Consider the following 61,136-nt stretch of genomic DNA (forward strand, 5'->3'; position numbering starts at 1 on the left):
CAGCAGTGACTGGGATTCGAAACCAGGCGTTTTCTGGTGACAGCTCAAACACTGTATATGAGATGTTAAGCTGTATATGATCTGTAGGTGCCATTGCTCCAGGTGAGGTGTGAACACACAACATCGCCATGACTCTGCTGTGCACACTGACTGATTGTGCCACTGGGGCTTCGCAAGTCGCAATTCAGTCCAAAGACTTTGAACAAACAAATGGTGAAACAGGGTTTCGTCTGTGGATCAATCTCCACATGGGGAAAGGGGACAGTGAAACAGTAAGGAAAATACAAGAGAAGAAACTGAAAGAATTATAATCACTGCAAAATAGGAAGAGATGGCTGGACATGTTAAACAGTTTGGCGGTTAATTTGTGACATTTTTGGTGACAATCAGCACACGGATTTCTCTTCATGTTCTTTAAGATGTGCAGTATATATTTTCAGTATAGATTGGTTACTTCAAAAGTCCAGTAAAGTGACAGTGGAGAGCTATCCGATACACATCTTAAAGAAGACTCCCTGTAAGTCGATTAAACATTTAATTTTCAAGTCAAATCCTTTACATGAAATAGACACCAACAATAGAAGGGGATGAGAAATGTCTTTTATCAAAATAAACCTGCTATTCACAGACCTCGGCCACAACATCTCCCAGGTACTTCTGCAGGATAAGGTCAAGCTCAGCTTTAGCCTGGCGGAAGCACTTGTCCACCTCAGATAAGTCACACCTGGCCATTGTATTTTCGAAGTAGGATTTCAGCGCCTCTTTCACCTCCTCATAGTTGTCCTGCTTCATGATTCCTGTGCCCTGGGAGAACAAGAAAGGTGAATATTCATCATCATCCCTCAACAATTCTCCAAATTGCCTGACTGCAGACACCACCATGAGGAGGAGCTGGAGTGACATAACATCATCAGTAGGCAGTGAGTCAAGAGAGGGGGAGTCATCCCACTGTTATCCTTATCCATGATCAAGAGTCTCACCCCCTGCTTTATGCTGTCCCTAGTGGTGATCTGTAGACAGTGTGTCTTCCACTTCACCCACCTCCTGAGGCAATAATCTTGAATAAACAGAGGGCTGGAGGCCCAGCCCGGCTCCTGTCTCTCTCCCCTTGGGGAAAGGAGATTTTCTCAGAACCATGTTGAGGTGAAATGGGAGTGGGATGACGCAGGTGTCTTGTAGAGGTGAGTCGCCCCTGTGTACCTCAGTGTGATTCAAGCAAGGGGGAGGGGTTTAAGGGACTTACCAATCCCGCGTATGCACCCTCTGATTCAAAGTCAGGCAGGACTTCATTGTACAGCGCCAGGCAGTCCAGCTGGATAGATGATATCATGTTCTGAGCCCAGGTCCGCACCCGTATCTCCTCCTCCTGGAGCAGCCCCTCCAGCTCGACCTGCAGGCCCTCCCTGAGCCGCCACAGGGCCACTGGGGTCAGGCCCGGGTGAGCGGGTGTACCAGGGGGTGTGTGAGGGGGCGAGCAATGGGGTATGTGGGCTGCCAAGGAGGAGGTCCATGCCCTGTCCTTCTGCACATCCCTCTCCGGGCCCTTAGGGTAGTTCCACAGCTGGGTCTCGGTCTCCTGCCTGGTGATTGGCTGGCTGGCCTGAGGGGACAGGGGCACAGAGAGGGCATGAGGAGGACAGAGAGGAAACTGAGAGGGTCTTCTTTAGGAGGACCAAGCCCTGCCCCTGGTCTCCCAGCAATCACAGTCACCATCATTGCAGCTGAAACCAAACTTTCGACAGATGTCACAGACATATCAGGCTCACAGACTTGCAGCTCTCGGCTGCCCAGGGTGAGACGCAGGGGGAGTCTGTTCCCTCTTCCTCTGACAGTCCTATCAGATGACAGCGGCAGACCCGATCCAACCCCACCTTTCCTTTCACACACAGCCACACACAGGCATGACTGTGTCACCATCATCAACACCTCCACCATTATAATCTCCACTATCTTCGTCACCATCATCTTCATCACATTTCTAATAAATGATCTCCACCATCTTCATCACCATATCCTTCTTCATCATGACAATCATCATGTCCACCATCGTCATCATCAACACCTTTCTTTACATAGAGGAGGGTGGGGGTGTGGAACAAGCTGTCTAGCCATGTTGCTAAAGCCAATACTCACGTTCCTGTGGGATCTGCCCCAGGTCTCGGTGTGACACCCTTCTCTCTGCTCGGCCATTCCTCTCTCGACTTGAGCGAGTTTCTCCAGGCGGTGCTGGGGAGGAGAAAACAGAGTTACCAGCCAGTCACACAAACACACATCATCATCATGGGCCAAGATGACCCTACATGACAGTGGCCTGTCGTCCTCGATCCAGAAGCAGTGTCCAGCCCTCAGCTATCCAGCTTCATGATCCCCAACATCCCTGTCGAGACCTGTTGAGGGGCCAGTTCTGCTAGACCAGGGGTCTCAAGCCCAATCACAATCCCTGGAGAGCCAGGTGCATCTCCAGGTTTTCTTTCCAAACAGGGCTAGCCAATTAAACAATTAATCTAATTATTTTCATAAGAAGATGTGGAAATAATGTGTTTAATAATATATTTTGATGTCTCTCACTGTTGAAGACTCAAAATATTCAAGGCATAGTTGGATATTTAAGGTCTGGATAAAGGTACAGTATTAGAATATTTTTTGTTTAATTAAAAAATTAGATCAACTTTGTAACCAAGACCTCTGGGCAGGAAACCAGATGATGCACCAGACCCTCTAGGAATGGAGTTTGAGACATGCTCACCCTCTCTCACACACAACCTCACACACACTCACCCTCTCACTACAAATACTACTACCACTACTACTACTACTACTAATAATAATAATAATAATAATAATAATAATAATAATAATAATAATAATAATGCAGACTTGCTTTTCTTGGGGTCTTGGGTCTGGCTCCTGTTTTGGCTGAGTCTCCTGTTACCTCCTTCCTGATCTGGGGATGTCAGACACAGTTCTGTTACAGACACGGGCTGGACTAGACTCACAAGCACAAACACCCACAGACACACACTCCCACACACTAACACACACGCAGATGCACACACTGTCAGGTAGAGTCTTTCTCCTCCTCAAGAGAAGACGACAGAGCCCTGCTGCTGCGATGAGCTTTAATTTCAGGAGGAGGAAGAAGAGGAAGAATCACAATATGAAGAAGACCATCAGTGGACTCACAGCTCTCTGGGTCTGGGGCCTGACTCTCAAACTTGTCTCCAGTCTCTGGTGGGTTTGGACATCTCTGTTCACCTCTGTAGACATCTGTGGACAGGACAGTTCATTTAGACAAACAAGTTCGACCAGACTTCACTCTCATAGTCAATCAATCAATCAATCTATTTTTTTCTTATATTTTGCCTTTTAATCCAGAACATCAAAGCACTTTACAAAACATACCTGGAAAATAGAGTATAAATGTGTAATACTGTAGTTCCTGGAGTAAGTGCTTGGATAATTCAACTACCACTGTTGTTACTTCTGCTGCTACTACTATGACCATGACTACAAATTCTAATACTAATTCTGATATTAATACTACTACTGCTGTCATTACTAGTAATAGTGATAAAAACAGAGCACTCACAGCTCTCTGGACGTTGGTCTGGAATCTAGAAAGTGGTTCCATTCTCAGGCGACTCTGGACCTCAACACCTGTTGATGGGTCACTTCTGTCAGACACACGAGTGGAGCCCAAGCCCACCTACACACACACTCACACACACTGACAGATATACACCCACACAATCACACACATTATCACACACTGACAGACACCCACCCACACATATTCACACACAGACATTACACACACACACAGACACTCACACACACTCACAGACACATTCTTACACTGACAGACACACACACATACACTACACCCACTCACAGACACACATTCACAGACACACACACAGACACAACACACACTCACAGACACAACATACATTTATACACACAATCAGACACTCACACACCTACTCGCACACATTCACAGACACACACATAGACTACAAATACTTATAGACACACACCAACACACACACACAGACAAAAACACACACACTCATAACTACAAATACAGTATAACTAACACTAACACAAATGCCACTAACATTAAAACAGTAACACTATCACTAAGAGTTACACTATCATTATCACTGACACAAACTACTAATACACTACTAATACTAATAATAACAGTAATACTATCACTAAAACTAACATGACTACTGGTGTAAATACTCTAACAGTAACTCTATAATTATAACTAATATTAACATGAATGACTAGCATCAAAACTATCAGAAGCGCAATCACTATTAATACTGACATGAACACTAGCATTAATATTAAAGCTACCGATTGTACTCTCACTAATATTAAATATGAATACACTCGCATTAGTATTAGTCCGTGACGTCAAACCACTCTTTGTGACGAAGGCAAGACACCTAGCCGGACACAGTGATGTGGCACGTGTCGCCGTGGTAACCATACTTATAATTTGTAAACAGTGGAAAAATGCATTTAAACTGTTACCTACACAAATTTATCAACTTGGAATATAATTTTCAAGCTCTAGAATACAATTTCTAAACAATCATTTGAATAATCATTCTTTAATTTGGGATTAAACAATATGAACACTAAACGCACTATGGTATTTGATCGATACAGGCTGTATTGACTGTTTTATAGATATTTAAATAATTTAAAGAAAGAAAAAAATCAGTACTCACCAATCGGTGAAGTTAATCGATGATTCTAAGGTTTTTTAGTTGAATTAATAGGTTGTCGATAGATAAGTGATCAATATCTCTCCTTAGTGCGCTCCGCGCTCCTCCCGCGGTCTCGCTCTCTGATCCCGGCGCTCTGGCTGGTGTCTGTGACGTCACAGCGTTCTTTCTGACTGAGCATAGCGAGTCTCCGCTGTCCGGAGCCCGGGGGGTTTTTCTTACAGATATACTGTAACATCTCCAAAAGAAAAAACACCAGGCTGTGAAGAGAGGCGATTCATAACAGCTTGAGAAGGAGACCGACAAACCGAGGAATACAATTTATTAAACAAAAAAATAGTTTACTTCACAGATTAATGCGTTGTATAGCATACTCCCGTAGAGCAGAACAGAAAGGGCACAAATCCCTGTAAAAAGCGCTTTTAAGCGTTTTACACGAATCTCCACTGAACAGAAGCCAGGAGGATCAGACTCCTGATCCTGGAGGTTGAAGAGTATCTCCTGGTTTTATTTCCACTCGAGCTCTCAGTTCCTCAGCCAGTTTGGTGATTTAATTAACTGTATAAGACTCCGTGAGAGACGTGTGGGAGACGCTGTATCCCAGGGCTGGTGTGGAATCACACACAGACAGGTCTTCTGTGTGATTTGAGTCCCACTGCTCAGAGGTACAGACTGGTCAACTGGTCACTATTGTAGACAAGACCATCGGTCTGCTGCTGCTGATAATCATATTACGCTTATAAGAGTAGCAATACTGCTGTTCATTAAATTAGTAAAAATAATAATAAGAGATAAACACATATTGCTCAATTTTCAGTCAAACACTTCTGACAGAGGGTTGGAGGCTGACTTACAGTAAAGACAATGAATCAGGGCAGTAATACTGAGGGGCTGGAGGTTCTGGAAAGGGTTAATAGAAGCTTCTTGATTCTGATCTGGAACAGAGCCCACAGCGGCCAGATTAGTGACCCCTGAGCCCAGTTCACAGAGAGGAGAACCAGGAGCTCTTCTCTGTCTCTAAGAGGCTGTGAGGAAGGAGAAAAGGGGGAGATGTGACCTGAGTCCAGGCTGTTCTGTCTGATATTATTCATGTAGCAGCACTGATTGTCTGAATGTCCTCTGGTTCTGGATTGTCAGGATAAAGAGAAGGATGGAGATGAGCTTCTGTTTGTTCAGGAGGTAGGAATTTGGGTAAAGTACTGAGTGACCCAGAGCTCTGTGTGTGTCTGAGCTGTGAATCTGACTGAGAGGAGAAAAATATTTTTGTTTTATTCTGCCTCTGAGAAGTCTTTTCCTTTGCCAAGCAATGTTCCATCCCCTTCAGATACTCTGCACAGACTGTCAGAGTAAGCAGAGAGGAGAGAGAGAGATGGACAGATAAGAGCACACACTGCGAGAGAGACAGGAAGGGGGAGAGAGAGGAGAAGGAGCAGGAAGACAGTGCAGGTGTTCAACCACACTGTGACCACAGGAGACAGGAGGCTTTTCTCAGCTGCTGAGGAGCTCAGTGCTCATGGCCACTCAGGCTCAGAGGCTCTGGCAGCAGTCAGGTCTGAGGGCTTCTGCTCATACTGACACTGGAGCTCTGAGAGTCACCTTCCTTTTTGACAGGAACAGCCCCTCCTGTTCAGCCCTGAGAGACACCATGAGAGAGCTGTGTGGGGAGAGGACCAGTCACCCTGTAGAGCTCTGAACACTGGACTCTCCTGTGTCTCCCTGTGCAGCACTAGAGCTCTGAACACTGGGCTCTCCTGTGTCTCCCTGTGCAGCACTGGAGCTCTGAATATTGGGCTCCCCGTGTGTCTCCCTGTACAGCTCAGCTCTCAGCTGCCTCATCACACTGACACCCACAGCCTCACAGTACAGCCTGGTTTCCTGTGCTGGAAGAGCTCGGAGGAGCAAAAACCACAGACTCACTGCAGAGTCTGACCTGAGGCTCCAGTGAAGCTCTGCCTTAAATCACCGTTGTATTAACAAGGACTGAACTTTTTTTTATTATTTTGTTGCTTTTTCTAATTTGAAACTGACTCCTGCTCTGTGGCTCCTGCTGCTGCAGCTATTATGGTGAAGCTGTAACACAAGAACTCTGCTATATTGAACAGGTGAGTTTAAATACAGCATAACTGCTAATACTACTACTGCTACCACAACTGCTGCTGCCACTGATACTACTGCTACTACTAATACTTTACTGCTGCTCCTAGTGCTGCTCCTACTACCTATAATAATAAGGAAGAGGATGTGAGCAGTGCCCTCACACTGTTCAGACTGGGGGTGTATCAGTGTATCAGTATCAGTTCAGCTCCACTGTGCTGTTAGAGAGTCTCAGTCATGCAGTCGGCTCCACACAGAGAGACACTGGGGCCACAGCTGGAGGGGTTGGAACATCTGTGTGGACTGGAGCTGCGCAGGGACAGACTCAGGGTCTGAGGGAGAGCTGCTGTCCAACAGGCTCAGTACATAAGGGACAATCACTGCTGAGCTTTTCTTTCTTTTTCATTTAAATTATTGATCACAGTCACAGGACAGCCAGTTCTTATTCAGTCCACCTTGTCTCCGTATTCCTGTGCTGACCTGAATGACCTCACTGCCACCTTGATCCCAGGCTCTCCTCACACTGCCCTTGACCAGGACCAGAAGACATTACTGTCTGGAGACACAACAACTCTGTGACTCACTGCAGGACACCAGTCACTGGACACTGCCTTACACAGACAAAAAGACAGGACCTCGTTCTAGACACTTCCTGATACAGACTGCAAGAATTACAGGACCATATATACATAATTGATTATCTTGATACTGATTTAAAAATATAATACTTGTCTACAATTTTTTTTAGTTTAATATCTGATCTCTTCCTGCCCCTGCAGCACCTACAGCCCTGCTGTCTGTATCTGTATCTGTGTTTCCTCCAGTGAGACACAGAGCCGCTCCTGTCTCTCCTCTCCTCCGCACTGCTGGGAGTGTCTTCAGGGAGAGGAAACAGTGATGTGTTTCTGATATATATGGAGAAGACTGAAAGGGCCCTGTGAGATTGGCCGTCCCGCCTGTGTGAGAGGTTCCTGCTGTCAGTCTGAAAAGGCAGTGCTGTGTGTGATTGGCGGGGCGGGGGGCTGTGTTGTTACTGGGGGTCTGGGGTGCGGAGCAGCAGCTCAGTTGCCCTGTGGGCTCAGGGGTGAAGACAGGGGTCTCAGCTGCGCTCTGTCCTGATGACAATGGAAGGCTGCCTGTCCATCTTCTCTCTCGCTGTCCTGGTGCTGCACAGCTCAGCCAGTAAGTGTTGAGTCTTCTTCTGTTCAGACACACAACAACTGAAATTAAAGTTTGGATGAAAAAAGGATAAAAAGTATTTTGAAATGAGATTGCCTTGAAAAATATTAATGTTCTATTATAACTTCTATAGAAAAATATGGGCTTAGATATGTTAATGTTTTATTTTAAATTCAGGTTTCTGGGTATTTGTCCAAATTTATTATAACTGCATTTTAGGGGTTCTATGAGTCAGGAAGAATTAATTGCTAGTGTTGAAAAGCTAATTCATGAATAATAATTTTACCTCATCTGATTTGCTGACATAAAACTAAAGTTTTAAGTGGAAAAACACAAATCTAAATTGAAAATGAGCTTGGGTTGAAAAATGTTAACATTCTTTTTAAAATTAAGCTTTCTGTGTAACAAAATTGTCATAATTGTTTATTTCTGAGTATGTGAATAATAAAAAAGCAGTACTAATAAAATAATTCCTTATAGCTCACACTTCAGTTGATATCTACTGTATAATTGTCTGTAAACATTATTTTAAGATGTTGCCATCAGTGTTATAAACATTCATGAGCTATTACACACCCTGAGGACAGGGCTGGGGATACAGGACGGGGTTCTGTTACTTACAAGTTATCAATCTACAGCAGAGGCTGGTTATCATCGGACTTTATTGATACTTTCTAAAATATTTGATATATAAAATATATATACTATCTATATAAAGTATTTACAACTCCTAATCTGTCACCGTAAAAATAAAAATATGTAAGCTATTTCTTAGACATAGAAAAAAATGAAGACAAAAAAGTATCTATAATAGTATAATATTGTGATTTGGAAATAACGAACACTGTGATTTTTAGTATTTTTATTGTTATTTTATTAATTAAAATCAATATTTATTATTTTATTATTACAGACTAATGTATGAATAGAAATCAGTGTGTTATTAATGACTGAAGTATCATTAAGACTGACATTTTATTATTAGGGAATGGTGTTTTCATAGAAATAATTAAAAGCCTGATGCATTAATAGAGGTAAGTGTATTGTTAAATACTAGTACATTTCTGAGACATATATTATTATTACAGTCTGATGTATTAATAGCATTGTGTAATTAAAGACTGGAATTTTATTGAGATTTTAATATTAAAATAATATTTTAATATTACAGAGTGATGTATTCATAGAAATATGTGTAATTATAGACCAAAGTATTATTGAGTCTGATAGACTGATAATTATTATTACATACTGATATATTCATAGTGATAAGCGTGTTATTAACTAACAGGAGGATTATTGAGACACTGGTATTTTATTATTAAATACTAATGTATTAATAGGTATACAGTAAGTTTACACTGGATTTTTAATGGTGCCAATGTATCGCTTGTGTGTTCAGACAGTCCAGGTTTCTGTCATTAAGCCCTGCGAGATTCAGTTACCGTAAAACCATGTATTTAATTTTGGTGTTATAAGAAATGTTGTTCCATTATGATAGGTAATTATGGGTTACCCATCTGCAGTTTAAAGATATACAATTGGGTTCTGAAAATGTAAAACACTGAAGCCATAGGACAATTGGCTCTTGTAGTTTTTAAAGTGTTAAAATAAAATTGATGTTATCATTATCTGGTTCCTATAGACCAAGTTTGCTGTGTTTGACATTGAGCATGACAGGCTGATAATGGTTACATTCTGTATTGCTTTATCAAACAGAAAATGCAGAATTTAAGATCAATTGTGAGAATTATTATTATTATTATTATTGGGAAATATTGACTGAGGTGTAACAGCAATAATTTAACAGCTAAAGGACATTGTGACATTACAACAAGAATTTAAAAACTATAGGAAGTTGTGTTATGTTTATACAGGATTTGAGTGCTACTTCACAACTAAATTATTTGTTTTATGTTCTTAGTTGTTGTCTTAGTTACAAAATGATGGAATATTTGTTTGTATATTGTGAAGGTTTAATAAGATGTTTATTTGTTTATTGGAGGTATATAATCAAATACACATATTTAAGTATGGATAATACAAATTAAATTAATCATTACTTTATCACACAATAACACATAAACTAAGCCTTGAAATATTAAATAGGCAAGCACTTAGAGATTCATAACCCAGCAGTTGAGTTTTGAGCAGTTTCTCAGGAAACCACAATAATACAATAAGTGTCAGTATCTGTGTCTGTGTTAAACCTATCCTGTATTTGTGAAAAATAATGTGCTTCAATATAATTTAATTAGTCAAGCATGTGTTAAATATGTATATTGACAGGTAAAGGCTAGAAAGAGACAATGAGAATATACCCTTAACATACTGTACATTTTAGAACAACATGTGAAGCACCTGTAAACCACTGACCACTGTAGTGATCCCAGACGTCTGACGTGTCAGTCATTCCAGGCACGATGCACTATAGTGGCCACAGCTCCCAGAAACACATGTTCGAACCCTCTGAAGTCATGCAGTCATTGCAGTTACTTTCCTCTACAGTGAAAGCAGCTCACAGAGTCCCAGTCATTAAAAACACTGTCCACTGTAGTGACCACAGCTTTCGGAAACACACAGACACAAATTGCTTATCTGAAGTCATACACCCTCCACTGCAGTGACCATATGTCCCAGAATCCCAGGGACAAAGTCATTGCAGACACTGACCACTGTCTTGATCACTATACTGAATAGTTTAATTTTAATTATTTTTCCTAAAAAGAATCCATTTGCCTTGCACTTAAATATTTTTATTACAAGATCTTATTAAAGGTGATAAAAGGTCTGACATGATTTGTCTTGATTTCAGCCTTTACATTAACAAAAGCTGAAATTTCAATAAGGGTGTATAGACTTTTGATATTCACTGTGTGCATACAAGTCCAAGCCCTCTGAAGTCATGCAGTCTTTACAGCCACTGTCCACTGTCATGACCACATATCCCAGAAAAATACAGAAACACAAGTACCAGTCTATTGAAGTCATAAAGTCATTTAAGTCACAGATCACTTAAGTGACTGCAGTTCTCAAGGTAGTATCCAGGATAGGCCTGACACATACAGGTGTGAACATCAGGGTGTCGATGTTTGTGTGACCGCTTTGTGAAATAGAGTGGGTTATCTCTAGTGGAGACTGAGTGATCTCCAGTGGACAGTGGTTGATCTCCAGTGAAAAGTGAGTGATCTATTCCAGTGGAAAGTGAATGAATCTTTCCTATGGCTCTTTCAGTCTGGTTTGACAGACTCATGTCTATTGTGTCAGAGTAGAGAGACTGTATTGCACTGATTCACAATTCAAGACTGCAGCTTCTCTTCTCTGTTCTAAATGACCTTTTCTCTGAGTTGGACACTTTGTTTAATGATATTGTGTGCATGTTTGTTGTAAAGTGCAAAAAAAGAAAGAGTGAAAATTGCAAATTTCCTTTTGGACACCTTGAAGAGCTGTAAAAATAGAGAAAACAAGCTCTTTCTAGTCACATTGTAGCAATATTCTAGGTACTGATTTCTTCAAGACCCGGTGTTATTTAGTTTTTATTGATTGATTCATTAGTCGAACATTTTTCAAAAGGTGGGTATTTTTTTTTGTGAGATGAGATGGGAATTTGAGAATTAATCTGTAATTTATGTTTTGGTAATGTATCTGATTGTGTTATAGTATTGAATATATAAAGAAAAGCATAGAAAATTATTTTCCTCTTATTTTGGTTGAGTATGTTTGTTGACTGAGGAACTAATGTTTTACTGAATGTATTATTGTGAATTGTTAAACAAACATGGAGACTAGAGTTAAACCCCTCCCCTCTCTCTGCAGGCAGTGCTGATGTGAGGCTGGTGAATGGTGCCAGTGCCTGTGAGGGGAGAGTGGAGGTGTATCACGAGGGACAGTGGGGGACAGTGTGTGATGATGAATGGGATCTTGATGATGCTGCAGTGGTGTGCAGACAGCTGGGCTGTGGATCAGCTGTTTCAGCACCAGGAAAAGCTCACTTTGGAGCAGGGTCTGGAAACATCTGGCATTTGAGCTGTAGAGGCTCAGAGGCTGCAGTGAAGTTCTGTGGCTCTCCAACATCAGCAAATTCAGCCTGTGGTCATAATGAAGATTCGGGCATCATTTGTTCAGGTATGGCAAGCTAATTTAACTTGACTTAAACTGTTTAAAATATGTATTTTCTCAAATATAATAAGATCAGTAAATAGAGGGTGCTATCATTCTGAAGATTCAGTGGGTATTTGTTCAGGTAGGATGAGCCATTTCATGTTTACCCAAAATGCGTAAATAAATATGATAACAGATATGATTAAGAATTTTACAATTTCCTTTAATTAGTATCATAATTATCAATAGATCACAATTGTGTTTACATGCAATATAACTGAGACTTTACGTTTGCTGGGTTCTTAAACTTTTAATGTCATTTTTACTGATAGATTGTGTTCAGTACACTAAAAAGAGGAAGAATGTGATATATAACTCTCAACGGTTTGGTTGCTGAATATCTTTTATACAGAATAATTTAACTAGAATAATAAAAAATGTCAGTGCCCAGGTCAGACAGTCCTGCTCCAGCAGTGCCAGGCTGTGACAGTCCTGGTCTTGTCCAGAGTGTCTGTCAGTGCCCAGGTCAGACAGTCCTGCTCCAGCAGTGCCAGGCTGTGACAGTCCTGGTCTTGTCCTAAGTGTCTGTCAGTGCCCAGGTCAGACAGTCCTGCTCTAGTAATGCCAGGCTGTGACAGTCCTGGTCTTGCCCAGTGTGTGTGTCAGTGCCCAGGTCAGACAGTCCTGCTCCAGCAGTGCCAGGCTATGACAGTCCTGGTCTTGTCCAGAGTATCTGTCAGTGCCCAGGTCAGACAGTCCTGCTCCAGCAGTGTCAGGCTGTGACAGTCCTGGTCTTGTCCAGAGTGTCTGTCAGTGCCCAGGTCAGACAGTCCTGCTCCTGCAGTGCCAGGCTGTGACAGTCCTGGTCTTGTCCAGACTGTCTGTCAGTGCCCAGGTCAGACAGTCCTGCTCCAGCAGTGCCAGGCTGTGACAGTCCTGGTCTTGCCCAGAGTGTGTGTCAGTGCCCAGGTCAGACAGTCCTGCTCCAGCAGTGCCAGACTGTGACAGTCCTGGTCTTGTCCAGAGTGTGTGTCAGTGCCCAGGTCAGACAGTCCTGCTCCAGCAGTGCTAGGCTGTGACAGTCCTGGTCTTGTCCAGAGTGTGTGTCAGTGCCCAGGTCAGACAGTCCTGCTCCAGCAGTGCCAGGCTGTGACTGTCCTGGTCTTGTCCAGAGTGTCTGTCAGTGCCCAGGTCAGACAGTCCTGCTCCAGCAGTGCCAGACTGTGACAGTCCTGGTCTTGCCCAGAGTGTGTGTCAGTGCCCAGGTCTGACTGTCCTGTTCCTGCAGTGCCAGGCTGTGACAGTCCTGGTCTTGTCCTGAGTGTCTGTCAGTGCCCAGGTCAGACAGTCCTGCTCCAGCAGTGCCAGGCTGTGACAGTCCTGGTCTTGTCCAGAGTGTCTGTCAGTGCCCAAGTCAGACAGTCCTGCTCTAGCAGTGCCAGGCTATGACAGTACTGGTCTTGTCCAGAGTATCTGTCAGTGCCCAGGTCAGACAGTCCTGCTCCAGTAATGCCAGGCTGTGAAAGTCCTAGTCTTGTCCTGAGTGTCTGTCAGTGCCCAGGTCAGACAGTCCTGCTCCAGCAGTGCCAGGCTGTGACAGTCCTGGTCATCTCCAGAGTATCTGTCAGTGCCCAGGTCAGACTGTCCTGCTCCAGCAGTGCCAGGATGTGAGATCTCTGTTCCTTGGGTTTATAACGTCTGGAGTAACGCTGCTCTTCTTTTGTGAATTAGATGATAATGATCAGCCATTTCTTCTGTAGTTATTAATTTCATACCTCTGGCTCCACTGAATTGGAAGAAGCAGAATTCATGGATGGATTTGTTATCAGTTTCTGTTTTGATTGATTTCACAGCAGTCTGTGTGCAACATGTAGCACTACTGTCAGCGCTGTAGTAATAGTTATGGGCATGTTGAGCAGCTGGAATGATAGTGATAATTTGGGTACTTTGTAATGTTCCACAGACTGATCAATTTGGTGTCTGTGAGTTTTATTTGCCCCAGTGTACAGCTAATAATGCACTGAGTTTCTTCAGAGACACATTTTAGAGAACAGGTGGAGGTGGAGGTGGAGATTGGTGATTTAGCCTCTTTGATCTTAATATACATCTAAAATTATTTGATTAACATATATCTACATTATTTCTGGAAGAAATTAATCAATTTTACATTCAGTTAAAACATTCAGCCACAAAATATTTTTTGGTTTAACTATTTGACGTTGACCTTTCAGATTTTCTTCCAACACTCCTCTCTTTCATTTAATTTTTATATCCTATTATCTATATTCTTATTGAAAGCACTTTGCATTATTGTACAATTGATTGTTATAGTATATGCATTTATAAAATGTAATTTTCTACGCCAAATTGTAGGTGTAAATCTGTTTATGAATGGAACAATAAGAAGTCAAGATTTAAATTGAGAATCTATTATATTTATTTTTTCACATGAAGTTGGTTTATTTTCATAGGGTAGTAAGTTTAATTCTCACAGGCACCAGGTTCAGTGACAGTGAGCAATGAGCTGCACTGTGAGAGATTACCTGCTCAGACTGACAGCCTGTAGTTCTCTATTGCAGGTTTTGTGAGGCTGGTGAATGGACACAGTCTCTGCTCTGGGAGAGTGGAGGTGAATCTCAAGAACACCTGGACCTCAGTGTGCGACTCTGACTTTGACTGGCAGGATGCAGAGGTTGTCTGTCGGGAGCTGGACTGTGGGGCTCCTGCAGTGATACACAGAGGCGCTCATTTCCGACAGGGCCAGGGTGCAGTCAAGTGAAAGCAGTTCCAGTGTAGAGGACAAGAGTCCAAGCTACAGCACTGCCCCACTGCAGCCAGGCCAGAGCAGAGCTGCTCCCAGAGTAGAGCTGTGAGTCTGACTTGTACAGGTAAAAGAGTCACATCACTGTCCTTCATGGAAACAATTGTTATAGAGTCGTAAATGATACGTATTTTGATTGGGTGATCTCTGAAGTAGACTGAGTGATCTCCAGGGGAGAGTGGGTGATCTCCTGAGGAGTGTCGAGTGGGGCAGCACGCAATCGGCATGTTCTAGGCAGGGTCCCAAGCACACACCCCACACACCAGACTTAATTTAAAACATGATTTGTTAGCTGGAACTTACAGTATATGACCTGGACCTGGCACAGTAGACATAGGAGCTTGTTGTTTTTGAGGATGTCGGTTGGCTGTGTTGGTGTTCCGATTGGCACCCGGTGTGGAACTGCTAGGGGAAGAAAATAACATAGGTGGTTCAGCGTAAGAACTGAGGGGATGGTGCTTTCTGCCTGGGCTGTCTTGTGAAACGTGTATCTACAGCCTGTGCAATGGCGAAAACTGCCCTTCAGCCTTGAGGCTGGGAAAACGAATCAGCCTAGGCTGTGCCAAAGCCTGTTTTAATAGCAGCAGCCTACCCTTCAGCCCACTCAGACTGTGTGGGAAAAAAGTACAGTTAGCAGGTAGTAGGTAGATTTTTCAATTGTAACAAAGCTCCTCACCAATGAAGCTAGGAAAAGTAAGATAAACAGCCAGTGTGATGGCAAGGACTGTTACAGAAATATCAACGCTATTCTTCAGGCCTAAGACTGGAATTGTAGAGATAAAAATATAAGTGAAAACCTTCATCTTGGGGACGGTTTATTAATACTTTATTTCAATATGTGCCAGGCTGAGGCAATTATTGGGGAATTTTTCTGTCTTCTCCAAGTCCATCCTGGTTTTATGTGGCCTAGAGCAGGGTGCTAATTTTCTCCTATGAGCTGCACATCGTTATCTTACGTATGGGGAAAACTTGGAAAAATGAGTCCCCAGGGAAAGTAGCACCCTTTGAGGAAACAATCCCTTATGGCATCACAATATCTGTCCTTATTCTATGCCTGCTATTGGTTTCTCACTCACTATGTGCTGGATCTTATAGTTTTTTTCACTGTATTGGTACTTTAATTTGTTGTATTTCTTGTGGCCTGCTGTGGTGTCATGCTGGTGAAGTTCTCTCCTATCTGCTGGATACACAGGGTTCAGGCTGGCGAACGGCTCTGACTCCTGCTCTGGCCGAGTGGAGTTACAGTGGCTCTTCAAGGACTGGGGGACAGTGTGTGACCTGTACTGGGACCTGAGAGATGCCAGGGCTCTCTGCCAGCAGCTGGGCTGTGGAGAGGCTGTAGCAGCACCAGGACAGGCCTGGTTTGGACAGGGCAGTGGACCAGTAAGGGCTGATGTGTTTGAGTGCAAGGGCAATGAGAGCCGTCTCTCACACTGCGCTGTCTCTTCATGGGGGAGAGCAGTGTGCTCTCATGGACAGGACGCAGGAGTCATCTGCTCTGGTGAGAATCGTGTATTTAAAACACAGTGACACTCCCTCTGCTTGCACACAGAAGCACACTGTTTTCATGATTGAATATCTGCTCTGTTACACACTCCCAGTTATGTAAGAGATGCAAAGATGAAAACACATATTCCTTAAAACGTGAGGGTGTTTTAAACATGTCATATCTATCTCAAATATTCCCTCAAGGTGTTATTAGGTTGTTATTTTCTTTCTGATGGATAGATGCACAAATACACTGAGGACTAAAGCTCAGTTTTATATTTATGTTGATATCAATGCTCTAAAAGATTAAAGAAAGTTCTGTACCTCAGTATCCTGTAATTAACATCTGACCTGCTTAATTAGTTTAATTAATAGAGCCCAATTAAACAGGAGCCTGAAAAGAAAGTGAGTCTCAGAAAGTCAAAGTTTACAGATGTTATGTGCAGTTGAGCCCCACACACAGCTGACATTCCACTGGTGAAACATCACTCCTGTGGACAGAAATGAGCTCCTTTCTTCTCTTTTACAGACTCAAATATGACCAGAGATTCACCTGGAGCAGGTAAAGAGAGAATGAGGACTGTCTTAATCACATCAGTGCTGTTTTATTTGTAGTTTCATTTCTGGTGTTAAATTGCTCCTCTCACACAAGGTTAACAGTCTGATTTCTCTCTCTCTGTTTGTTTCACAGACTTCCTTTCTTCAGCTCTTCCCTCTTCCAAAACACCAGGTATGAATAAGCCCCTGTTCTGTATCTCCAGGGCTCTCAGTGTGTGCTGATGTCTCTGTTGCTCAGTGGAATCCCAGATCAGTCAGTGAGGCAACAGCTGTGTGTGTGCAGTTTTTTCTGTGTGTCACAAACACACTCGGGTCTTTGGGATCTACAGGAAACACATCTATCTGAATAATGCAATTTGACACTGGTGGAGCTATTGTCTCTATGCCCAACAGTGGGTCAGAAAAAATAACTTATCTGGTATATTGTTTATGAACAATGTGGAATATGTTAAACTTACTGTATATATTAAATATATATATATAATATTATATATATACTGCTTATGAACAATTTGTTACAGTAAGTGTATATATTAAATTAATCAAAAGTCAAGAAACACTGTACTTGAACTGTATCTGCTGTGTCTAGTGGGCCAACTTGTAACAGGAGGTCATGGTGATCTCTTAGAACTCCTGATCTCTGACCCCTGACCTCTAATTTTCTGGTCCTAGATCAGCTATCCCTTAGGCTGGTTGGGAGAGGAGATGATTGTGCTGGGAGGCTGGAGGTATATCACAATGGTTCCTGGGGGACAGTCTGCGATGACTCCTGGGACCTGGCAGACTCTCAGGTGGTATGCAGACAGCTCCAGTGTGGGATGGCCCTCAGTGCCCCAGTGCCGGCCTCCTTCAGCCAGGGAACTGGACCCATCTGGCTGGACGAGGTGGGCTGTCTGGGGAACGAGTCGTCTCTGTGGGAGTGTCCCTCAGCAGGGTGGGGACAGCACGACTGTGGACACAAGGAGGATGTGAGAATCCTGTGTTCAGGTAGGGGAGATAATTAAAATTACAATGATTCAGATAATTTAATCCCACATTGTGGATATGGCTTGCATCTAGAGTGCCTAGATATGTTTGACTTGTGAGGATGTGAGAATCTTGTGTTCAGTAAGTTAGTTAAGTAAAATAATCCATATTCTTAAATTCCACGTTGTGGATATGGTTTGCATCTGGAGTGCTTAAATACATCTTGTTGAGGAAAAGACTGAGCTGGATGCAGAATTAATTTTAAAATAAATATTTATATTTATGATACAGTTGTGAATGCACATATTCACATCCCAGCAAAAATAAATAAAGAGAGAAAGAAGATAAATTCACCTCCACTTTAATGGGTATATATTAATCTCAGTCCTCCAGTAAAATCTAGGGTCCAAACTTTAAACTTCTCACATCAATAAGACCTGTTGTCTGTTTGGGTGTATTTGTCTTGGCCATGATCTTTCATGATTTTCTGCTTCAAATGTTTCATTTTGATTTGTTCCAAGAATGGCTTCTGGTCGGATCCTGATGAACCACTTGGTGTTAAATGTCACCCTGAGCCTCGTTTTCTCCACTCACAGCGCTGCACTGCTCACCCTGAGCCACGCATTCTACTTTCATGCCTCAGTCTCTTAGTTGTGCTGCTGCTGAATAGCCAAGCTGATCAGAATTACATTTTGGGTCAGAACCTGATCATGTAATGGGATTTTAAAGCTCTGTGTGATGCACTCTCCAGGTTCTGAATGAACAGAACCACACACTCCTGTCACCTTCATGTCAGCTGTGTTATTGTACAGCTGTCCTTGTTTCATTACGTGAGTCAGTTATAACTGGATTAGTACAGGAAATGAGACTGGTTGCTGTTCAGATTGTTTGCTGGTTGTTTCTTACCAGTTCAGATTGAAACGTTGGGCTGTCTTGTCAGGGTTTGTTGCCTTTGACTTTCCCTGCTGTCTTGACAGATCACACTCTCCTGAGACTGTCTGCAGGCTGTTCAGGACAGGCAGAGGTTTACTACAATGGCACCTGGGGCAGCATCTGTGCCAACAGCATGTCAGACATCACAGTTGCAGTGATCTGTAAACAGCTTGGCTGTGGAGACAAGGGCACTGTCAGAGAGACAAACTCCAGGCTGAGCCCTGATCCCAAATGGCTGGACTTTGTCTCCTGCCGCAAACACGACTCCACCCTGTGGCAGTGTCCCTCCTCCCCCTGGGGTCAGAATGACTGCACAGACCGAGAAGTGGCTAACATCACCTGCTCAGGTACAGAGGGAAGAGTAATGCTCTGTAAATTAGTGTTTTGCCATATTTAGAACAGACAAAAGCTTTAAACTGAATTCTTAGTAATTTATATCCAAACATGTATAAAATTAAATAATTATTATTAATCTTTGAAGGTCCTAGAAAAGAAGCTGACAGAAGCACTCCAGCCCCTCAGGAAGAGCAGCCTCAGCAGCACTGCCCAGGTGAGTTCAGTGTGTAAAACAGTCAGAGACACTGCAGCCCTGAGCTGAGGAACAGTAACCATACAGCTCTCTTCTAGAGCCACTCAATACCTCGCTAACCTCTACTACAGTCACTGAGCTGAAGACACTCAGTAACCTCTCTGCTCTCATCTGCAGTCACAGATCTAATGACACTCAGTAACCTCACTGTTGTCTTTCAGTCCCATTGGCTCTGCGCCTGGCAGGAGACACTAACTGCTCTGGCCGGGTGGAGCTGCTGTACGAGGGCTCCTGGGGGACAGTCTGTGACGACTCCTGGGACCTGCAGGATGCCCAGGTGGTCTGCAGACAACTGGGCTGTGGAGATGCAGTGAGAGCAGTTGGAAATGCTGAATGCGGAAAAGGCAGTGGCACCATCTGGCCATATAAGGTGAACTGCAGGGGCAGTGAGCACCACCTATGTGACTGCTGGCACTTTCCTCTGAATGAGGCCAACTGTGGACACAAGGAAAATGCTGGGGTTGTCTGTGTAGGTGAGGGAGTCTTGGTTTCAAAGGGCTTGACATCTCTGGGTAATAGCATTATCTAAATGATAGTTCATCTTTGCTTTTGTTTTCATTTTATCAGTATTACCTCTATATTTAATCTGACTGAGCAGGTTAATGAAAGTGAACGCTAATTTGACCTAAAATACGCTGCCCTCTTTATTATACTTTAGCTGAATGACACCGGCCAGAATCCATCAATGCTCTTGAGAGGCTTACCCTGTCAGACCCTGTCAGGTTTATTTGCCTTTAAAATGTATCTGAAAGCCTTAACAAAGGAAATAAATTAATCCTCAATTTTTTCTTCTTCGCATTTGCCAAAGGCAACAGTCAATCCAGGAGTGAGATCAAGTACATAAAATAGTTAATTTTATTTTTCCTTATTTCGTAATTGATTTATCCTCATTGTTAAATTATTGTGCTGCTTCAGGTTCTCACTGTAGATGCTGGGCTTGTTTCTCCTTCCTGCTGTGTGAAGCTCAGTGTGTCACTGGCAGAGGATGTCACCACCTCATTGTTTCTTTTGAGGCACAAACTACCACCTGTGAGACAGTGCCAGGCCAAGGTTATTTCATCCACGCTGAGAACCTGGCTCTGAACCTACCATGCTCATCCTGGATCATCACTTTCTTTGGCAGGTGTACAGACACAGCTCCCAGCAGGCCTGTCTATCAGTGCAGTGGTCCTCCTGCTGTTGGGGCCTCTGTTCTTCGTGCTGCTGTTACTGTTAGTGGGGCAGCTGATCCAGAACAGGAAGCTGAGGAAAGGTAGAGAAATAACAAACCTGAACCATGTTTATCCTGGAAATAGAACTAATCAAAACTGTGGATAGAAAATACAGCACTGTATTATTAAAGCAAATTTTGAGATTAAATGGATAAATTAGGTACTGAACACTCTAGAACAGTTAGAAGCAATTCCTGCACTAGAAAAACTCGTTAAACCTAAAATCACCACAGAAGAAAAAAATATTTATATTGACAAAATCGTAAAAAAGAAACATAAATAAAATTTTACTTAGAGTTCTAAGCACAGCTCTTAGATGGTGGTTCAGTGTCTTTCCACTTAATCAGCCACATTACAGAAGATAAAATTAAAAGGAGGAAGGTAAATATCTGTTGTTGAACACAAATACAGCTGCAATTTTCTGTTTTCTTTCCCCAAAGCCTCAGCAAAGACACAGTTTTTCAGGGGGCATGAAGCTCTTTATGAGGAAATAGAGTACAAACTGGCCAGAGAGGGAACCTACAGCGCTCCCAGGATAGGTGAGTGGACAGAGTCTTCAGACATGATTGGTCCCAGCAGAGGGTCTGTATAGCCCTTCATAGCAAAGACTGTCAAATACAGACACATACTGCATATGCAGAGGGCAATCACCTCAATATCACAAACTACTCAATTCTAGATGTAAATTAATTAAACAATTCAGTTTTGAAGTGCTAAGTCTCTTGCTGCTCCTTCCTTTCAGTCACACATCTCTCACACTAGTAATTCCATAGCCACGCTCTCGAAACGAGCAGAGGAAAGAGTCAGGACAAACCCAGTACAGCATGTAAAGTACAGCCATGACCTCATGTCATGCTGATATGAGGTTTTAGTTTGCTTACAGTGAGCAAAAATAGCTCCTGACCTGCATTATCAGTCCCAAACTCCCAGTGGGTAAAGTAAACAGAAGACAGTGCGGCTGCTGTCTGACTGCAGGTAATATTGATCTGTCCTCCTGTTCACAGAGACATTCCTCTCTGCCAAGTTGCCCTCTGGATACAATGACATGGAGGACAGTGAGGGAGACCCAGTACCAGGTAAGAGGGGGTGGAGTCACAGGTGTCAGTATGGGAATGGGGGATCTTCAGTCCAGTACTCACTCTCATCTCAAACCAGGGTGTCATTTAGAGAACTCCTGTAGAAAATCCTGAATCTTTCAAATATAACCACATGCGTTTGATAGCTTATAACTTCTGCTCTTTGGTGTTGCCTCAGCAGATCACAGAGGCTGAGCAAAACTAGACCTGGTCAATACTGGGATGGAGACATTTAAGGGAAAGTCAAGATGCTTCTCTAATAGTGTTGATTGAGCAGGAGATGGAGCCTCGAGTCCAAAGTTCAGTAGAAGTGTCCCAGTATGATGACTGGGGAGTAGTATGCTATGCAGTAGAAATTGTCTTTCAAATTAAATGTTAAATCAACAACCCTGGAGTCTTTCCTTAATTATACACAACAAATAATTTAAAATTGCACTTTACAATAACCAAATAAAAAACACGTTTTAGTTACAGTACTTTTTAGTTCACATAAACATCAAAGTGTTATGAAAGACTAAAGTTATTGCAGCACTGTGGTCAAGTAAGTCAGAGTCCTAAAGTGTAAATTCTTTGTCTATCTGTGTGATGCAGGAGAGTTGATGTCCTCTGTGAAAGAAGAGGCCCCACAGTACTATGATGATGCTATAACTATACTTCAGAGTCCAGATGCTTTGTCAGGTGGGTTATTTTAGTCCAGTGCAATGGGGAAACTCTGCACCCATCCCAGTGAGTCTGACTCTCTCTACTCTCTTAGTTTAAGCACAGCCTCTGATTACTAAGTCTGTGTGTTATTCTGCACCCGTTATATGAATCTGACTCTCTCTGTGTGATCTCAGCCCTGCATACTCAGTCTGTGTTATTGTGCTGTCCGGCTCCCTTTCTGATATCTCACAATGCGCACAACACCACTCTCTGTCCAAATACAGCTATCATTCACTGTTCAAAATCTAGGCATAGTTTTAAATTAACTACAGAAGTGAATAATAGTGGAAATCATGTTCCTTGATCTCCTGTATTTAAAGTCTGGTGTTTTAGTTCTAGCAAGATGTTCAGTTAATCAGTGGGTTCTGAGGAACTCCAGCATGTTCTGATGTGTGACAGTGAATCTGTGCTCTGTGTTCTTCAGATGAGCTGATGTACCCTGTGACAAAAGAGATCCCAGAGTACTATGATGATGCTGTAACTGTGCCCTTGAGCCTAGATACCTTGTCAGGTGGGTTATTTCAGTCCAATCACATGGGGAAACCTTGCACCAAACCCAGTGAGTCTGACTTTTTTTCTCCCTCTGTGCACTGCACAGCACATCACACTGAGTCTGAAGTATTCTCTGGGTTATTCTGCTGCTGGTGTCCAGCTCCCCTTCATATATTTCACAAGGGTTCACAGCATTGTGCTCTCTGTCCTGATACAGGCTGCACTGTTTCCATCTCAATAAATAATAAAAAACTAGAATTAGTTTGAAATGTAATATATACTGAAGTTCCCTAATTGTCTGTATTTAAAATCTGATGTGAGACAGTAAAACTGTCTCTGTGTTTCAGGAGACCTGATGTCCTCTATGGAAGAAGAGGCCCCAGATTGCTATGATGATGCCATCACTGTGCCCCAGAGTCCAGACACTGTGTCAGGTGGGTTATTACAAATAAGACTCAGTAGTATCAGCCTGCATAAGCCTTTGTCATTAGAAATGAGTCTCGGACTAATTTCACACCAGAAAATAAACACTAACTGGAAGAGAGGTCTCTTATTGGACCTGCTCTTCTGTTTACAGGGAGACTCCTTTCTGATGAGACACCCTCTGGATACAGTGATGTGGGGGACAGTGAGGGAGACCCCACTTCAGGGAAAGGGGGCTACAGACAGGGGGCTCAGTGTGGGTGAGGTAGTTCAGGGATGGGGATTATCCCGAGTAATCCATCTGCAGAGATCAATATTAGCCAATAAAGCTGTCAGGTGTCACGGACGTCCAAAGGGACTAACCGTGGGGAGCAGGAGAGCGGAAAAAGACCCATATGCGTGGCGGCGAGACGGGAAAAAGGCCCGGGCTCATTAGTGCAAAGAGTTCAGGAATGCCGTATAGAAACCTATGCCCTCAGGGAGCGGACGTGGGGCGCCCTGGTGCTAGGCGGGTATCAGGACATCCGAACCTCAATGCTGAGCGAGGACAGAGTGCAAGACCCGGAAATATATAACCCAAGGGAAAGAGAGGGACAGGAAGGACAGCAGACCGGAAACTAGGGACAGGACAGAGAAGGAGCGCCCCCTGGCTGCAGAGGGCGTGACATCAGGGAACCTACAGGTAGAATTGGAGGATCCTCATGCGTGACCGGAATCCCACAGAACGCAGAGTAGCAAAGAGATGATCCGAAAGACGAAATCCAAAGGCTGGGTCGATAAGGGAGGCAAAGGGTCCAGTAATGAGAGATATCCAAAACAATCCAAAAGTCAAAATCCAGAAGGCGAGGTCAAGAGGCGTAAGCAGAAGATCCGTAACAGGAGATCAGTCAAAAGGCTTGGAAACGCGCACTGGAGAATACTACAAGAGGCTTCTCATTGAATCCTGTTTCGTGAGAGCCTGGGGTCCGGCTGCATCTGGCTCCTTTATGCTTTAAGTTTCCTGTTCCTGATTCCCTGCCCCGCCAGTCCCGACCCGGTTCTGGTTTTTAATTACTTTGGATGGATCACCTGGTCTTGGACTCTGCCTCCCGTATTGGATTTCCCTTTTGGATTTATGCTTGGATTGTTCTCCCCAGACTCACTTCCCCTGGACACCTGCTCACCTTGGACACGCCCCCCTGTCTCCTGACCAACTCCTGCATGATATTTTTCCCTATTGTTTCTTCACCTTCCGGATCAACCACATAGGGCCTGGAAAGAACTGTTCCTGACAAAAGCTGTTAGATCCCATAGATCAGAGTCTCATTGAAGCCCACCTACTGACACACCCAGCCAGTCAGATGATTTAAATTAATCAGCTGCTGATCAATAATGAGCGAGTGAGATCTTGGCAGAAAAAAGCTTTAGTTTCTTTATGAAGTTAATTAGTGAGTGATCAGGTGTTCATGGGAATGCAATGGTGTCTGCATGCCTCTGTGTGCTTTGTGACATCTCTGTTCAAATACTGTACATCCGTACTTTACTGCCCTGTTGTCCCTCAACATCTTAATTTAGAATCTAGGATTAATTTTAAATTTATGAAAGAAATGAATAGGAGAGGAAATCAGGTTCCCCGATCTCCTGTACTTAAGAGTCTGGTGTTTTAGTCGCAATGTGATGTTTAGTTAATCAGTGTGTTCTGATGAGCTTCAGCAGTCCTGCGCTTTAGATGAGTCAATGCTCTGATGAGTGACAGTAAAGCTGAGCTCTGTGTGCTTCAGGAGAGCTGATGTCCTCTGTCAAGGAAGAGGCTATAGAGTACTATGATGATGCCATCACTGTGCCCCAGAGTCCAGACACTGTGTCAGGTGAGTTATTATAAATAAGATTCAGTAGTACACCCTGTACCAGCCTGCACTAACCTTTGTCATTAGAAATTATTCTCGGCTTAATGTCATATCTGCAAATAAACACTACCTAGAAGAGAAAAGGTCTCTGACAGGCCAGTCTGTGTCAGAATGACAGAGCCATTACTGACCTGCTCTTCTGTTCACAGGGAGACTCCTCTCTGATGAGACACCCTCTGGGTACAGTGATGTGTTTAGCAGTGAGGAAGACCCAACTTCAGGTAAAAGGGGCTACACCCAGGGGGCTCAGTGTGGGTTAGGTAGTTCAGGGATGGGGAAGATGACCCCCCGTAATCCATCTCTGTTGCACTCTCATCCAAGACAGGGGGGAATCAGGCATTTTGCAGTAGCAGTGGCTTCACTCTTGTCCTACAAGGATCAATAACAGCCAATAAAGGTGGAGAGACATGAATGGTACAAGGTTAGATTTCAAAGATCAGAGTCTCAAGAAAACACACCTACTGTCACACCCAGCAAGTCTGATTATTTAAAATAATCAGCTGTTGATCAATGAAGAGGGAGTGAGATCTTGGCAGAACAAAGCTTTAGATTCCCAAAGACCAGGAATTCTGTTCTCTGACTGCAGAGAGAATTACTAGGTTCAGAAATTATTAGGTCTTCATTACTGTGATTTTAGAGACTTAGTACTTCATAAGCATAAGTGAAATCTGCACTGAATCATCAATTCTTTTCAAAAAGATAACATTTTATTTGAAAAACTATTGAAAAAACTATTCTGTATACTATAACTGTTAGTCCGCTAAAAGCCATTGATATCACACCAGATCACTCCTCAGATATGTTCTATTATGGTTGTTGTTTGTTCTGCATGTTATTGTTATATCATAAAATTGCATATTGTTTATTTAGATTGGTTCATAAAAGTCACCAAGTACTCTTTCAATTTACTGTTACAGTTTCCTATTGTTACAGCAAGTTTTAAACATCCACTGTACTATTGTGACTATGGAAGTGTTCTTTTTAAATGTTGCCTCAAGCCAGGTGTATCTACTGTACATGTTTTGTTCTCAGGGGCTTGTTTGCTGAGATGTAGGCATGTGAGATTCAGTGATCAAATCAACTATAAAGTTTACTTTTGTTTAGTTATGTTAAGATTTGGGTAAGTGAAGTAATCAACAGTCCTGTAAAGACAGAAGGGGAGAGGTACTTTTCCAGATCAACCAGAAAGACCAGATTGGAGATTAGTATTTGAACCTCATTAAGAGAGATTGCCATTCTGTTGTTTTTAGAAACTTTAAATTATTATTTAGAGATTCCCTTGGCTAAAAACAGCATCTACTGGTGAGTTGGAGCATATTTAGAACAGGGAGATAGGTTACCATTCAATTTGTAGCATACAGATTCACAAGAAAAAATTTAACTGTAGATTTTGTTCTGTTTGATTTAAAAAATCAGCGATATCTCTTCTTTTGGCCTGTGTAGGTGTTCTGTAAAAGTTGAGTACTTGGTAGCAGTTTGGAGTTTTTCTGGATGGTTAGGATGTAGGTCTCTAAAACGCCTTAGTAAATTTGTAAATACATTTGTACATGTGTGCTGTATATTTATGCCATGTATTGTCATTGCTAGCAAATATTTGTTTAACTAATTGTGCCTGAAATACTTATTTTTTTCTCCCAAAGAACAAAGAATCCATGTGCCCCATAAGCCTGGGTATATTATTGGCAAAATCCTTACAAGTTGGGGATCATGATTATTGTAGTAATACTGATTCTTTCAATTATAAATTTATCTACTGAGTCATTTCTGATGTTCACCTTTTTATAATCCCTATTTGTAGCACTATTATTTTAGTAACTGAATCATTTGACAAACCATATTTGTCAAGGGCTGATTTAATTAAAACATTAATTTTGTGACACTATCTATTTTCAGCATTGTTAATAAACAATTACTTCTTATAGAGAAATCACACATTTACAATTTTGCAATACAAACTGTACCCATGACTAAAAAGTCATGAATTCAATTCTAATGACCTCCTAAACCACAAATATCAGCTAAAAGTCTTCCCTATCCATCAGCCTGTCCACTGCCTGTCCCTGACTCTGTGTCTCTGTGTCAGGTGTCCCCCACACTGGCCCTAGAGTGGACAGGGTCCTGCCCACACTGCCCTCTGAAGAAGGAGCCCCTGCCCCTGACAGGACTGACTATGATGATGTTGGGGACGAGTCTCAGGGAGAGGATGGGTGCTGTGAGACTGATGGGGCTGTCTGGGAGAAGCTCCTCCTGCAGGTCTAGACACAGAAGAGCTTCATCAACAGAGTCACACAGTCTTACAGCAGCTCTGAGCACTGAGACTGTCTGAGACTGTCTGTGGCCTGAGTCCACGTCTCTCCACTATTTACACATTGACACGGTCTGTGACCTGAGTCCACTTTACTCCACTGTTTCCGTACTGTCCTCAGTGTCTGTGTCTACAGTACCTGCAGCTTGTGTTTTAGAAAAGGGAGGCTTTAACATCCCATTTCTGCTCAGTCTTTCTTTTTTATAATTTCATGTTTCAGAAATTAGAAGAAAAAAAAACATTCATTGATGTACAATTCTGAATGTACCACTTTTTTGATGGGAATTTTTTTTAAATAAATTATATTAAAGTTTTGTTTTACAATAAACTTTTTAGAAATTTTATTTGCTTGTAATTTTTAAAGTATGAAATTAAAAGTATCAGTTAAAAAATTAAGGAGCCCTTGGCCACTCTCAATGATAAAATCGAACCCAGAAGAAGAGGAAACTTCAATGTTTGTTTCTTACAGATAACTACAGCCACAAAAGCATCTGGATTCAAATGAAAGGAACACAGGAAAGATAAATGTTTACTCAAACAATAAACACTTTGACAGGTGTGACAAACTGACATTAAAAAAAATCATCATGAAAGAATAGGCGTCTGAGCTCACTTCCTAAAATAATATTAGAATGTTTTTGGACTGTGGGAGGAAACTGATGCACCTGGAGGAAACTCATGCAAACATGGAGACAACATACAAACTCCACACAGATAGAACAACAGGTCAGGAATGAAACACAGAGCTCCAGCACTGCATGGTAGCAAACTTAACCACATTGTCACCTGTAAAATAAGTATACTTGCATAACGGGAAGATATTGTGTAAAACAATGTTTCATATATTTTCACTATGAACCCTTAAGAACTCATTTAACCTTTTGTCTGCTGTAAATGTTAGGATGCCTGCTTTTTGGGGGGGGGGGGGAATTTTCCAAATTAACAAGTAATTATTAACATTTCCAAATATAAACACAATGATAATAAAATATACATATATATTTCTTAAAGATGTGAGTTCTACAATACTGTTACGGTATTGTACTGAATGTTATAGTCTGAAGAATCACCAAAGAACAATGTATCGATTTGGAAAAAGTAAAGTTATTCCATGCTGAAAAGAGAAGAAAGGAAACACGACGTTTCATATCATCTTCCTTTTATAACTAACCTCATAAGATCCCTCAACTCCAAATCTTTCCAGTTTCTCATTTCAGAGAAGGATAAGAAACTCAATCATCCTCTACAGAGAAAAAACATCAACACCCCTACCACCTCCACCAATCCTAACCTTGTTGTTGCTATACCTCCTGACCTTTCCCTTTCACAGGATGAGCAATCTCTTCCCAGCAAAGGCCTCAGTCCCCAAGAAGCTGGACATCCCATAAACCCAAGTCGACCTCAACCTCTCTTACCGAAAGATTATTTTTGCTGACTGCACCTGAAGCAGGCTCCACAAAATTGTGTTTTCTTTCTTCTCTTTTCAAAATGGAATAAAACTCATCATTTGCCAATGTATTCTCTCATGCAATGTTCAGAGGGTAATATTTTAATAAATTGTACAGTAAAATTTCCTGAAGGTCAGGATTTTGATAGTCTGCTACATTGTCTCTCACACCTCGGTGTCAGAATTGTAAGATAATTTTATAATCAGGAGGGAGGGCCATAGTAATAAGCAGAAAGTACAATCACCTTTTTCCAGTGTAAGTTCATGTTATTGTGAGTTTTTAAAATTATTTTCTGGTTTTCTGAAATATATTCCATAGAAAAGTGTAATTCAGACAATCGCTATTTATTTTGATATTCCCTTTCACTGAGGATGTCTACAGGATGTCACTGAGGATGTCTTCATCAATTTCCCTACGGGATTAATAAAGTATTATCTATCTATCTACAGTATTCCATCCGGATTAGTACTGACCAAAGAGAGCAATCTACAGGCGAAAGGCGATATAACGTCACTGCAGCAGCATTTAAGGTGGAACGAAAAACATAAAGATGCTAGTGAATAAGAAGCCAACTTCAGCCTCGTTGCAAACAGAAGGTATGAAAAGAGTCAAGGTTCTGTAGAGAAATTCAATCATTTCTTTTGCAGAGATGTTTACTATAAAGAGATGAGTTTCTCTGGGCAGACTCAAACCACCAACCTGTCAGATAACAGCCAAACATGCTAACCAATTGCACCAATGTGACTCTGACATTTTAATTATCTCCATTTGCAGGTTTTTGATTAAAGAAAAAACTCACTGCCATTTTTTCCAACATCATAAGCAAGATTTGTATTTCATTTTTCACAAGCTGTATGAATTTCTTGAAAAACAAGCTGTTCAACAAAGGAAATGAATATTTGCATTAAACTAAATTAAGTGGTATGTGATTGTCCGTGATGATCAATTCTGTTTGACAAGGCAGGAACTCCTGTTTAGCAGGTAGGAACTTTAACCAACTAAGCCACAGCACCAGCAGATCACTGCCCTTTTACAGACACTTGGACACACCGCTCTAAGAGATCTGCGTTCTTTGTGTGCTGAGCTCTTTTGTGCTGAGAAGATTGCTCTTTTCAGTCTTGGTATGCTTTCTTTTCTCCTTTGCTCCTGTATTAGAGCAGTAATATTTCTATCAGTGGCTGAACAAGGTATGAGGCTGGTATGAACATGTAGGCTGACAGCAGGGACACGTGGCCCACAAGCAGTGCCAGTATCAGTATCAGACAAGGCTGCAGTATATTGTGTTGGGAGCTGCAATAACCTTCCTCTGGAGACAGGTGCGCCTGCATTAATACAGCTCTTTCAAGTGGAAAGAACAGACAAAGTCCACAGTTACTCTCAGTTGATAAAGATATAGACAATGCTGCTCCAGGTAAAATTTGAACTCTCAACTTCAGGATGACTCTACTATGCACTGCTGTGCACTGCTGTGCACTGCTGTATAAGCACCACTGGAGCTGCACAAGTTGCTCTCCTCATACAGACTGACGCCACACAAACACAGGGTGAAAAAGAGGTTTCGGCTGTGGATTCATCTCCACATGGGGTAATGGATAGTAAATTAGCAAGGAAAATACAAGAGAAAAAACGAAAAGAATTGTGCTCACTGCACAATTTGGAGGGAAAGAGGCGATCGGACAGGTAGAACAACTTGTGTGGCTAATTTGTAGCAACATTTGTTGTCTCAATTAGCACACAGAGGTCTCTTCATGTGCCTTAAATTACACAATTTGTGTGATCATTGTATGAGATTGGTTTCTTTAAAAGACCAGTAAATTGACAGTGCAGAGCTAGCCGATGCATACCTTCATGAAGACTCTATCTAAGGCGATACTATATAACAGTCTGGAGATATTACAATGTTTGAGGGGACATCATTCCAGATAGAACTTGTGGTGTCAACTGCTGCTGCTTTTACTATTAATACTATTAGTTCTACTACTACTGCTAACATTACTACTAATCATGATGAAAGCAGTGGACTCACAGCTCTCCGGACACTGGCCCGGACTCTAGAAACTGGTGCCACTCGCAAGTGGCTCTGGACCTCAGTCATCTCTGTCCACTTTTGCTGATGGGTCAGTTCTGCCAGACACACCACTCACATACACACACTCACAGACACAACACACACATGGACACTCACAGGTACACACCCTCACACCCACTCACAGACACCACAAACACACACACACACTAACACACCTCAAACACTCACTGGTACAGTAGCAGTAGCACTATAATTATCACTAATATTAACATGAATACTACATTAATACTAAAACTAACAGTAGCTCAATCATCACTTGAAAATTAGCATTGATACTAAAACTGTTACAGTTTCATTAATACTAACAAGAATACTAGAGTGGTATAAAGCAACACCTTTCATCAAACGTTTTGACAGGTACCAAGCCCCCTTTTCAGCCAACAGGAGGCCGCTATGAGCAGATGTCCCACCCCCTTTTCAGACAATGGTGCGTTGTTATAGGTGGATGTCCCGCCCCCAATCCAATGGTTCATCGTTATGAGTGTTGTTGTCCTGCCTTTCCCCCGAGCGGTCCTGAGCCTCAGGGTCCAAATGACCACCACCACTGTCCCCTGGATTTATAAATAAGTGTATGAAAATGCGTATTAGCGACGAGGGTTGGAAGGTGATCATGACTGCCGCGGCTTTGAGCGAGCTGTATTATAACCCTAGGGAATCGGGAGTTATGGCGGCGTGGGGAGTCTGGTGAGGGCCGCGAGTTCCCGGGGTGTGAGTGCCAGCCGTGGCTGGGTGTCAGACTGGCTGTCTGTGATAGCATGTCTAAAAAAAAAAAACATTAAGCACGCAAGCACACACAAACATTGACCGAGTAAAGTCACGGAAAGAACTCTCAGGACAAATAGCATGTGAACCACTTTATTTCATTCGCAGTTTTTCAAATACAGAAACATCCCAGTATACACTTTTGAACATTTCACACACGTTATAGACTTCTGGTTGCAATTGCCAATTAAATGTTGGTGTGGCAAATTAGTTCGGTACATGTAGCTATTACCCCAACATTGCTCAGAAACTCAGCAGCATCTGAAAAAGCGTTCATAACGCCCTTTCTCTCGCCATTTATATAGCTCTGAACACCGAACTGGGCGACTCTGTCGCAAATAAATTTGCCTTCGTGATCAGAGGGACGGTGTTACCACAGGTTCTATGTAAAATATGTTGTATTTTGGAATACACACTGCTGAAACCGCCAGGCTTCAGTTTCTGATCTGAAAACAGCAGAATCGCAGTAATTTCACTCATGTTCTTTACAAACGCATCTATGTCTTTAACAAATTTATGGGCATTAGCAATCGGTTCATTGATTTTCATTTCAAGCTTTGCAGAAAGAAGAGTGTAAATCACTCTTTGTAAGAATGCAGATGTATACATTCAAAATTCTTCATTCTTCGGTCGATGGCTCACCCGTGTCTGTAAAACAGAGTGAAAGGTCTATTCACATTGCGAATACTTCACAGCCCTGGTTTTACATACTGTCGATATTTTTCTCTTCTGTTAAAATAAGTATAATGTTTCTTTTGCAACGCATCAAAAGTCATGTCTAGTATTTTTCCATCTACATTTTCAAGTAAGGAGTGTGCATAGTTGTATGGTGATCGGTTGTCAATTATATTTCTTAGCAAGTGCTTTATACCCTGCTCAGTATCCTGTGTAATAGTATATGTACCCAGGCCCATGGCAATGTACAGAACAGCTGATAAAATTCGGACTAAACTGAGAGACATATAAATTTCCAACGCAGCAATCGACACATCATCGTACGCATCGGCGTACCCGATAGCAAGGTATGTGTGACCCCACTGACCTGGATGATTAATCAAACAGGCCGCACTTTCATCAACCAGAACCCCCTTTAAACAGTGGTGGAAGATGCAACATACTACCGCCTTTACAATCTGATCCATAGCATTGGGCTCATTAGGGCCATTGTACATAAGAATATAATATAAATACACCAAGGGATTGGGTTGAGTTCCCATCACAAAAAAAACTGCGAACCTGCACTACAGCGACCACAGTACAGTATGGAGACCAAGACCTTTTACGGGAAGAGACGGGGTGCTTCCGCCGCCCCAGCTTCCAAAGAGCGAAGGGTAAGCAAATACAGCAGACTTCATCTGAAATACGCAATTACAGCGCATATTACAAGGTATTATTGCTGTATTGAATTATACATTCTATTATAAATATTTCTTCGCAGCCTGTTCTTCAGGAAAACACCACACACGCGAAACGATCTTCGAAGACTACCAGGACAGTTAAAAAGAAAGCGGTAAGACGGATGAAAAGAAAAGTTTATTTTGATAGCTGTTCCACAACTGCTGAATACTACTGTGTGACTTTATTTCTTACATGGATTCTGTTATTTTGCCACAGGCTGTGGGTCTCTGCTCTTGGCTACTGGCCAGGGTGCCAACCTGTAGAAGCAGCACCTGTATGGAGACTTTCAGCAGCAGTACGACATTACTGGGGAGGATTGGGAGGTTAGAGACACTCCTGAAGATGCAGAAGCCAGAGACAGTATGTTAAAATGTTAGGGCAGGTCTCCAAACTGACCCTCATCTCCTGATAAGTGCCTCTCCCCACCATGCAGGTTGCAGTGCATGGCGGAAGGCGTATCTCAACACAGCTCTCTGCCCCCCCCAAAGCACACACCACCTCAGGACACTCCATCCTGGCCTCTATTCTCACCACCACCCAGGACTTGGCTGATGCTGTCCCCACTGTCTATCTCCCCTCAGGAGAGCACTGTCTATCTCCCCACAGGAAGCACTGTTTACACAGCGGAATTCACTGTTGCCCATCAGCCAAGAGAAGGAGGGGGGGGGGGTTGTACTTGCAGTGCATCGGTATAGATGGGAAAGCGAGAGCCGACAGCTACGCCGCTACGCCGCTACGCCGCCCTTTTGTTTTGAAATCTTGTGACTTTTGAAATTTACTGGGGGTGGACCACATCAGTAAATTTCGATGGGTCCAGAGGCAAAAGTGTCTTGCCTTGCAATCTCCAGGAAACCATTAGTAGCATGGTGAATCGGAGATTCTCAACACTTACTTTGTGCGATTGGAAAAGAATATGTGATCGGATCAACGAAATGCTTCGAAGAAGGAGGCGCTCTTTTCCTCTACTTTAACAGTCTGTCCAGAAACAAAACATTCCTGTTAAACAAGAGTGTGGCATTACTTTTTGTCAATGAAAAAGTGTGTGTTTGTGTGTCTCTCTCTCTGCTGGCGCACAGGGGGGTGCTGTACCAGCTGTACAGAAAAATAAAGTGCCCTTTTTCATTCAACGAGTGTCTTAGTCACTGTGTCCGTCCTATATAATAATGCCACAAAGTTATAAATGCCCCTTAGGCTGGGCTATCGAATTTTTTAATTTAAAAAAATTAAAAATGAGATGTTATGTTGTGTTCCTGCTTAACTTAGAAATTCCATAACTTTTAAAGTGAAAAAACAGGTTTTGATAACAAAACAATTTGGGCACAGAAGGGTTAAAAAGAAAGTCAGACAGGCAGGGGGGAGGGTGAGCTGTTAAACTGTTACCCATCTTGGATGAAGCGGCTAGAAAATAGGTGGATTTGCGTTCCAATTTTAATGCAATATGGAAGACGTTATTCATAAAAAATGTTCTTGTACGGTCTGTAAACTGAAAATGTATGAAGGAGACACGTTGTGTATTGCCTCTTTTTACACTTGGAAGTACATTCCAATGTTAATGGGACACTGAAGATAATATTAATAACCTTTTAAATCTGAAGGGAGATCTAAAGGGATCCACATGGCACAGGTCCCTGCTAGGTATTCAGAGGGAAAGACAGTGACGTCACCAAGCAGGCAAGCAGACACACCCTCTAATGTCAGGCATATGCGTTAAATACATTTAGATCTTTGCATTAATATCATTATTTATTTCTTTAGCCTCACAGCATTGTCCAATAATACTCTTCTTGTGTCTAATTTTTAGTTAAGCAGGATTTGAGCTATAGACCATAAAAAACAGGATTCACTTTTTTCACATATTGATGATAATGATATCAGTAGGAGTTTGAAAGTATTCGTTGTTATTAATAAATGACTTAGATTCGAACATGTTGTGATATTTAGAAATATAAAAAGTCAATATAGTATAATATTGCTATTTTAGTTTTTCAAAGAAAACTTGTGGCAATAGCAGGATTTGAACACCCAACCTCTCACTTATAAGTCAATCACTTAAACATCACACCACTAACACAATCACATGATAAGTGGTGAAATAGCCGTAAACATATACTACTGTTTGTGCTACAGTACATGAATATAATTATATCATTATTAATTTCTTTAGATACCTGATTCCATGTTATATTCCCTATTAATCAAATTCTAAAAGTATGCTTGTTGACTCCGGTATCAAGCGTATTCGCAGAAAAGCTTAAAACTGTATATAAACATACATAACATGGTCAGAAGGAGCACGTTAAAACGTTTCCAAAATAACCACATGTAAGACTTTGATGATTAAAATGTTTAGGGAGAAATGGAATACTGGTGTGTATTTTTTCTTTAAACTACCAAGACCAGCCATATACAGTACAGTTTACATAAAGTAATATGTTTATGTTCCTAAATTAATATATTTTATGAGCATGTGAAAGGCATGGTGAATCAGAGATTCTTAAGAATTACTTTGTATGATTGGAAACGAATGTGTGATTGGATCAACGAAATGCTGTGGTGTTACTTTTTGTCAATGAAAAAATAAAGTCTTTTCGTTTACAAAGACGGTTACAAAGAATGTGGACCAGGGTAATACTTTGAGTTTACAGCTTGTCAAGGGTCATTTATTATTAATACTATTAGTAATATATTCGGTAAAGACTTTGATGCATAAGATGTTTCTGCCTAATTAAAATATTTATGATAAAGGCGGTAGGTTGTGTACTTTTGTCCAACTGAGCAATCTTGCTTTCATAAAATATGCCAGCTTTTTAATGTATAATGGTTAGCATGCTGTAATACACAATTTAAATTTAAAAGTCTAAAGAGTATACAACTTAAATTCTTAATTGAATAAAGATTGTCCCTCAGCAGTGATCGGTATTCTAAACTAATTGTTTTCTGGAGACAGCTCAAATGCTGTACAGGAGAGGTTAAGCTTTATTAGCTCCACCTGGCGGTAATTTCGGATACCATTATCTTACTGTGGTATTATTGCGTTATGACATGCCAAGCACACTGCATTTCCGTGGTGTACCCCGGTCGGTTTGAAGAGCTGCATCTGTATATACCCACACACATTCACACACAGACACTACACAGACACACATTCACAGACACACACGTAGACACAACACAGACTCACAGACACCACACACTCACAGACATACACATAGACAGAACAAACACCACACATATTTGTACGCACAATCAGACACTCACACAAATACTCCCACACATTCACAGACTCAAATAGACACTGCAAATACTTACAGACACACACCCACACACTCACAAACACCATACTCTCACAAACACACTCAACATACACTCATAACTACAAATACACTATAACTAACACTAACACAAATGCCACTAACATTACAACAGTAAGACTATCACTAAGATTTACACTATCATCATCACCACTAAAACTGACACAAACTACTACTATACTACTAATACTAATAATAACAGTAATGCTATCACTAAAACTAACATGACTACTAGTGTAAATACCCTAAAAGTAACTCTATAATTATCACTAAAATTAACATAAATACTAGCATTAAAACTATCATCATTAATACTCACATGAACACTGGCATTAATATTAAAACTACAAGTTGTAGTCTCACTAATATTAACATGAATACACTAGCATTAGTACTAGTTGCTGTCCGTGACGTCACACAGCTCTTTGTGACAAGTCGAGACCTAGCTGGGCACAGTGACGTCGCACATGTTGCCGTGGTTACCATACTTATGATTTGTAAACAGTGGAAAAATGCATTTAAACTGTTGCCTACACAAATTTATCAACTAGGATACAATTCCTAAATAATGATTTGAATAATAATTCTTACATTTCGGATTGAACATTATTAACACTAAACGCACCATGGTAATTGATCGATACATGCTGTTTTGACTGTTTTCTAGATATTTAAAACAGGGTCAAGAATGGGAAAAGAATCAGTAGTCACCAATCAGTAAGGTTAATCGATTATTCTACGGTCCTTCAGTTGAATTAATTGGTTGTCGATAGATAAGTGATCAATAACTCTCCTCCGTGCACCCCGCGCGCCTCCCGCGGTTGCTCTCTGATCCCGGCTGGTGTCTGTGACGTCACAGCGCTCTTTCTGACAGAGCAGAGCGCGTCTCCGCTGGAGGAGACTCCTGTCCGGAGCCCGGGAGGCTTTTCTTATAGATATAACATCTCCTCCACAAAAAAAAAAACACTGGGCTGTTTTGAGAGGCGATTCATAATAGCTGGAGAATGAGAGCGACAAACCGAGGAATTAAATTCATTTAACAGAAAACATATATAACTTTACAGACTAATGCGTTGTATAGCTTACTCCCGTAGAGCAGAAGAGAAAGAGCACAAGCCCCTGTAATAAGCGCTTTAAAGCGTACTGAGCGCATTTAAGCGTTTTACACGAAACTCCACAGAATAGAAGCCAGGAGGATCAGACTCCTGATCCTGGAGGTAGAAGTCATCTCCTGGTTTTATTTCCACTCGAGCTCTCAGTTCATCAGCCAGTTTGATGATTTCATTAACTGTATAACTGTTATCAGACACTGTACTGTATATTTATAATACTCTATCTGAGAGATGTGTGGGAGACGCTGAATCCCAGGGCTGGTGTGGAATCACACACAGACAGGTCTTCTGTGTGATCTGAGTCCCACTGCTCAGAGGTACAGACTGGTCAACTGGTCACTATTGTAGACACGACCATCAGTCTGCTGCTGCTGATAATCATATTACACTTATAAGAGTAGCAATACTGCTGTTCATTAAATCAGTAAAAATAATAATAAGAGATAATCACATATTGCTCAATTTTCAGTAAAACACTTCTGACAGAGGGTTGGAGGCTGACTTACAGTCATTCAGGGCAGTAATACTGAAGGGCTGGAGGTCCTGGAAAGGGTAAATAGAAACTTCTTGCTTCTGACCTGGAACAGAGCCCACTGTGGAGAACCAGAAGCTCTTCTCTGTCTCTAAGAGGCTGTGAGGAAGGTGAAAAGGGGGAGATGTCCAGGCTGTTCTGTCTGATATTATTCATGTAGCAGCACTGATTGTCTGAATGTTCTCTGGTTCTGAATTGTCAGGATAAAGAGAAGTATGGAGATGAGCTTCTGTCTGTTCAGGAGGTAGGAGTTTGTGTAAAGTACTGAGGGTCCCAGAGCTCTGTGTGTGAGTCTGAGCTGTGAATCTGACTGAGAGGAGATAAAGATTTTTTTTATTCTGCCTCTGAGAAGTCTTTTCCTTTGCCAAGCAATGTTACATCCCCTTGAGATACTCTGCACAGACTGTCAGAGTGAGAGAAGAGAGAGAGATGGACAGATAAGAGCACAAACAGCAAGAGAGACAGGAAGGGAGAGAGAGAGGAGAAGGAGCAGGAAGACAGTGCAGGTGTTCAACCACACTGTGACCACAGGAGACAGGAGGCTTTTCTCAGTGCTCATGGCCACTCAGGCTCAGAGGCTCTGGCAGCAGTCAGGTCTGAGAGCTTCTCCTCATACTGACACTGGAGCTCTGAGAGTCAGCCTCCATTCTGACAAGAACAGCCCCTCCTGTTCAGCCCTGAGAGACACCCTGAGAGAGCTGTTAGAGCCCTGAGACAGCTGTGTGGGTAGAAGACCTGTCACCCTGTAGAGCTCTGAACACTGGGCTATTCCTAATACTGCAGTTATGAAGGTGAAGCTATAACACAGGAGCTCTGTTATATTGAACAGGAGAGATTAAATACAGCATAACTGCTAATACTACTACAGCTATTACTACTGCTGGTACCACAACTGCTGCTGCCACTGATACTACTGCTACCTACTATTACTATTAATAACTTCTATTAATATTTTACAGCTCCTTCTTCTGCTACTACTACCTGTAAGAATAAGGAGGAGGAGGTGAGCTGTGTTCTCACTGTGTTCAGCCTGGTGGTGTATCAGTTCAGCTCCACTGTGTTGTTAGAGTGTCAGTCACACAGTCAGCTCCACACACTGGGGCCACAGCTGGTGGGGCTGGAACATCTGTGTGGACTGGAGCTGCACAGGAACAGACTCGGGGTCTGGGGGACTCAACTGAAAGAGCTGCTGTCCACCAGGCTCAGTACAGAAGGGACAGTCACTGCTGGGCTTTTCTTTCCTTTTCATTAAAATTATTGATCTCTGATCACAGCCACAGGATAGCCAGTTCTTATTCAGTCCACCTCTGTATTCCTCTGCTAAGTGAGTGACCTCACTACCCCCTTGAGGACAGGTTCTCCTCACACTGTCCCTGACCAGGACCAGAAGACACTGCTGTCTGGAGGGACAGCAACCTTTTTGTTACTCACAGCAAGACACCAGTCACTGGACACTGCCTGACACTGACATGCAAATTGTATTTACCTTTTTTTGTTGAACATAATTAGTTAACTTGATAATTAATTAAAGTTACGTAATGGTGCAATTTATTTTTATCTGATCCTTTCTTGCCCCTGTAGCACCTGCAGCCCTGCTGTCTGTATCTGTATCTGTGTTTCCTCCAGTGAGACACAGAGCTGCTCCTGTCTCTCCTCTCCTCCGCGCTGCTGGGAGTGTCTTCAGGGAGAGGAAACAGTGATGTGTCTCAGATATATATGGAGAAGACTGAAAGGGCCCTGTGTGATTGGTGTCCCGCCTGTGTGAGAGGTTCCTGCTGTCAGTCTGAAAAGGCAGTGCTGTGTGTGATTGGCGGGGCGGGGGGCTGTGTTGTTACTGGGGGTCTGGGGTGCGGAGCAGCAGCTCAGTTGCCCTGTGGTCTCAGGGTGAAGACAGGGGTCTCAGCTGCGCTCTGTCCTGATGACAATGGAGAGCTGCCTGTCCATCTTCTCTCTTGCTTTCCTGGTGCTTCACAGCTCAGCCAGTAAGTGACCAGTCTTCTCCTGTCCAGACAGACAGACAACAACTGGAATTAAATTAATTAGATGTTTTATGTAAATGTAGCATTAAGTGGGTTGAACAATTTTTAATGTTTCTTTTACATTCAGCTTTGTGGGTATTCATCAAAAATAAGACTTGGGCTCAGGATCAGGTTTGTGAGGTATTGTTCCCAATATACTGTTTGTATAAAAACTGTAAGTAATATTTAGATCAAAAGGAGTCCAGATCCAAAAAAAAACTATTTTATTTTGGACTCAGTCTTGTTTATCACGGATTGTATTCTGGGTTTCTTAGTTAAGATAATTTATAGCCTAAAAATATATTAGTCTTTAAAAAATAGCAGTGACAATTCTCTTCTGAGAAAGTGGGGCTCAGCATCCGGGTGTTTATAGACTCCTCAGTTGTTACTGATTACTGTAAAAAAATAATTAATCTGTAGATGAAAAGGAGCGGAAAGTAATGTGAACATGAACAATGATTTTACTGTTTTATTTTATTAATTGCGGCATTATGTGTTTTTTATTATTGACTGTTTTCTTTGTCTGTTAGTAGGGAAAATATTAAATTGTCTGAAACAACATTGGTCTGTTCTTTAAAAAACTTAACAGAAGTGATAATAATCACATCTCTGCTAAGAGACGGGGGCTCAGGATCATGGTGTTTAGAGACTAATCAGTCACGTTGATTAACTGTATAGCAACTGGAATTAATCTGTACATGAAATTAAGCCCAGGTTGAGAGATTTACTGTTTTATTTTAAACTCAGTTTTGTGTGGTATTTATCACTAATTGTTTTTCTGGGTCTGTTTACAAAGAAAATATTTAATTGCTTAGAATAATTTACTCTTTTCTCTTGAGATCGGGATAAGGAGGTTTAAAGACTAAACAGTCTTCTTGATAAACTGTTGAAAACTATAATTAAACCATACTCCTGATGATATCTCTCAATGGCACATTTACATAAAGTAATGAAAAAATGTAATATTTTCATTTTTAATTTTACTTAGTGGCTGTTTATTAACATTATTATTTTCTAATCTAGCAAGTCAATTTTAGTTTCTCTGCTGATTCTCCTGAAAGTCAGAATCAGGCTGTTCACAGACTCATCAGATGGCTTGATTAACTGCAGAAAAACTGTAATTAAACGCAAAATCTATAAGGAGAGCAAAATATTGTGAAAATGAGCCTGGGTTAATATAATTTTCTATTTTATTTTAAATATGGTTTTGTGAAAATGTATCAGATATTATTATAAATGATTATTTTGTGGTTCTATAAGTAATTACAGAAATTGTATTGTCTACAACTATTTTAGATTTTTTAAAAATAATAAATGCTCATTTGCTGATGTACATGTTCTTCATCATAATTATCCCATAAACCCTAAAAAAGTGGAAATGAGCTCTGAGATTGGTAATCTTTTATTTTTATTCTGTTTTGTGGTAACTTAATAATATATATTTTTTCAGGGAGTCAGGAACAATTTTTTTTGTAAAGGCAGCAGTGTTAATAATAGTGCCTCTGTTGATGATCTTCAGAGACACTGGGAGTCAGGATCATGGTGTTTAGAGACTCAACAATCACTCTGATTAACTTCAGAAAAAAAAACTGCAATTAATCTTCTGATGAAAGGGAGAGATGTTACAATTTTTAATATATTTTAATAGAGCTTTGTGGCAATTAATTAGAAATTGTTTAAGTGATAAGTTATAGCAAAATCATAATTATGGCATAAATATCTAAATAAAAAGTATGTAAAGTTAATGCATTTTTTAAAATACATTAAATGTTTAGCCTGGGGAATTACTACAGACAGGTGTATTATCAGGGATAAAGGCTTGCTAACAGACTGAAGTATTTATTGAGACAGGAATGATTTTATAATTATTTACATGTATATAATTATTACAGCCTGGGACACCATTGGAGGTAAAAATGTGTTATTAAAGACTGAGGTATTTTTGAGACTTACATTTTTAGATTAAAGAACTATTAAACTATTCAAGTTTGGGACACCGTTGGAGGTAAATGTGTTATTATAAAACTGGAGAACTCTGGAGTCAGGGATATTTTTAAATTTACAAATGATTACAGTGTTTTCAAAAACAGAAAAATATCCTGTGAACAAGGAAATAAGTATTTTTTTTCCCTCTCCTCTTTCTGCAGGCAGTTCTGATGTGAGGCTGGTGAATGGAGCCAGTCCCTGTGAGGGGACTGTGGAGATTCACTATAAAGGAGAGTGGGGGACAGTTGGCAGTAATTGGTGGGATCTCAAAGATGCTGCTGTCGTGTGCAGACAGCTGGGCTGTGGATCTGCTGTTTCAGCACCAGGAGGAGCTCACTTTGGGCCAGGGTCTGGATCAGTCCTGCTGAGCTGGGTCGAATGCAGCGGGTCAGAGTCTGCACTGAGGGACTGTAGAAAAGATGAAGTGAAACAGTACAACTACCCTCATGAAGACTCTGGAGTGAGATGTTCAGGTAGATAAGACATGTCTTTGATGCTGGAATGAGGTGGTCAGGCAGGAGACATGGAGCCTCTCCAGTCTCCAGCACTGAGGACATTTAAAACTCCTCCAAAGATCTAGACCCAATCCTCATGATCCATCTGTCCATCCTTCCATTCCCACTGCTCCTGTCCTACTGAGAGCTGTGGCGAAAATAAGTCAATTTAATTGCCAAATCGGCACTTAGGGTTGTAAGGAATGTTTTGCAGTGCACTTTAAAAATAACAGAGTTACAAAGTGGAGAATGAGAAATTATAAATAACATACACGTGTTACAATACAAATGCTACATTACAGTGAATCCACAAATGTGCCAATAAATCTGTTAATAACTTTTATACAGTAACAGTGTTGAGTTGCAAGTGTGAATAGCCTAAGGATAGGTGTTCTTCTAGATCCGATACACCTGAGTCTTCTTCCTACGGGAAGGAGCTCAAACAGGGGAGAAGCTGCGTGGGAGTGGTAGTTAATAATCTTCAACAATCTTCAATAATCCCCAGGGTCACTGTGTACAGAACAGATCTACAAACAAGATCTCATTCTCAGATTATGAATTTGGAAAACTGCAACCAATTAACCTGTCCTGAACAAATCAAAATCTTGAGAAAACAACAAATATCAGATTTGTCTGTCAAGGGCTTCAGAAAAAATGATTTCTGAAAATCCCTTCAAATTTGTTAAAAATTCAGTATGGCCACCAAAATCAAAATCTACATTATATTTGTATTCCTATTGTTACAGTGTTGTTGAGGAAAATAAATCTGGCTTTTTCTGATGTATTTACAAATTTCAGAATAATAGCCAGCACTGTATGAGACAGGGTTATTTAAAAAATATTAAAACCAATCACATCTAAGATCATTTAAACACTACAGAATATTTAAGCACTATAGAACCTTGATAGCCAGGTCTGCCTGTGTCCAGTTTCTCTGGCCAGGCTGTGGTCACTCTGTTCTGTTATCTGTTACTCTGTTCTCTTATTGCAGCTCATCAAGGGGTCAGACTGATTAGGGTGTTATTGTTCTCTGTTATTGTTCTGATATTCCAGCTCATCGAGGGGTCAGGCTGGTTGGAGGCAGTGATCTCTGCTCTGGAAGAGTGGAAGCGCAACATGGAGAGACCTGGGGTTCAGTGTGTGACTCTGATTTCGATTGGCAGGAAGCAGAAGTTGTCTGTCGACAGCTAGACTGTGGGGCTCCCTCACAAGTCCTTAAAGGGGACCAGTTCAGGAAGGGGGAAGCAGATGTCCATTCTGAGGTGTTCCAGTGCCAGGGCAATGAATCTCAGATTTTCTTCTGTCCAAAGTCCACAAAAACACAGGGCTGCACCCATGAGAACTATGTGGGACTGAAGTGTTTTGGTAAGAGCAGGATCATGTCTTTTATCCCACAGAGTTTTGGAAAGAAACAGACCCCTCCTATCACTCATCGCGTCACTGCTGTCTAAACACTGGTCATCAGAGTGTCCTTCCCAGCAGTCTTTGCCATAGTGGTGCCATAGTGGTGCTCCACTGACCTCAGTGTTGATACAGTAGCCACCATGGTTTGGCCATGATGCTCTTCAAAAGAGCCTTCTGATTCACAATTATGTGTTAGCGAGTTATTTCAATAATTCATAAGGTCAAGATTGTAAATATACGTGACGGGTAGTCAGCATGAGTAACTAATTGAGGCGAATCAGCAAGCAGTTAATACAGTTCCGGATCATTTAAATTCCAGCTTGTAAGCAGGTGTATGAGGTATCTGAAGAGAAGGAGAACACCCGGTCTCTCCAAGAGACTGGTCTGCTTTGTTTTTGTGTTGTTTCTTTGCTTGAACTCGAAAATGAAAAAAAGTGTAATCAATTTGATGAAAAAAACACAAGTGAACCATCACAATGGATTTGAAGGTGAAGTTGAGAGTTATAGCCTGTTGTTTTGTTGTGAAGCTGGGTTTCTGCTCTCTCCCCTGTCCCGTGTGCAGTTTTTTTTCACTGTATTGGTACTTTAATTTGTTGTATTTCTTGTGGCCTGCTGTGGTGTCATGCTGGTGAAGTTCTCTCCTATCTGCAGGATACACAGGTTTCAGGCTGGCGAACGGCTCGGACTTCTGCTCTGGCCGAGTGGAGTTACAGTGGCTCTTCAGGGACTGGGGGACAGTGTGTGACCTGTACTGGGACCTGAGAGATGCCAGGGCTCTCTGCCAGCAGCTGGACTGTGGGGAGGCTGTAGCAGCACCAGGACAGGCCTGGTTTGGACAGGGCAGTGGACCAGTAAGGGCTGATGTGTTTGAGTGCCGGGGCAATGAAAGCCGTCTCTCACACTGTGCTGTCTCTTCATGGGGCAGAGCAGGGTGCTCTCATGGACAGGACGCAGGAGTCATCTGCTCTGGTGAGAATCGGGTGTTTAAAACACAGTGACACTCCCTCTACTTACACACAGCAGCATACTATTACAGTACTGAGTACATTTAATTAGTTCTTTAACCCAAGAACTAATTAACCAAGAGGCTGAAGAAAAAGCAAGAGTCAGATAGTGAAGATTCATAAATGTTGTTTCATAGCCCCACACACAGCTGACACTCCACTAGTGAAACATCACTCCTGTGGACAGAAATGAGAAAAAAATATATTCCTTAAATCATGTGAGGGGTTAATTGGTTGTCATTTTTGTTCAGACGGTTAGATACACTGAGGACCAAAATCAGTTTTATATTTATATTGAGATCACTGATGATCCTAAAAGATGAAAGAAAGTCCTGGACATCAGTGTCCTGTAATTAACACCTGACCTGTTTAATTAGTTTAATTTATATAATAATAACATTAAATATAATAATTAGAGCCCAATTAAACAGGAGGCTGAAGAGTCAGAAAGTGAAGGTTTACAGATGTTATGTACAGCTTAGCCCCCCACACAGCTGAAATTATCTCCTTCCATCTCTTTTACAGCCTCAAAAAACAACAGAATTTCACCTCGAGCAGGTGAAGACTGTCTTTATCACATTAGTGCTGTTTTAAGTGTAGTTTTATTACTGGTGTTAAATTGCTCATCTGACACAGAGCCCACACTCTGATTTTTTCTCTGTGTGTTTGACAGGTTTCCCGTCTTCAACTGTTCCTTCCTCACTAACACCAGGTATGAACTGGCTCTTGTTCTGTATCTACAGGGCTCTCTGTGTTGACGTCTCTATTGCTCAGTTCTATCCTAGGCTAAGCTTCAAGGCAGCAGGTGTGTGTGAGCAGTTTGCACTGTCTCACACACACAGTCTGGGTCTTTGGGATCTACAGCAAAACATGTGAAGCTATTGTCTCTGTGCCCAACAGTGGATCACAACAGTAACACATATGGCATAGTGCTGATGATCAGCATGGAGCCTGTTACAAGTATTGGATATATTAAATTACTCAAAAATAAAAAAAAACACTGTACTTGTACTATATCTGGTGTGCTTGTGCTTGTACTGTATCTGCTGTCCCCAGTGTCAAGAGGTGATGTTCAACTTCTAACAGTAGACTGTCTCTACCTAGAGGTCATCATTGTGATCTCTTAGTACTGCACTGACTTCTGACCCCTGACCTCTGACTCTCTGCTCCTAGACCAGCTGTCCCTCAGGCTGGTTGGAGCAGAAGGCGACTGTGCTGGGAGGCTGGAGGTTTATCACAATGGCTCCTGGGGTACAGTCTGTGATGACTCATGGGACCTGGCAGACTCTCAGGTGGTATGCAGACAGCTCCAGTGTGGGACGGCCCTCAGTGCCCCAGTGCCGGCCTCCTTCAGCCAGGGAACTGGACCCATCTGGCTGGACGAGGTGGGCTGTCTGGGGAATGAGTCATCCCTGGGAGAGTGTCCCTCAGCATGGTGGGGACAGCATGACTGTGGACACAAGGAGGACGTGAGAATCCTGTGTTCAGGTAGGGAAGTTAACTACAATTATTCTACAGTTACAAGGATCCAGATTCTTTAATCCCACATTGTTAGAACCATATGACTTTCACCTGGAGTGTCTTGATTGTTTTACTGATATAACAAGCTGGATTTAGGATTTTAAAATGAATGTCTGTATTTCAGACACATTTGTCACATTTGTTCACACATTGTTGTGAAATAAACAGATAAAGAAATTCAGGCACTGAAACTACTAGCTTCAGAAACTTCCCTCCACCAGCAACTGAATATGTTGAGTGAACAACTCATAATCTCTGTCCTCTATGATGTCTAGGACTCAAACTGTAAACTCCCCCATCAATGTGACCTGTTGTCCTTAATCCTCAAATGTTTCATCTTGATTTGGTCCAGGAGTCTTTTTCTATTGGTGTTGAATGTCAAGCCAATCTGCAAGTTCTCTTTTCACAGCGCTACCTCAGACACCCTGACTTGTGTTGCTGCTGAATGGCCAAGGTGATCGGAATGATGCTGATGATTTGCAACATTTAATTAAGCTTACAGTCACTTAATTGTTCCACATCGTTTCTCATCTTAGATAGCACTCCATTTATGCTGTCCAGGTGCTGAAATCAACATTGTACTCCTTGTACCTTTTTGTCAGCTGTGAGCTGTCATTGCATGAATCCTGAATTACTGGAAGTACACAGCAACTGGTACTGTTTATTGGTCCTATTGTTTGCCTGTTGTTTCTTACCAGTTAAGAATGAAACTCAGGATTCGTTTCCTTTGACTTTCCCTGCTGTCTTGACAGATCACACTCTACTGAGACTGTCTGCAGGCTGTTCAGGACAGGCAGAGGTTTACTACAATGGCACCTGGGGCAGTGTGTGTCAGAATGGCATGACTGACTCCACAGCTGCAGTGATCTGTAAACAGCTGGGCTGTGGAGACAAGGGCACCGTCAGAGAGACAAACTCCAGGCTGAGCCCGGACCCCAAATGGCTGGACTTTGTCTCCTGTCGCAAACATGACTCCACCCTGTGGCAGTGTTCCTCCTCCCCCTGGGGTCAGAATGACTGCACAGACCAAGAAGTGGCTAATATCACCTGCTCAGGTAGAGAGTGAAGAGTGATGCTGCCTTCCTCTTAAACAGCTCTGCAGTGATTGTCTTTATCTCGAGCAACTCTGTGGATTAGTGTTTTGCCAAGTTCAGAACATAATAAGAGCTTTCAATTGAATTATTATAAATTTATATCCAAACATGTATAAAAATGAAAGCAATGTCATTGTTATTCATTTTATAATAATAATGTTTTTATATGACTATTAATTCTTGAAGGTCCTAGAAAAGAAGCTGACAGAAGCACTCCAGCCCCTCAGGAAGAGCAGCCTCAGCTGTACTGCCCAGGTGAGTTCAGTGTGTAAAACAGTCAGAGACACTGCAGCCCTGAGCTGAGGTACAGTAACCATACAGCTCTCTTCTAGAGCCACTCAATACCTCACTAACCTCTACTACAGTCACTGAGCTGAAGACACTCAGTAACCTCTCTGCTCTCGTCTACAGTCACAGATCTAATGACACTCGGTAACCTTTCTGTTGACTTTCAGTCCCACTGGCTCTGCGCCTGGTTGGAGACACTAACTGCTCTGGCCGGGTGGAGCTGCGGTATGAGGGCTCCTGGGGGACAGTCTGTGACGACTCCTGGGACCTGCAGGATGCCCAGGTGGTCTGCAGACAGCTGGGCTGTGGGGACGCAGTGAGTGCAGCAATAGAGGCCTCATTCGGACCAGGGAGTGGCACCATCTGGCTGGACGAGGTGAACTGCAGGGACAGTGAGCTTCACCTGTGGGACTGCTGTCACTCTGGACTGAATCAGAGCGACTGTCGACACAAGGAGGATGCAGGGGTTACCTGTACAGGTGAGGGGAGTCTTAGCACTGTAGATGAACAAAGTAGCAGATCGATGGAGAAGATACACTGTTACACATATTTTATCACTGCCTAATATCTAACTGAACCAGCTAAGATCATCAGTCACAAGATTAGGATGTTTTGTAGCCCTGTGTATGTGTCTTTAATTCAGAACAAGACACCTTTCATCCTGCAATCCTACATTTGACCTCAAGGAACAAATGTAAAGATTTTTTTTTATTAAGACCACTGTGGATTCAACCTGCTGTAAAACCAAAGGCAATATATTGACAGCTCTCCTATCTCTTTTACAGGTTTGTCAGAGACAACAGCCAGTCCAGCAACAGCTACAGGTGAACAGAAATCTTCCTTGTCATTGATAACTCCTGTCTTTCTGTCACTTCAGATTCCCAGTGTAGCTGTAGTGTCTCCTCTCCTCCCTCATTGTGAAGATCAGTGTTTTCAGTTTCCCAGTGTAGATCTAGTGCTAGTGTCCTCTCTTTCATCACTGATTTACTGACAGTCCTGGTGGTTTAGATTTGGAATTCTTAACTATTCTTCGTTGATCTTGGGTTCACCCTGAAGCCATGATAGCCCCATATGGGAACATGAGGAGAACAGGACATTCCATCTGTCGAAGCATATATGAGCCCAAGAGCACCTCTCCTGATCCCTGTTCATCCATTGTCTCCCCCTCTTTCAGGCAGAACCAGGACAACACCCCAGACACAGCCGCTGGGAGGCCTGTCTGCCTCGCCCCTGGTCCTCCTGCTGCTGGGGGCTCTGCTCTTCGTGGTGCTGGCTCTGTTAGTGGGGCAGCTGATCCAGAACAGGAAGCTGAGGAAAGGTAGGGAGGGAACTCTCCATCCACATAGTGACCTCTAGTGGTCAGTTCTGTCACTCACATGGAACTTATATTTACATAATTACCTTGAGGAATAATTCAATTCAATTCAATTCAACTTTATTGTCATTAAACTTACACAGGTGCATAGTATAATGAAAAGTGTTTCTCATTAGTCACTCAGGTGCAGTATATAAATAGGACAGAAGATGAGACAATAGACAGTTACACAATAAGACAGTTACACAATAGCAATAATAGTAACATGTAATAACATAACATAAATAACATGTAATCAAGTAATCGAAAACTGTGCAAAATTCCGCAGAGAAAATTTAACAGGACAAAAACAGTGCAAGGTAATTCTTGGAACAGTGCAAAAAAATAGTGTGGTTAAAAGCAGTATGGTTAATTAATATTGAATATTATTATGCCTGTTACAATTTTACTGGGCTATCGAGGGGACAGTACAATTTTGGCTTACGTGTGTGTGGTGGTGTAGGAGTACAGTGGTTGTGGGTACAGGAGGATGTTAGGAGAGATCATAATAAGGTGGAAGGGAGTGGGGGCGTCACCAACTTGACAGCTCTGGGGAAGAAGGTATTTTGGAGTCTAGTTGTGTGCAACTGGAGTGACCGGAACCTTCTGCCAGATGGTAGGGGAACAAACAAGTTATGACCGGGGTGAGTGGGGTCAGACATAATTTTGGTGGCTTTTTTCAGACTCCTGGTGTTGTATATTTCCTGGATGGATGGTAAGGCACTGCCGACGATGTGTTGGGCAGTTTTGACCACCCGCTGTAGTGCCTTACGGTCGGATGCGGTGCAGTTGCCGTACCAGACTGTGATGCAGGTGGTCAGTATGCTCTCCACCGTACATCTGTAGAAGTTGGTGAGGATCAGTGGGTGTAGGTGTATTTTCTTCAGCCTTCTCAGGAAGTACAGCCGCTGTTGTGCCTTCTTGATGAGACTGGAGGTGTTCAGTGTCCATGTAAGGTCCTTAGAGATGTGAACGCCTAGAAATTTGAAGTTATTCACCATCTCCACCGCAGACCCTTCTATGTAGATGGGGGAGTGAACTTTTCCTTGTCTTCTGAAGTCAACAATCAGCTCTTTGGTTTTGCTGATGTTGAGACATAGGTTGTTGGTTCGGCACCAGTCTGCGAGTTGTTTTATCTCCTCTCTGTAGGCAGCCTCATCGTTGTCAGTGATCAGGCCCACGACTGTGGTATCGTCTGCATACTTGGTGATGGTGTTTGTGCTGAACTTAGCAGTACAGTCGTGGGTGAACAGGGAGTAAAGCAGTGGGCTGAGCACACAGCCTTGAGGGGCACCTGCTATGCCCTGGTAGAGACCTGGTAGAGAAAACCATTTAAGGTTTAAAAAAGATTATCAACAATTACAGATGGAGATATCAGGAAATTTGCAAATCCAGAAGCATAACATTTATGTGCTGTAATGTCCAAAGAAGGTTTAGTAGTCAATGTTTGATCTTGTACTCCTCTCCCTGCATGTTAACCCTGAGTGTCTATTTTCTCACACAGCCCTATCTAAGGGAGCACTCGCATCCTATCATGATGCCGTTTACGAGGAAATAGAGTACAAACTGGCCAGAGAGGGAACCTACAGCGCCCCCAGGAGAGGTGAGTGGAGAGAGTCTTCAGGAGTGATTAGTCTCCATCTTCTGAGGAAGATCTGAGGACTTAACACTTGTAGAAAATCTCACCATACTGGTTTTAAATCTGTAGAGTTTTCTTTCTCAACTGCTGTCAAAGTAAGTGAAGAAAAGCATCATAAACTCTGTGTTTCTGTTGACAACCTGGCTTCTCTCCCAGTAAGAGACAGTGCTGACTGACTGTAGGATTGTTTTTTCTCAACTGGTGTCAAAGTAACTGACACCACAGTTCACAGTTCCTGATCTGCCTTAAACACACAAACTCTGAGATACTGTTCACACCCTGGCTTCTTCCACAGCCAGTGGAAGACAATGAGTCTGCTCTCTGACTGCAGGTAATATTGATCTGTTCTCCTGTTCACAGGGAGATTCCTCTCTGACGAGCTGCCCTCTGGATACGATGATGTGGAGGACAGTGAGGGAGACCCAGTACCAGGTGAGGGGAGATGGAGTCAGGGGGCTCAGTGTGGGAGTGAGGAGGTCTTCAGTCCAGTACTCACTCTCACCTCAAACCAGGATGCCATTTAGAGAACTTATGTAGAAAATCCTGAATTATATAAATATAACCACACGTGTTTCTTCAGTGTTGCCTCACACTAGCCTTATCTCAGCAAATCATAGATGCCGAGCAAAACTAGACCTGGTCAATACTGGGGTGCTCTCATTGGTTTTGATAGAAAAGGAGACTGCGGAACAGCATGCTGTAAAAACGGTCTTTCAGATCAGATTAATCAGCGACCCTAGAGTTTTGGCTTAACTATACACCACAAAACATTTAAAATCACACTTTCCAATTACTTTGCAGCTCTATGGTCAAAGTAAGTCTGAGTCCTGAAGTGTAAATTCTCTGTCTCTCTGTGTGGTTCAGGAGACTCAATAACCTCTCTGAAAGAAGAGATCCCAGAGTACTATGATGATGCTGTAACTGTACCTCAGAGTCCAGATGCCTTGTCAGGTGGGTTATTTCAGTCCAATCACATGGGGAAACTCTGCACCAATCCCACAGAGTCTGAATCTCTCTACTCTTTCTTGGATCTAAGCCTCTGAATACGGAGTCTGTACTATTCTGTACCAGTTACATTAATCTGACTCTCTCTCTGTGATCTCAGCCCTGCACACTCAGTCTGGGTCACTGCTGCCAGTGTCCGGCTCCTCTTCAGTATCTCATAGGGTTCACATCACCACCCTCACTGTGCAAATACAGCCAAACTTTCTCTGCCCTGTTTTCCTTCAACATCTTAATTGAAAATCTAGGAATTGTTTTACATTTATTACAGTTGTGAATAGGACTGGAAATCAGGTTCCCCCTGATCTCCTGTACTTAGAGCCTGGAGTTTTAGATCCTGTGTGATGTTCAGTTAATCAGTGTGTTCTGATGAGCTCCAGCAGTCCTGTGCTCTAGATAACTCAGTGTGCTGATGTGTGACAGTGAAGCTGTGCTCTGTGTGCTTTAGGAAAGCTGATGTCCTCTGTGAAAGAAGAGGCCCCTGAGTACTATGATGATGCCATCACTGTGCCCCAGAGTCCAGACACTGTGTCAGGTGAGTTATTATAAATAAGACTAAGGAGTACCCCCTGTACCAGCCCACAGTAGCCTTTGTCATTAGAAATTAGTCTCAACCTAATTTCATATCTGCAAATAAACACTACCTAGAAGAGAAGAGGTCTCTGACAGGCCAGTCTGTGTCAGAATGACAGAGCCATTCCTGACCTGCTCTTCTGTTCACAGGGAGACTCCTCTCTGATGAGACACCCTCTGGGTACAGTGATGTGTTCAGCAGTGAGGAAGACCCCACTTCAGGTAAAAGGGGCTACAGCCAGGGGGCTCAGTGTGGGTTAGGTAGTTCAGGGATGGGAAAGATAACCTCCAGTAATCCATCTCTGTTGTCATCCAAGACAGGGGGGAATCAGGCATTTTGCAGTAGCGGTAGCTTCACTCTGTCATGTCCTACAAGGATCAATAACAGCCAATAAAGACTGAGTGACCTGAATTGTACAAAGTTAGATCACAAAGATCACAGTGTCACTGAAACCCACCTACTGACACACCTAGCCAATTAGATTTAAATTGATTTAAATTGATCAGCAGCTGATTAATGATGAGGGAATGAGGTCTGGGCAGAATAAAGCTTTAGATTCCCCAAGACCAGGAATTCTGTTCTCTGACTGCAGAGAGAATTACTGGGCTCAGAAATTACTAGGTCTTCCTCACTGTGGTTTTAGAGCATTGATACTTCATAAGTATAAGTGAATTCTACACTGGATCATCAATTCTTCCAAAAAGATACAATTTAATTAAAAAAACCTATTAAATGCTTTTGAGTACAATATTGTAACATCTATTCTGTATACTATAACTGTTAGCCCACTAATAGCCATTGATATCAAAGCAGAGTACTTCTCAGATACAGTATGTTCTATTATGCTTATTGTTTGTTATGCAAATTATGATTATATCAATAAATTGTATATTGTCTGGTTAGAATACATGTGTGAAACTATAGATTATTATGTTTGATTAGTTCCTAAAAGTCTACAAGTACTCTCAAAATATACTGCTATAATTTCTGATTGTTACAGAAAATTAAAATCCCCATTCACTACACTATTGTGACTATGTAAGTGTTTTAAAAAATCTAGGTACACCTGGGTAATGTCATCAATTCCAATTCCAATTACAGTACATGGCTAGGGGCTGCAAAGCAAGGAGATGTTTGCTGAGATGCTGAGGTGTGAGATTCAGAGATCAAAGCAACCATAAAGTTCTGGGTAAATGATTGTCAATCAACTGTCCAGGAATGATAGAAGGCGAGAGCTACTTCTTGCTTCTACTACTTGTCCAGATCAACTGGAAAGATCAGACTGGAGTTTAGTCTTTGACCCTCATAAAGAGAGCTTGCATTTCTGTTGTTTTTAGAAACTTTTATTTCTTTTTTAGAGAATCCCTTAGTTAAAGAGTGCCTCTCCTGGCTAGTGGGAGCATCTTTAGAACAGGGAGATAGGTTCCCATTCATTTTGTAGCAATTGGGTTCACAAAGAAAGAGATTTAACTGTAGGTTGTAATGTCTTTGGTTTAGAAGGTTTGGTTTATCTCTTTCTTTTATGTAGGTGTTCTGTAAAAGCTGAATACTTGGTAGCAGTTTGAGGATTTTCTGGGTGTTTAGGATGTAGGTGTCTAAAACACCTTGTTAGCAAATTTGTAATTGCGTGTTGTATGTTTATGTTGTGTGTAGTGTTGTTAACAAATATTTAACTAATTGTCTCAACTATTACTTTTTTTCAATAAAGCTGTTCCAAAGAACAAATCTCTTATGTGCCTTTAACTATACCAAATGCTTGGGTATATTCTTGGCAAAATCTTTAAAAGTTGGGGGTTATGATTAATGTATTTTTTAATTTATCTACTCAGTCATTTTTTATATTCACAATTTTCATAATCCTAATATGTAACAATATTATTTCAATAACTGGCTCATTTGACAAATCGTGAGTCTGTCTCTCTGTCAGGTGTCCTCCAGCCTGGCCCTGGAGTTGACAGGGTCCTGTCCACACTGCCCTCTGAAGAAGGAGCCCCTGCCCCTGATAGGACTGACTACGATGATGTTGGGGATGACTCTCAGGGAGAGGATGGGCACTGTGAGACTGACAGAGCTGTCTGGGAGAACCTCCTCCAGCAGGTCTAGACACAGAAGAGCTTCACCAACAGTCACACAGTCTTACAACAGTTCTGAGCACTGAGACTGTCTGTGACCTGAGTCCACTTCACTCCACTGCTTCCACACTGACACTGTCTGTCACCTGAGAGCTCTGACCAGTGAGTCACTGTCCTCATTGACTTTGTCTACAGGACCTGCAGTTTGTGTTTTAAAACAGGGAGACCTTAAAGTTCCCTATTCCATTCAGTCTTTTTTCTTGTACAATATGATATGTTTCTGAAATAAAACTATTAATTGATATAGAATTCTGAATGTAACATTTCTGATGTGCAGAAATGTATAGACATTTTCTTAACATTTCCTTTTTAAAAATAAACTTTTTAAAACCATTTTGTCATTCATTTGTAATTTCTTAATTTTGTACAATTAAAGACTTTTAATTAAATATATAAGGAACCTTTGGCCACTCACAATGATAAAATCAACCCCAGAAGGAGAGAATGCCTAAATGTTTGTGATCAATTCATAAGTATGATTTAATCCACACAAGGAACAAAAGGCACTGTCGACAGAGCCAGATACAACACAACCAAAGAGACAACCTGGCTGTTATTTACATTCCCTTCAAATCAAAAGGTTAAGATAGATAGATACTTTATTGATCCCATGAGAAGAAATTGCATCTATCTATCTAAGACTCCTTGTCCTGCCTTCAGGAGCTGCTCAATTTAAAACACAGCATCCCACAGCACTAGAGACACCCCAATATTCACTTTATACTGCACCTCAAACCATAGGTATTTTATAGCACCCAAATTGACCAGTACAGAGCACTAGATACAGTAAAACATCTTCATATTTGAAAGAAATGTGAGTGTTTTGCACATTTCAAGCTACACCAAGTAAACATTTGAGGACCTAAGTCAATATCACCTGGAATGATCAATAATGACCAACATCGGCAACTTCCAAGAAAATCATTTTCACTCATTGAATTTGATCTTCATACTCACCTTGCATTCTTAGCTATAATACTTCAAAATTACACTGCAGATTTGGTGGAAAACTTCACAAATCTGTACAATTGTATTTTAATATCTTGGTATATGTACCTTCATTTTAATATACATGTAAGCATAAATGCTGTTCAGTATATTGTACTTTTGTTGTACTTTTTAAAACATTTTACCTGAGGACGCAAGGGGACTGTTATATCTTGTGATACATGCAAGACATCTGTAAAAGAAGGTGAAATTTTAATAAAATTGGTGATTAAAAGAAAACCACAACTTGTATGATATTATCCCTCGATATCGAAGATCAATTGAAGGATTTGAAGAAACTATCAAAGAAACAACAGCAATAGCAGATGATTTGGGTTTTGAACCAATGATTACACCTCAATAATCAATTTGTCCTCAAAAAATGAAGAGACAGGCATGTTTTGAGCCTCATAATGATCCTCTTCTGGATCCACAAGAAACGTGTTTTGGATGTACTTATAACTTCCATCGAAGAGAGATCTCATCAGTTGCATACAATTGAAACTTGACTTTTTGGATGGTATTGAAAATATTTTTAAAAAATAAAATAAACAATTTTCCAACGAAGATCTCACGAAGGATTGCCAGGATCTATTCTTAGCGTTTGGTAGTGATAACACTGCTGATATTGATGGAGTAGAAACGTACGATGCATTGACAGGATTTCTGAAGCGAGAAGTCCTAGAATGCCGCCTATAAATGAGCTAGGATTCATACCAAGAAATACTTTTTGTTTTCCACCCAGAAGGCTGCTATTGCATTACAACTGTCCAATTGTACAATTTGGTAGCTTCTGGGCGCGATTTTCCAAAACCGAAACTAATAACAACTAATAAGAAAGTTAATTAAGATGCACCATGTCCAAAAATTGTAAATCGAGACTAGTATTACTACAGAAGAAAATATTTAACTGAAATATTAAGACTATGTAAGTATAAAAAGTAGAACAATTCAATTTCTATAACTTATTTTTTATTCTTATTAGAAATGGGCTCACACACCGGAAGACACTAACGTTTATCTTCGTTAGAGTGTGTGAATAAAAGTTTAACCCAAAATGTTTGTAATTGTGATTTTGTTAAAATGCAATAAATCGTCTATCAGCAGTAAGAAATTATTAAGAAAGTAAGAAATTGTTTTATTTCACAAACGGTAAGACGTGAAGAGAGTTTACAGTTCGTATCCTTCGCTTTGTCTTAAGCGTTCAGGATCCAAGCCCGTGTGTGGATGGTTGTGTTTCTTGAATCTCTTGTAATCATCAAAAGGCATTGTTTAGTCCTTCAGTACTTTCTTGAGTTGTACCATGGATATTTTAAACGATTAATACTATTCATGCTCTTTTGCCTTTTCCTTCACATACGGAAAAAGTTCAAAGTGTCCTTATGGCTGTGCTCCACATCTACACGAGAGCACTTGTAACAGTACAGGACACGCAGTGAGGAGTTCGCGCAGCTTTCAGTTTAGTGCGGAGTCCAGAGGGAGGACTCACTCGCTGATTGATCTCTCAAGAAATCCCGGGTGAGATTTAACAGGTGATTTCTTCAACAGCCACGACAAGTGTGGAGACGTTCTCTGGATTTCCTGAATATGACATTAAATTAGTTCAAATCATCTGTTGTAGTTAACAGAACTAAATGCTTTGGAGGTACATCTAAAACAGCAGAGCAACACTGTAGCACTTCGTGTGTGACTGAATTAATTGTGTAAACCTGGCTCTCTATGAACACCGACAAAGAGTTCTCACTCAACAGAAGATTGCGATGTGAGCACAATAATATAAAGCACGTGGAGATGCCAGGGATTGAACCCGGGACCTCATACATGCAAAGCATGCGCTCTACCACTGAGCTACATCCCCAGTAGTGTGTGCTCATGGAGAATGCCTGCAATTTCCCACTTTCGTGTTTCCTCTACTACAGAGTAAATTCATGGGAATGAAGAAATAAGGAAGGAAAAATAATCGCATTGAAGCTTCCAGAGACTGGGCAAAAACGAATCAGTTATTTTTATATCCAGTCACACGGGCGACAGTGGTTAATTCCTCGACGGGGGAGTGCTTTTTTACCTCCTTACTCTGCTGTCTTTTAATTCTGTTTTCTTTGAAAGCTTTTTGCATCTTTTAAGTGCTCTCGGTTAAACTATGCATAGGACAACAGCAGTACTGATGATTTTCATGGACCGATGCACACTTCTTCTGTACAACTCCAGTGATAAAGCCCTGTCTGTAAATATTGTAGAAGAACGAAAAAGGGTGAAACAACGCTCCAACCACAGGAATGGTAACCAGAAGGATCGTGTTCTAATTTAATATGTCATTTTGAGATGCCTTGTCAACGCAGACAGGTGTTAGAGCTGAACAAATAACTTATAGTGGTGGTTGTAAACATGGAACATGTTATTTCTATACCAGGAAGAAAGGAGCAGACTCTTAAACTCTTTAACTCTTAAGTTAAAAGAGACAAAAATGACACCTAATCACAGCTAACATTAATTAAAATGACATCACAACAAAAGAGCAGAGCCTTGAGTGAATCAAATTCGTTTTCATTAAATGTCTGTGTCTTCATCACTTTGACTGGGGTAAAGTTAGCTTGAAGTTCGAAAACGATTTTGGCATGCCTGTAGCGTTTTTATGAAACAATTGCTTTGTATATACAATTGCTCTGTGTATAAAGTACATTGTGAATGTTCTCACAGCCTTCAGTTTGTCTTTTTATCCCACGCACGAATATTCTTGTGCCATATCACATATCATATAACACAGAATGCCTTCAAACCAAATGCATTTTAAAGACCACGACTTTGAAAATTTTCACAACCCCTCCATAAACATATCAGTGAGCTAATTATCCTTTTCTGGCACTCGGGGTTTTGATTGATGCGCAATTACGCACCATCTGGAACACTGGGGGACCGCTGTATACATACATACGTTCACAACGCAGAAATACTGCTCAATAGAGTTTCATGCGAAAAACCCATATATGACCATAGGAAGCAGAACAGCAGTTTCCAATTACCCAGACTGTCAGCATGGGAATAAAGCTTTGTTTTATTTCTGAAACCCTTTCTTTATTTCCTGTTTTCATTCTGCAGGACAATTCCTATTCTTTACTCAACAGCTTTTTAAAAACAGCACCCATGATGTTCAAATCATGATGTCCATGATTGTTTACACAGAAGACTGGCAGAGCTTTGGGTTGTGAATCTCTTTTTCTCATGGTTTGATTGAATGTGGCACTGTGCACTAGGATAGGGGGATGCTGTTCACAAGCCAATAGCATTTAAAACACAGCACCCACAATGCTGCAAGTAAGTGTTTTACACACTAAGCAGGTCCTCTGACCTTTCCCAGCCTTGCTTTGGGTTGTGAAACCTCTTTCAGTTTTTTTATGATTTTTTCAATACGGCACCGATTAGACATGCAATACACTGGGATAGGGAGGTCCTCTTCATGACTCAATAGCATTTGAAGCACAACATTCACAATGCTACAACCAAGTGTTTTACACACCAGACAGCCCCCCTCACCTTATACAACCTTGCTTTGGGTTGTGAAAGTGTTCTTTCTTTTTAATGATTTTTTTAATATGGGGGTCTTCTTAATACATGGGGTACATGCGGATAGAGCCTTAAAAGGTGGCTTCTCAAAGCTCTTTACAGAATGACAACAACAATAAATAAAAATACACAAGATAAAACACAATTACAATATATAGAGGAGACCGTGAATGGTGGTACTAAGAAAGGCAGAGGGGTGAAGAATGGAACCAGTTCAGTAAAGGCTTTTCTGAAGAAGAGGGTTTTGAGTCTGGATTTGAAGGAGTTTAGAGAAGGTGACTCTGTGATATCCTTGGGGAGAGAGTTCCAGGGCTTGGGGGCAGAACAGGAGAAGGCCCTGTCACCCACAGAATGTAGATGGGCTTGGGGAACAGTTAGGAGAGCAGAATTAGAAGAGAGAAGGTTGCGAGGTGGGGAGTAGGGCGATAATAGTTCAGACAGGTACTGAGGTGCCAAGCCATGCAGAGCCTTATAGGTGAGCATGAGAAATTTCATGTACATTTTTTCCCCTCTGTAACAAGAAACATGTGCACTCTGAATTAAGTGGGTGTCAAATTTGTAAACCTGAAATTATTTTTTGTTCATATAGTCATTAAGATCCAAAAGACTTGGACAGAGATTCAACGAGCCCAGGCATAGAGACTGAGTGTCGAGCGAGCAGGAGCGGTGAGGAAGGAGACTGCGAGAGCATAGATATAGATACTTTACACAAAGTACAGACAGTGCATCAAGACAATATACTGTACAAACAGTAGACAACGTACAAGTAAACAATGCAGACATGTAAACAGTGACTGCAGATGTGCGGAATAAATAAGAAATTACGGTAGATGTTTCTATTAAATTAACGGTATTCGAAATGTTGCAAAAAGAAAAGCGATTTGTTTTGTAAAAAAATGAAAGATTATTTTTACTTTATACAGGAAAGGCATGTGCGTCAAGTTGATCTTTTTGGATTGCACCATTTGAAAATATAAATTGGAAGTTAGTTTGGACAACTCCAGTTGGATATTGTATTACAAATAAAGTTAAAAAGATATAGTTTAAAATTGTTCATAGGTTTTATCCAGTTAAATAAGTACTCTCTAAAGTACTTATTTAAGCATGAGCAGGATGATTTGTGCATTTTTGTCGGGCTGAAAGGGAACCTTTGGTACATAGTTGTAAGGTGTGTGTTTGTGAAGTTGGTTTGGACGGACTTGCACAATTTTGTTTGTAGGCATTTAAAGGTGTTTTTTTAGGTTTAATGACTTTTATATTGTACTGTGTAAGATAACTTTTTTTAAAAAGAATTTATTTATAGCAAATGTATTAGTCATTCTGAGTAAATTTCACATTCATAAATCAAAATGGTCCAATAATACTCCCCTTTTTAGTACTTTTCAGATGGAGTTGAAATATTATTTAAATTCTATAAAAATCAATCAAATAAAGCAAGGAAAACATTTGATATATGTAAACAATATAATTTACTTCGTTACCTCTGCCAGTTAATTTTTTTTTCTGTTCGTGTTTTTTTTCTCTTGTATCTGTTTCTGCTCCTCTAGTTGTATTTGTAAATTATTTACACATTTAATAAAAATAATAAAAAAATGTCGACCGTATACGTTACACTATAATATAACGCAAACATCTATTCTGGACTATTTTTTTTTCAGATTTTTATTATTCGAATAATATTTTTGTGGTTTATAGCAACGGTCACTAAGGAAGTTCATCTGATAACCCGGAAGTCTTCTCTTTGACCACATTTCGCTTTCTGTGTTCAAGCCCACGTGTTTGCAGCCGCAGGACTTGTCTGTGTCTTCCAGATCGACTCTGAAAAAAATGGAGAATCTGTTGCTTAATCTGAAAACTGAG

The 61,136-nt window shown here is 41.5% G+C and overlaps 2 protein-coding genes and 1 non-coding gene across 6 annotated transcripts; 1 reads left to right on the forward strand and 2 right to left on the reverse strand.

Moving 5' to 3' along the window:
* Positions 1 to 584: 584 nt before the first annotated feature.
* On the reverse strand, positions 585 to 4,868 carry LOC138243023 (uncharacterized). Of its 4 annotated transcripts, none has more exons than XM_069198521.1 (7): positions 4,746 to 4,868; positions 3,590 to 3,657; positions 3,184 to 3,267; positions 2,882 to 2,944; positions 2,134 to 2,226; positions 1,244 to 1,600; positions 585 to 804 (listed from the first exon to the last, which is right to left on the reverse strand). In XM_069198521.1, the coding sequence occupies exons 2-7, from the start codon at positions 3,629 to 3,631 to the stop codon at positions 619 to 621; spliced, it is 825 nt and encodes a 274-aa protein (XP_069054622.1). In that variant the 5' UTR covers positions 3,632 to 3,657; positions 4,746 to 4,868; the 3' UTR covers positions 585 to 618. The 4 variants fall into 4 exon arrangements, with proteins under 4 accessions (XP_069054622.1, XP_069054623.1, XP_069054621.1 ...); XM_069198522.1 differs by lacking the exon at positions 4,746 to 4,868 and adding an exon at positions 4,337 to 4,367; XM_069198520.1 differs by lacking the exon at positions 4,746 to 4,868 and having other exon boundaries at positions 3,590 to 4,318.
* A 3,092-nt stretch (positions 4,869 to 7,960) lies between these two features.
* Positions 7,961 to 20,301, forward strand: LOC138242539 (scavenger receptor cysteine-rich type 1 protein M130-like). Its single transcript, XM_069198072.1, has 8 exons — positions 7,961 to 8,018; positions 11,832 to 12,044; positions 14,696 to 14,830; positions 17,117 to 17,155; positions 17,656 to 17,970; positions 18,927 to 19,229; positions 19,633 to 19,781; positions 20,287 to 20,301. Exons 1-8 carry the CDS (start codon positions 7,961 to 7,963, stop codon positions 20,299 to 20,301), a joined length of 1,227 nt encoding a protein of 408 aa, XP_069054173.1.
* Positions 20,302 to 57,501: 37,200 nt separating this feature from the next.
* On the reverse strand, positions 57,502 to 57,573 carry trnaa-ugc (transfer RNA alanine (anticodon UGC)). The gene has a single exon. It is a non-coding gene; the product is annotated as a tRNA-Ala (tRNA).
* Positions 57,574 to 61,136: the final 3,563 nt, after the last annotated feature.

Source organism: Lepisosteus oculatus, chromosome 14, assembly GCF_040954835.1.
Source record: "Lepisosteus oculatus isolate fLepOcu1 chromosome 14, fLepOcu1.hap2, whole genome shotgun sequence".
Classification (NCBI taxonomy): domain Eukaryota; kingdom Metazoa; phylum Chordata; class Actinopteri; order Semionotiformes; family Lepisosteidae; genus Lepisosteus; species Lepisosteus oculatus.

What these genes read in the sequence shown, in the direction of transcription:
- LOC138243023 (XM_069198521.1), bottom strand. Translation starts at nt 3,631, where the DNA reads ATGGAACCACTTTCTAGATTCCAGACCAACGTCCAGAGAGCT. An exon ending in AGACCAACGTCCAGAGAGCT is followed by an intron (nt 3,268 to 3,589) that starts GTGAGTGCTCTG and finishes TCCTGTCCACAG; the next exon opens with ATGTCTACAGAGGTGAACAG. An exon ending in GGCCCCAGACCCAGAGAGCT is followed by an intron (nt 2,945 to 3,183) that starts GTGAGTCCACTG and finishes TGACATCCCCAG; the next exon opens with ATCAGGAAGGAGGTAACAGG.
- LOC138242539 (XM_069198072.1), top strand. Translation starts at nt 7,961, where the DNA reads ATGGAAGGCTGCCTGTCCATCTTCTCTCTCGCTGTCCTGGTGCTGCAC. An exon ending in TGTCTGTCGGGAGCTGGACT is followed by an intron (nt 14,831 to 17,116) that starts GTGGGGCTCCTG and finishes TTTGTTTCACAG; the next exon opens with ACTTCCTTTCTTCAGCTCTT. An exon ending in GGCTAACATCACCTGCTCAG is followed by an intron (nt 19,230 to 19,632) that starts GTACAGAGGGAA and finishes GTTGTCTTTCAG; the next exon opens with TCCCATTGGCTCTGCGCCTG.